Source organism: Mytilus edulis, chromosome 1 (genome assembly GCF_963676685.1).
Source record: "Mytilus edulis chromosome 1, xbMytEdul2.2, whole genome shotgun sequence".
Taxonomy (NCBI): domain Eukaryota; kingdom Metazoa; phylum Mollusca; class Bivalvia; order Mytilida; family Mytilidae; genus Mytilus; species Mytilus edulis.
Genome location: NC_092344.1, coordinates 68012399 through 68084487, shown reverse-complemented (window position 1 = coordinate 68084487; position 72089 = coordinate 68012399). Strand labels below are relative to the sequence as shown.

General features: G+C 30.8%; 1 protein-coding gene across 1 annotated transcript; it reads left to right on the top strand.

Moving 5' to 3' along the window:
* Positions 1-29151: 29151 nt before the first annotated feature.
* On the top strand, positions 29152-69685 carry LOC139487832 (plexin-2-like). Its single transcript, XM_071272992.1, has 23 exons — positions 29152-29232; positions 41186-42281; positions 43165-43374; positions 44292-44411; positions 44963-45066; positions 45699-45804; positions 46856-47003; positions 47651-47747; positions 49445-49544; positions 51064-51165; positions 52674-52772; positions 55294-55369; positions 55690-55853; positions 56167-56309; positions 57273-57378; positions 58138-58283; positions 60067-60255; positions 61506-61575; positions 63830-64057; positions 64376-64534; positions 65077-65320; positions 65817-65850; positions 67172-69685. The coding sequence occupies exons 2-23, from the start codon at positions 41295-41297 to the stop codon at positions 67530-67532; spliced, it is 3993 nt and encodes a 1330-aa protein (XP_071129093.1). The 5' UTR covers positions 29152-29232; positions 41186-41294; the 3' UTR covers positions 67533-69685.
* Positions 69686-72089: the final 2404 nt, after the last annotated feature.

The following is a 72089-nucleotide window of genomic DNA, read 5'->3' as shown; positions in this document are numbered from 1 at the left end:
GGACTGAAATTTTACCTTACCAGCTGATGGACTATTAAATTTTAAAATATTCTGTCAGAACATGCTAAGGTATTAATCAAAATTTGTGCATACATGTAACAGATACGCAGTTTATTTTATTATCCATAATATATTGCAATTATATTGGTCACAAAATACATTCACGTACTTGACAAATCGTGATGTAAAAATTTTACTTTTATCAGTCATGCCCCTCTACTTGCCGACTTGTTTCTTTATTATTATGAGGCTGACTTCATGCAGGAACATCTTAGAAAGAAACATAAGAAGTTAGCAATATCCTTTAACTATACTTTTCGCTTTATAGATGATGTTCTTTCACTAAATAATTCAAAACTTGGTGACTATGTGGAACGCATCTATCCAATCGAGCTAGAGACAAAGGATACTACAGATACAGTTAAGTCGGCCTCATATCTTGACTTACATCTAGAAATTGACAATGAGGGTCGGTTGAAAACAAAACTTTACGACAAAAGAGATGATTTCAACTTTCCAATTGTGAACTTTCCATTTCTAAGTAGCAACATTCCAGCAGCACCTGCATACGGGGTATATATCTCCCAATTGATACGATATTCCCGTGCTTGCATTTCCTATCATGATTTTCTTGATAGAGGGTTGCTGCTCACAAGGAAGCTATTAAACCAAGAGTTCCAAATGGTGCAGTTGAAATCATCCCTTCGTAAATTTTACGGACGCCATCACGAGTTGGTTGACCGTTATGGAATAACCGTTTCACAAATGATATCGGATATGTTCCTTACGTCGTAATTTCAATCCCCTTCCCTTTCATAAATTTGACCTACCGAATTAGACTATTTACCGGATTTGTTATCACATAAGCAACACGACGGGTGCCGCATGTGGAGCAGGATCTGCTTACCCTTCCTGAGCACCTGAAATCACCCCTAGTTTTTTGGTGGGGTTCGTGTTGTTTATTCTTTAGTTTTCTATGTTGTTTCATGTGTACTATTGTTTTTCTGTTTGTCTTTTTCATTTTTAGCTATAGCTATATCCCGTATATCAAATTCGTCTTTTTGGTGTTATCTAACAAATGTTCAAATTATTATCAGAAAAAAAGAAAAAAAACCACTCTTTAAATTTTTTTTTAATTTTCACTGGACTTTCGTTATTTTTCATCCTCTAATTATAAAATGTCGACTGTGCAGCAATGACCATTAGAGGGATTACGGGCGACCTAAATACCAAACTACGCGTGAAAATTGAGAAATAGTCAATTTTGAATAATGCAATCATAGCAATATTGCTTTCCATTGTATTGTACATTGAATCCTTACACACAAATATGCCTGATTTACTTTGCGGGTATACATGGTATATAGATGAACAAATTAAAGTGCATATATGGTCAGATTTGGTCAATGCGGTCAAATCATTTTGTTGTACAAGTCAACATGAGGTATCAAAACTACTGAACTTTTGTTACGTAACAATATTTTGAATAAAAGGAGGACATGCTGGCACCCTAAATTTATGCAAACAAAAATTTGTTGTTATTGTATTGCAATATTGCTGTCCATTGTATTGTACATTGAATCCTGACACAAAAAAAATATGGCTGGATTACTATAGGGGTATACATGGTATATAGATTTACAAATTAAAGTGTACATTTGGTCAGTTTTTGTCAATGCGGTCAAATCATTTTGTTGTACAAGTTAACATGAGGTATCAAAACTACTGAAATTTTTTTAACGTATCATTATTATGAATAAAAGGAGGACACCCTAAATTTACGTGAACAAAAATGTGTTGTTCATGTTGTTATTGTATTGCAATATAGCTGTCCATTGTATTATACATTGAATCCTTGCATAAAAAATATGACTGATCTACTATGCGGGTATACATGTATACATGGTATATAGATTGTACAAAAGAAGGACATACTGGGACTTTTAATTTGTGCAGACAAAATTTTGTAGTCATGTGTTTTAATGATGCTCTCATTTTGTATAATAATTTCTCTCCTGAAATTAAAATATTGCTGCTTGTGACGTATAACAAACGTCTAATATACGTCGTTGCATAGATATACATAATATTAAGTGCAAATATGGTTGAATATAATAGGTATTGGATTATATATTCAGTGCCCGTTATCATTGTAACCAAGATCTTTTTTTTTTTTAAATTATTTATAGATAGGCAGATCACAGATAAATAATTCAATTTGTGTATAAACAAGCAACGTTTTATGCGTACTTTATTTTCAAATATTTGTATTTAATCCTGTTTATATAACGGAAGTATTAATTTTACTTTATTTTCGATGTTTATACTACGAAACAAAGATATTAAAAAATATTTTTTTTAAAAGTCCGCTTTTCAAGTTAACTAAATTTTGGTCCTAGGACTGGTCAGAGCAGTCCTTAATCCGGTCACAGGTTAACTTTCACCAGTCCAAATGACTGGTTATCAAGTCAACTTGCTATACAGGTTAGGACTGCACTCATCTGTATGTGACGTTGCAATCTATGGTAATATATTTCAATATAAATAAGTTTGGTGTATGTACTGTCTTCTGATCGGTTAAAAGTATTACTTTTATTTTCAATGTTGTCCAACTTTGTTATGGCGACACGCCCACTCTGGCGTTGTTTATTCATACGCCAACATGTGTGTACATTGTTATTGATAATATAAATAATAAAAAAAGTTTCTTAGCCTTATTTTGGCATTAATTTATTTTGATTTTATTGAGCCATATTTAAAAAAATGGTGACTATTCACATGTTACATAATCCGTAATCAATAACAACGTATACACATTCAATAAGTTCAAAATATTAAAAACAATTCATTAAGTAAACAAAACATTTTTATTTAAAAGACATTGGTTTGAATTCGAAAGTAAAATTATAACTCCGTTAATTTCAGTATGGGATACAATAAAGTCTGTTCGTCTATAATCGACCAATGTGGCTGCTTTAAACGCAAGACCGTTACGGTATAAAATATATATATAAATATATTCATCATTGTACAGTTAGAAATCTAGGTGAAGACTGCCCAAGCAGCAGTTTACAAAACATACCTTAATTCAAAGTTAAGGGTCTTAAAACATTATAAAAGGTTCTCATAAAATATAAATGTCAGATTAGTGTCCTCCGGCTAAACTTAGTAAAATAGAGATAATTGCCTCTTAATGAAAAAGAAATAAAATATGCAGTTAACAAGTAAAAATGTAATATGATAGTATTTATTTATGTATTTATTTGTCCTGAGTGTTCTTGGATTTATTTGTACTGTATTGTAGTCAGTATTGTTGTCATTTTCAGCGGTATATATAGCATTGTCATAAAGCGCGATGGTTCGATGACTTCGACTTGTTAATACTCGCGGTCTTTTAGTCTCTGATTAAGTTTTGTCGTTTGAAACGTTTACAGTAAAGCTATATCTTTTTTGTATATAAAATAAGAAATACTATAAGAATATCTTGTATTGACTTTCTATTTTATTTATCAGGCAAAACAGTACAAATCTTACTATTTAAATTCTTCTTAATTTACTATACTGGTTCCAGGTTGTGATGAATCAAATAATATTGGTTTGGGTCACTTTGCTGTACTCATATTTTGACTATTGTACTTATTATGACTGTTTAGTTCACGCATCGTTGTAGATATAACGGAATTTTATGAGACTGCCGTACAAAGTGAGAGGTTTAGCGCTTTAAAACCAGGCTCAATCCACCATTTGCTACGTTTAAAATGCCTGTATAAAGTCAGGAATATAACAATTGTAGAAATTCGCTTTTATGTGTTTTGTCATTTCATTTTGCCATGTGATTAGGGACTTTCCAATTTAATTTTCCTCGGAGTTCAGTTTTTTTATGATTTTACTTTTTTTGAAATCATATCTTAATTAGCATACCTTAAAGTTATTGCAAATAAGGCCGTACATGAATAAACTCGAAAAAAATGTCGACGATATAGTATAGATGATATAGGAAAAATTTTCTTTCCAAATGATAAAGTTTTAAAGGTGGCCAACATTTGTTATTGACTTCAAATCCGATATTATAACATGTATACATAACATTGGACTCTTTTAATATAAATTGAAATTGCACAATTTTACTAAGGAACAATAAACCCCACAAATTACATATGTTTAGGATGCTGGAAAAGTACATGGGGAAGAAATTGTACAGAATTATGTCCGCCGAATTGTATTAATGAAAACTGTTATCCTGAAACTGGATTATGTGTTTGGGGATGTGATGCACATAATTGTTTAAAAAAATCAATGTGATAATAAACCAGGTTCTTGTTCTAATGGATTTATAATTGGACAAGCCGGACAGTATTGTGATAAGCGTGGGAATTCTAGTATAACATGAATAATGTGCGTAAAGATATAGACAATTTTTCTCTCGCCATTATGTAGCTTAATACAAAAAGATAACTTGCGTATATTCAAACTCCGCAAGAAGGAATTGTTCTTGTTAAAAACACGTACCGACACATGATAGTAATCTGACTAAAATATATATTTCAGTTATCGTCCTTTAATATGGATGTTTGCAATTTTCTCAATAATTTATTAAATCAAACATGTTTCGACAATTATATTTGAAAAGTACATAGAATGATGAAAAATCATCATGCAAATGATTGCAAAATATCATAAACATTCTTCTGTAAGATAAAGCTGCAAGAAGTCAATTGTAAAAATACCAAAGCATACAACATTTTGGTTGAGATTTAGAGTTTAATGTCAAAAAACTAATAAACTTGCTCCTCACCTAATGAAGTTTAACTGAAGGTGAGGTTGCCGCCTTTTCCACGATACCGGTATACAATGGTGTTCTCCTGGATATACTGTGATATTCTCACAGCGGAGTAGAACATAAGCATTGCTTCTGCTAGTCATCATAGAAGGGGAATAAGTCCAGTTGGGTTGTAAATTACCTAGGAATATGTCTAAGGATAGGTAAAAATAATGGTAAGTAAGCACGAGAGTGAATGCATGGTGTAGAGAGAGAGAGAGAGCGAGAGAATGAGCCAGAGAGTGAGCTAGTGAGCGAGCTTCAAGCAAGATAGAAGCGAGCTAGAGAGCGAGAGAGAGAACGAGGTAGAGAGTGAGAGAGAGAATGAGGCAGAGAGTGAGAGATAGTGAGATAGTGAGAGAGAGAGAGAGAGAAAGGGTCAGAGAGTGAGAGAGTGAGGGTGAAAGAAAGAGAGAGAGAGCGAGCTAGAAGCAAGATAAAAGTGAGCGAGAGAGAGAGAACGAGACAGAGAGAGAGAAATGGCCAGAGAGTGAGAAAGTGAGAGTGAAAGAGAGAGATAGTGTGAGAGAGTGAGACCGCGAGCAAGAGAGAAAGAGTGAGCGGAGAGAGAGCGAGGGACATAATGTATGAGTGAGCGAGTGAATAAATGAGCGAGTGACATAATTAGTGACAGTATCAGTCAGTGCGTGAGAGTTAGCGCGTGAGCTAGAGAGAGAGTGAATAAGCTACAGTGAGCGAGTGAGAGAGAGGGATAACGTAGAATGTCAGAAAGCATGTTGTGTTATTTATTTTATGTAACAAATATGCTAGCGTCAAATTACAGCCTTCATAATGAGTCTTTTTTGGACATTCAGCATACACACAGTTAAGATTTTACCTGACATTTTATTTTTTGCATTATATAACACTTACAGCAATGAAACTTGTACATGTTGTATATTATGACTAGTTTATAGTATAAATATTGCTTTTGGTTCAATTATCTAGTGAGTGTACATGTTTTATCGGGTTTCTTAGTGAATTATTTATTTCAGGGAAAATTGGTGTATACTTATATAGGAATCTCACTGGAAATGCATTTAATAACCATTTTAGCAAGTTGTCTAGCTTTGAAATATATAAAATACTCTTGTTGATCCATGTTTCAATATACATGTATGTTTTTTTTTATCAAATCACATTTTACGATGTAGAAAAAAGGAGGGACACAATTATCAATTATCTTTTATGTTTGGACCACTGTATTTATATTCAAGTAAGAATTTCTGATAAAAATAAGACATTCAGATCAGGAAACTGTTATTTGAGAAGTTATTTACAAATCAAAACTGGTAAAAATTTTAAAAAGTGTCATATCTGTCATTATTAGTATCCATATGTAGTTTTTCTTGTTTGACGCATATGTTACTACCAGTCCAATTTGAGCTTGAATTCAGTGATACAGTGTTTTGATAACAGCTTTATGTATTTTTCAATGTTAGAAATAGATCATAGAAGGAAATTCAGTCAAGCAGAAGTCAATATAACAAGTTTAGTGCTGTTATAGGTATAGAACAACAAATTCAGGCCCTTGTCAGAAAGAACATACAAGAAAGTAGTACATATTTTAAACAAAATAGTTCATACGCATAGCTGTATCTTTGCCAATTGCGGGTGTATTGGGTTATTTGTGGTATCAAATGAAAGCTTTGGGACTTGGGATCACTGTAGCACTCTTTTTTGAAAGATTTTTTTAAATTATAGAGAAGTATATAAAATTTTGAATTTGACGTGTAACAGTTGTTCAGATCAGAAGTTCCTGTTTTTGTACTATCAAACTTCAGGGAATCAGTACGCTCTAATATGCAATTAACAGTATGTTAATTTTTGCAGCACAAGTCAGGATAAGTAACAGTTTTGAGGCTAAAGAACTGCCACTTTATTTGAACTTAAGACAAAGAAGGCATTAATGCTTTCAACATGTTCAATTGCTGAATTTAACATAGTAACAATGGGACTATGAATTAGTGGTTTTATACTTATTAATGACAATTTCTACATAGTTTAGTGATTTTTTAAACTTAACTTTGGTACATTTTTGTCGAAATTTTGGTGATATTTTACCATGTTTCCAAGTCTGACAAACTTAGTGTGTGCTACATGTAGCTTTCTGTGACAAACCAAGGATCTTGTTGAAAACTGTTTCTACAAAACACGCACCGACACTTGCTAGCAATCTGAATAAAATATCTATTTCAGTTATCGTCCTTTAATAAGGATGTTTGCAATTTTCTCAATAATTTATTAAATCAAACATGTTTCGACAATTATATTTGAAAAGTACATAGAATGATGAAAAATCATCATGCAAATGATTGCAAAATATCATAAACATCCTTCTGTAAGATAAAGCTGCAAGAAGTCAAGTGTAAAAATACCAAAGCATACAACATTTTGGTTGAGAGTTAAAGTTTCATGTCAAAAAACTAATAAACTTGCTCCTCACCTAATGAAGTTTAACTGAAGGTGAGGTTGCCGCCTTTTCCCTGATACCGGTAGACTGTTGCCGTTTTTATATCTTGTATTTCGTATAACTTAATAAATTAGTGTACACTACCTACATTTTATTGTTTTAGTGTGTCAATATGAAACTAATAGTTATGAAACAACAAATTATCAAAATCACTTATGATGACAAATACACTATCCCTTATTCGGTATTTAATATCATATGAAGTCTGCAACTAGGGAAACAACACGCCAATTAGTGCTTTTATATCCCATTCATGGAAACAAACGAAAGTAAAAGGTCTGCCTTATATCTTGATTTTAAACTAGATGTTTGCGTAGATTTGCGACGCAAGCAAAACTCTATGAAAAAATTTATGATTTTTATTTGCCAATTGGTCCGAGTACACAGTTATCGTCCCTTGATTTTCGTTGTCCACAAATATAGTCCCTAGTGTGGACAGTGTGTTACTTGTCAATTTTTTTTATACCCCTTCCAAATTTATTGATTTATGTTTTATGTCTCAAGTAGCAAGAAGGGGGATAAAATTACATTGTAAAAAAAAATTGATTCATGAATTATAATGTAAAGTAGTGATTTGGTCCAGTTGAAAAAGGTCAAAAATTAGCATTTCGGAAGATGTCAAAAATTTCAAGACCCCCTTCACATAAAATTGTCCATATTTTGAGTTAGAGCTGATGAAGTTTTCTATAATTTTGATATTATTTGTCCCAAAAGTAGTACAACACACTGTAAAAATATTATGGAGAAAGCGCAGGTGGATTTTTTTTTATTTCCATTTATTGTCTAAAGGAAATGTACTACGAAATAACTGTGTACTCGGACCTAAGAGGTGAAATCATGAAATATAGAATCTGTACTTGAGCAACTTCCCTGAATGATTTAATGGTGTCAATTTGTCAAAAAGAATAAAACTAAAGGATTTAAACTTTTATTTGATAGAAATCTGCCAAAATTTCCCATTTTGGCATTACATGGGGAAATTGAGCATTACAAAGCTTTTTCAATTTTGATGCATAAGTGGCATTCTAACTTGCTATCTAACAGGTTTTCATGTGTTAATATTTGTGTTTCTATGCTTTAATCCAGTTGTATAACTCATTTGTGAACTCTGAATCTACAGAAAAGAAGATTATCTCATATAATGTGTGCAAAATGTGCTGTATAAATGACCCTGGTCTACATAAAAGTTGAAGTCCATATTGAAGATTTCACTAAATTTGTATAAAAAGCACTTTATAATGTCTTTTGTACCTGTCTCATTTCACATAATATCTCTCTTTTCTTCTGTAGGATAGCAAGTGGTTCAAATATAAGCCTGTTTGGGCTAAAATTGCATGCAAGTTTTTCACTAAAAATTGAAAAATCTTTGCATTTGACCATACTGTCTGCACAAAATGTTGAACTAAAGAGTCCTTTTGTGCTTAGATTTATTGTATCATGTAACTTGAGTATAGAAATGATGAATAAGACACAAATTTGTATTTCCTATAGCTTTAATATGCATTTTTAAATGTAAATATGTGCTACGGCCTAAATTGACCCTAAACTATTTTCAGACTTACTTGGCCTAAGACCCTTTTAAACTAATATGATATGCTATTTGTAATTTTTCTTTCCATTTAAAGTACAATAAATACATATGTAAGGATTTTTTATAACCAAAAAACATCACAAATTTAAAATTGCTGGAAAATATTACATCTTCATGTAAGGCTCCCCTTCATTGGAAAACTCCATTTTTAGGCATAGGCTCATATAAATTTGACTTTTGAATAATTATGCCAAGTCTGATAAATTAAATGAGTATTATATTGCTTTTGATACATGATATATTATATATAAAGGCATTTAAAAAGTGTTTTTTTTTGCAATATTTTAATTTTTAAAGCCCCAAATGTTGATAGTTGAAATTTTTCAATTTTAACGTCAAATTTTAACACGCAATGTTGAATAGAGAATTTATCATACTGTCTATAATATATATGCTATTCCCATGAAACTTTGTAAGCAGTCTCATAGTTTATTAAGCTTAGGTCATACCAAGTTTTATTAAGATTGGTCAATGTTTTCTATCCTATTAGCTCCGAGTACACATTTATCGTCCCTTGATTTTCGTTGTCCACGAATATAGTCCCTAGTGTGGACAGTGTGTTACTTGTCAATTTTTTTTATATCCCTTCCAAATTTATTTATTTATTTATGTTTTATGTCTCAAGTAGCAAGAAGGGGGATAAAATTACATTGTAAAACATTTTGATTCATGAATTATAATGTAAAGTAGTGATTTGGTCCAGTTGAAAAAGGTCAAAAATTAGCATTTCGGAAGCTGTCAAAAATTTCAAGACCCCCTTCACATAAAATTGTCCATATTTTGAGTTAAAGCTGATGAAGTTTTCTATAATTTTGATATAATTTGTCCCAAAAGTAGTACAACACACTGTAAAAATATTATGGAGAAAGCGCAGGTGGATTTTTTTTTATTTCCATTTATTGTCTAAAGGAAATGCACTACGAAATAACTGTGTACTCGGACCTAAGAGGTGAAATCATGAAATATAGAATCTGTACTTGAGCAACTTCCCTGAATGATTTAATGGTGTCAATTTGTCAAAAAGAATAAAACTAAAGGATTTAAACTTTTATTTGATAGAAATCTGCAAAAATTTCCCATTTTGGTATTACATGGGGAAATTGAGCATTTCAAAGCTTTTTCAATTTTGATGCATAAGTGGCATTCTAACTTGCTATCTGACAGGTTTTCATGTGTTAATATTTGTGTTTCTATGCTTTAATCCAGTTGTATAACTCATTTGTGAACTCTGAATCTACAGAAAAGAAGATTATCTCATATAATGTGTGCAAAATGTGCTGTATAAATGACCCTGGTCTAACACCCTGTTTGGATCAAGTTAAAAGTTGGGAGCTTGGTACATAAAAGTTGAAGTCCATATTGAAGATTTCACTAAATTTGTATAAAAAGCACTTTATAATGTCTTTTGTACCTGTCTCATTTCACATAATATCTCTCTTTTCTTCTGTAGGATAGCAAGTGGTTCAAATATAAGCCTGTTTGGGCTAAAATTGCATGCAAGTTTTTCACTAAAAATTGAAAAATCTTTGCATTTGACCATACTGTCTGCACAAAATGTTGAACTAAAGAGTCCTTTTGTGCTTAGATTTATTGTATCATGTAACTTGAGTATAGAAATGATGAATAAGACACAAATTTGTATTTCCTATAGCTTTAATATGCATTTTTAAATGTAAATATGTGCTACGGCCTAAATTGACCCTAAACTATTTTCAGACTTACTTGGCCTAAGACCCTTTTAAACTAATATGATATGCTATTTGTAATTTTTCTTTCCATTTAAAGTACAATAAATACATATGTAAGGATTTTTTATAACCAAAAAACATCACAAATTTAAAATTGCTGGAAAATATTACATCTTCATGTAAGGCTCCCCTTCATTGGAAAACTCCATTTTTAGGCATAGGCTCATATAAATTTGACTTTTGAATAATTATGCCAAGTCTGATAAATTAAATGAGTATTATATTGCTTTTGATACATGATATATTATATATAAAGGCATTTAAAAAGTGTTTTTTTTTGCAATATTTTAATTTTTAAAGCCCCAAATGTTGATAGTTGAAATTTTTCAATTTTAACGTCAAATTTTAACACGCAATGTTGAATAGAGAATTTATCATACTGTCTATAATATATATGCTATTCCCATGAAACTTTGTAAGCAGTCTCATAGTTTATTAAGCTTAGGTCATACCAAGTTTTATTAAGATTGGTCAATGTTTTCTATCCTATTAGCTCCGAGTACACATTTATCGTCCCTTGATTTTCGTTGTCCACGAATATAGTCCCTAGTGTGGACAGTGTGTTACTTGTCAATTTTTTTTATATCCCTTCCAAATTTATTTATTTATTTATGTTTTATGTCTCAAGTAGCAAGAAGGGGGATAAAATTACATTGTAAAAAAATTTGATTCATGAATTATAATGTACAGTAGTGATTTGGTCCAGTTGAAAAAGGTCAAAAAATAGCATTTCGGAAGCTGTCAAAAAATTCAAGACCCCCTTCACATAAAATTGTCCATATTTTGAGTTAAAGCTGATGAAGTTTTCTATAATTTTGATATAATTTGTCCCAAAAGTAGTACAACACACTGTAAAAATATTATGGAGAAAGCGCAGGTGGATTTTTTTTTATTTCCATTTATTGTCTAAAGGAAATGCACTACGAAATAACTGTGTACTCGGACCTAAGAGGTGAAATCATGAAATATAGAATCTGTACTTGAGCAACTTCCCTGAATGATTTAATGGTGTCAATTTGTCAAAAAGAATAAAACTAAAGGATTTAAACTTTTATTTGATAGAAATCTGCAAAAATTTCCCATTTTGGTATTACATGGGGAAATTGAGCATTTCAAAGCTTTTTCAATTTTGATGCATAAGTGGCATTCTAACTTGCTATCTGACAGGTTTTCATGTGTTAATATTTGTGTTTCTATGCTTTAATCCAGTTGTATAACTCATTTGTGAACTCTGAATCTACAGAAAAGAAGATTATCTCATATAATGTGTGCAAAATGTGCTGTATAAATGACCCTGGTCTAACACCCTGTTTGGATCAAGTTAAAAGTTGGGAGCTTGGTACATAAAAGTTGAAGTCCATATTGAAGATTTCACTAAATTTGTATAAAAAGCACTTTATAATGTCTTTTGTACCTGTCTCATTTCACATAATATCTCTCTTTTCTTCTGTAGGATAGCAAGTGGTTCAAATATAAGCCTGTTTGGGCTAAAATTGCATGCAAGTTTTTCACTAAAAATTGAAAAATCTTTGCATTTGACCATACTGTCTGCACAAAATGTTGAACTAAAGAGTCCTTTTGTGCTTAGATTTATTGTATCATGTAACTTGAGTATAGAAATGATGAATAAGACACAAATTTGTATTTCCTATAGCTTTAATATGCATTTTTAAATGTAAATATGTGCTACGGCCTAAATTGACCCTAAACTATTTTCAGACTTACTTGGCCTAAGACCCTTTTAAACTAATATGATATGCTATTTGTAATTTTTCTTTCCATTTAAAGTACAATAAATACATATGTAAGGATTTTTTATAACCAAAAAACATCACAAATTTAAAATTGCTGGAAAATATTACATCTTCATGTAAGGCTCCCCTTCATTGGAAAACTCCATTTTTAGGCATAGGCTCATATAAATTTGACTTTTGAATAATTATGCCAAGTCTGATAAATTAAATGAGTATTATATTGCTTTTGATACATGATATATTATATATAAAGGCATTTAAAAAGTGTTTTTTTTTGCAATATTTTAATTTTTAAAGCCCCAAATGTTGATAGTTGAAATTTTTCAATTTTAACGTCAAATTTTAACACGCAATGTTGAATAGAGAATTTATCATACTGTCTATAATATATATGCTATTCCCATGAAACTTTGTAAGCAGTCTCATAGTTTATTAAGCTTAGGTCATACCAAGTTTTATTAAGATTGGTCAATGTTTTCTATCCTATTAGCTCCGAGTACACATTTATCGTCCCTTGATTTTCGTTGTCCACGAATATAGTCCCTAGTGTGGACAGTGTGTTACTTGTCAATTTTTTTTATATCCCTTCCAAATTTATTTATTTATTTATGTTTTATGTCTCAAGTAGCAAGAAGGGGGATAAAATTACATTGTAAAAAAATTTGATTCATGAATTATAATGTACAGTAGTGATTTGGTCCAGTTGAAAAAGGTCAAAAAATAGCATTTCGGAAGCTGTCAAAAAATTCAAGACCCCCTTCACATAAAATTGTCCATATTTTGAGTTAAAGCTGATGAAGTTTTCTATAATTTTGATATAATTTGTCCCAAAAGTAGTACAACACACTGTAAAAATATTATGGAGAAAGCGCAGGTGGATTTTTTTTTATTTCCATTTATTGTCTAAAGGAAATGCACTACGAAATAACTGTGTACTCGGACCTAAGAGGTGAAATCATGAAATATAGAATCTGTACTTGAGCAACTTCCCTGAATGATTTAATGGTGTCAATTTGTCAAAAAGAATAAAACTAAAGGATTTAAACTTTTATTTGATAGAAATCTGCAAAAATTTCCCATTTTGGTATTACATGGGGAAATTGAGCATTTCAAAGCTTTTTCAATTTTGATGCATAAGTGGCATTCTAACTTGCTATCTGACAGGTTTTCATGTGTTAATATTTGTGTTTCTATGCTTTAATCCAGTTGTATAACTCATTTGTGAACTCTGAATCTACAGAAAAGAAGATTATCTCATATAATGTGTGCAAAATGTGCTGTATAAATGACCCTGGTCTAACACCCTGTTTGGATCAAGTTAAAAGTTGGGAGCTTGGTACATAAAAGTTGAAGTCCATATTGAAGATTTCACTAAATTTGTATAAAAAGCACTTTATAATGTCTTTTGTACCTGTCTCATTTCACATAATATCTCTCTTTTCTTCTGTAGGATAGCAAGTGGTTCAAATATAAGCCTGTTTGGGCTAAAATTGCATGCAAGTTTTTCACTAAAAATTGAAAAATCTTTGCATTTGACCATACTGTCTGCACAAAATGTTGAACTAAAGAGTCCTTTTGTGCTTAGATTTATTGTATCATGTAACTTGAGTATAGAAATGATGAATAAGACACAAATTTGTATTTCCTATAGCTTTAATATGCATTTTTAAATGTAAATATGTGCTACGGCCTAAATTGACCCTAAACTATTTTCAGACTTACTTGGCCTAAGACCCTTTTAAACTAATATGATATGCTATTTGTAATTTTTCTTTCCATTTAAAGTACAATAAATACATATGTAAGGATTTTTTATAACCAAAAAACATCACAAATTTAAAATTGCTGGAAAATATTACATCTTCATGTAAGGCTCCCCTTCATTGGAAAACTCCATTTTTAGGCATAGGCTCATATAAATTTGACTTTTGAATAATTATGCCAAGTCTGATAAATTAAATGAGTATTATATTGCTTTTGATACATGATATATTATATATAAAGGCATTTAAAAAGTGTTTTTTTTTGCAATATTTTAATTTTTAAAGCCCCAAATGTTGATAGTTGAAATTTTTCAATTTTAACGTCAAATTTTAACACGCAATGTTGAATAGAGAATTTATCATACTGTCTATAATATATATGCTATTCCCATGAAACTTTGTAAGCAGTCTCATAGTTTATTAAGCTTAGGTCATACCAAGTTTTATTAAGATTGGTCAATGTTTTCTATCCTATTAGCTCCGAGTACACATTTATCGTCCCTTGATTTTCGTTGTCCACGAATATAGTCCCTAGTGTGGACAGTGTGTTACTTGTCAATTTTTTTTATATCCCTTCCAAATTTATTTATTTATTTATGTTTTATGTCTCAAGTAGCAAGAAGGGGGATAAAATTACATTGTAAAAAAATTTGATTCATGAATTATAATGTACAGTAGTGATTTGGTCCAGTTGAAAAAGGTCAAAAAATAGCATTTCGGAAGCTGTCAAAAAATTCAAGACCCCCTTCACATAAAATTGTCCATATTTTGAGTTAAAGCTGATGAAGTTTTCTATAATTTTGATATAATTTGTCCCAAAAGTAGTACAACACACTGTAAAAATATTATGGAGAAAGCGCAGGTGGATTTTTTTTTATTTCCATTTATTGTCTAAAGGAAATGCACTACGAAATAACTGTGTACTCGGACCTAAGAGGTGAAATCATGAAATATAGAATCTGTACTTGAGCAACTTCCCTGAATGATTTAATGGTGTCAATTTGTCAAAAAGAATAAAACTAAAGGATTTAAACTTTTATTTGATAGAAATCTGCAAAAATTTCCCATTTTGGTATTACATGGGGAAATTGAGCATTTCAAAGCTTTTTCAATTTTGATGCATAAGTGGCATTCTAACTTGCTATCTGACAGGTTTTCATGTGTTAATATTTGTGTTTCTATGCTTTAATCCAGTTGTATAACTCATTTGTGAACTCTGAATCTACAGAAAAGAAGATTATCTCATATAATGTGTGCAAAATGTGCTGTATAAATGACCCTGGTCTAACACCCTGTTTGGATCAAGTTAAAAGTTGGGAGCTTGGTACATAAAAGTTGAAGTCCATATTGAAGATTTCACTAAATTTGTATAAAAAGCACTTTATAATGTCTTTTGTACCTGTCTCATTTCACATAATATCTCTCTTTTCTTCTGTAGGATAGCAAGTGGTTCAAATATAAGCCTGTTTGGGCTAAAATTGCATGCAAGTTTTTCACTAAAAATTGAAAAATCTTTGCATTTGACCATACTGTCTGCACAAAATGTTGAACTAAAGAGTCCTTTTGTGCTTAGATTTATTGTATCATGTAACTTGAGTATAGAAATGATGAATAAGACACAAATTTGTATTTCCTATAGCTTTAATATGCATTTTTAAATGTAAATATGTGCTACGGCCTAAATTGACCCTAAACTATTTTCAGACTTACTTGGCCTAAGACCCTTTTAAACTAATATGATATGCTATTTGTAATTTTTCTTTCCATTTAAAGTACAATAAATACATATGTAAGGATTTTTTATAACCAAAAAACATCACAAATTTAAAATTGCTGGAAAATATTACATCTTCATGTAAGGCTCCCCTTCATTGGAAAACTCCATTTTTAGGCATAGGCTCATATAAATTTGACTTTTGAATAATTATGCCAAGTCTGATAAATTAAATGAGTATTATATTGCTTTTGATACATGATATATTATATATAAAGGCATTTAAAAAGTGTTTTTTTTTTGCAATATTTTAATTTTTAAAGCCCCAAATGTTGATAGTTGAAATTTTTCAATTTTAACGTCAAATTTTAACACGCAATGTTGAATAGAGAATTTATCATACTGTCTATAATATATATGCTATTCCCATGAAACTTTGTAAGCAGTCTCATAGTTTATTAAGCTTAGGTCATACCAAGTTTTATTAAGATTGGTCAATGTTTTCTATCCTATTAGCTCCGAGTACACATTTATCGTCCCTTGATTTTCGTTGTCCACGAATATAGTCCCTAGTGTGGACAGTGTGTTACTTGTCAATTTTTTTTATATCCCTTCCAAATTTATTTATTTATTTATGTTTTATGTCTCAAGTAGCAAGAAGGGGGATAAAATTACATTGTAAAAAAATTTGATTCATGAATTATAATGTACAGTAGTGATTTGGTCCAGTTGAAAAAGGTCAAAAAATAGCATTTCGGAAGCTGTCAAAAAATTCAAGACCCCCTTCACATAAAATTGTCCATATTTTGAGTTAAAGCTGATGAAGTTTTCTATAATTTTGATATAATTTGTCCCAAAAGTAGTACAACACACTGTAAAAATATTATGGAGAAAGCGCAGGTGGATTTTTTTTTATTTCCATTTATTGTCTAAAGGAAATGCACTACGAAATAACTGTGTACTCGGACCTAAGAGGTGAAATCATGAAATATAGAATCTGTACTTGAGCAACTTCCCTGAATGATTTAATGGTGTCAATTTGTCAAAAAGAATAAAACTAAAGGATTTAAACTTTTATTTGATAGAAATCTGCAAAAATTTCCCATTTTGGTATTACATGGGGAAATTGAGCATTTCAAAGCTTTTTCAATTTTGATGCATAAGTGGCATTCTAACTTGCTATCTGACAGGTTTTCATGTGTTAATATTTGTGTTTCTATGCTTTAATCCAGTTGTATAACTCATTTGTGAACTCTGAATCTACAGAAAAGAAGATTATCTCATATAATGTGTGCAAAATGTGCTGTATAAATGACCCTGGTCTAACACCCTGTTTGGATCAAGTTAAAAGTTGGGAGCTTGGTACATAAAAGTTGAAGTCCATATTGAAGATTTCACTAAATTTGTATAAAAAGCACTTTATAATGTCTTTTGTACCTGTCTCATTTCACATAATATCTCTCTTTTCTTCTGTAGGATAGCAAGTGGTTCAAATATAAGCCTGTTTGGGCTAAAATTGCATGCAAGTTTTTCACTAAAAATTGAAAAATCTTTGCATTTGACCATACTGTCTGCACAAAATGTTGAACTAAAGAGTCCTTTTGTGCTTAGATTTATTGTATCATGTAACTTGAGTATAGAAATGATGAATAAGACACAAATTTGTATTTCCTATAGCTTTAATATGCATTTTTAAATGTAAATATGTGCTACGGCCTAAATTGACCCTAAACTATTTTCAGACTTACTTGGCCTAAGACCCTTTTAAACTAATATGATATGCTATTTGTAATTTTTCTTTCCATTTAAAGTACAATAAATACATATGTAAGGATTTTTTATAACCAAAAAACATCACAAATTTAAAATTGCTGGAAAATATTACATCTTCATGTAAGGCTCCCCTTCATTGGAAAACTCCATTTTTAGGCATAGGCTCATATAAATTTGACTTTTGAATAATTATGCCAAGTCTGATAAATTAAATGAGTATTATATTGCTTTTGATACATGATATATTATATATAAAGGCATTTAAAAAGTGTTTTTTTTTGCAATATTTTAATTTTTAAAGCCCCAAATGTTGATAGTTGAAATTTTTCAATTTTAACGTCAAATTTTAACACGCAATGTTGAATAGAGAATTTATCATACTGTCTATAATATATATGCTATTCCCATGAAACTTTGTAAGCAGTCTCATAGTTTATTAAGCTTAGGTCATACCAAGTTTTATTAAGATTGGTCAATGTTTTCTATCCTATTAGCTCCGAGTACACATTTATCGTCCCTTGATTTTCGTTGTCCACGAATATAGTCCCTAGTGTGGACAGTGTGTTACTTGTCAATTTTTTTTATATCCCTTCCAAATTTATTTATTTATTTATGTTTTATGTCTCAAGTAGCAAGAAGGGGGATAAAATTACATTGTAAAAAAATTTGATTCATGAATTATAATGTACAGTAGTGATTTGGTCCAGTTGAAAAAGGTCAAAAAATAGCATTTCGGAAGCTGTCAAAAAATTCAAGACCCCCTTCACATAAAATTGTCCATATTTTGAGTTAAAGCTGATGAAGTTTTCTATAATTTTGATATAATTTGTCCCAAAAGTAGTACAACACACTGTAAAAATATTATGGAGAAAGCGCAGGTGGATTTTTTTTTATTTCCATTTATTGTCTAAAGGAAATGCACTACGAAATAACTGTGTACTCGGACCTAAGAGGTGAAATCATGAAATATAGAATCTGTACTTGAGCAACTTCCCTGAATGATTTAATGGTGTCAATTTGTCAAAAAGAATAAAACTAAAGGATTTAAACTTTTATTTGATAGAAATCTGCAAAAATTTCCCATTTTGGTATTACATGGGGAAATTGAGCATTTCAAAGCTTTTTCAATTTTGATGCATAAGTGGCATTCTAACTTGCTATCTGACAGGTTTTCATGTGTTAATATTTGTGTTTCTATGCTTTAATCCAGTTGTATAACTCATTTGTGAACTCTGAATCTACAGAAAAGAAGATTATCTCATATAATGTGTGCAAAATGTGCTGTATAAATGACCCTGGTCTAACACCCTGTTTGGATCAAGTTAAAAGTTGGGAGCTTGGTACATAAAAGTTGAAGTCCATATTGAAGATTTCACTAAATTTGTATAAAAAGCACTTTATAATGTCTTTTGTACCTGTCTCATTTCACATAATATCTCTCTTTTCTTCTGTAGGATAGCAAGTGGTTCAAATATAAGCCTGTTTGGGCTAAAATTGCATGCAAGTTTTTCACTAAAAATTGAAAAATCTTTGCATTTGACCATACTGTCTGCACAAAATGTTGAACTAAAGAGTCCTTTTGTGCTTAGATTTATTGTATCATGTAACTTGAGTATAGAAATGATGAATAAGACACAAATTTGTATTTCCTATAGCTTTAATATGCATTTTTAAATGTAAATATGTGCTACGGCCTAAATTGACCCTAAACTATTTTCAGACTTACTTGGCCTAAGACCCTTTTAAACTAATATGATATGCTATTTGTAATTTTTCTTTCCATTTAAAGTACAATAAATACATATGTAAGGATTTTTTATAACCAAAAAACATCACAAATTTAAAATTGCTGGAAAATATTACATCTTCATGTAAGGCTCCCCTTCATTGGAAAACTCCATTTTTAGGCATAGGCTCATATAAATTTGACTTTTGAATAATTATGCCAAGTCTGATAAATTAAATGAGTATTATATTGCTTTTGATACATGATATATTATATATAAAGGCATTTAAAAAGTGTTTTTTTTTGCAATATTTTAATTTTTAAAGCCCCAAATGTTGATAGTTGAAATTTTTCAATTTTAACGTCAAATTTTAACACGCAATGTTGAATAGAGAATTTATCATACTGTCTATAATATATATGCTATTCCCATGAAACTTTGTAAGCAGTCTCATAGTTTATTAAGCTTAGGTCATACCAAGTTTTATTAAGATTGGTCAATGTTTTCTATCCTATTAGCTCCGAGTACACATTTATCGTCCCTTGATTTTCGTTGTCCACGAATATAGTCCCTAGTGTGGACAGTGTGTTACTTGTCAATTTTTTTTATATCCCTTCCAAATTTATTTATTTATTTATGTTTTATGTCTCAAGTAGCAAGAAGGGGGATAAAATTACATTGTAAAAAAATTTGATTCATGAATTATAATGTACAGTAGTGATTTGGTCCAGTTGAAAAAGGTCAAAAAATAGCATTTCGGAAGCTGTCAAAAAATTCAAGACCCCCTTCACATAAAATTGTCCATATTTTGAGTTAAAGCTGATGAAGTTTTCTATAATTTTGATATAATTTGTCCCAAAAGTAGTACAACACACTGTAAAAATATCATGGAGAAAGCGCAGGTGGATTTTTTTTTATTTCCATTTATTGTCTAAAGGAAATGCACTACGAAATAACTGTGTACTCGGACCTAAGAGGTGAAATCATGAAATATAGAATCTGTACTTGAGCAACTTCCCTGAATGATTTAATGGTGTCAATTTGTCAAAAAGAATAAAACTAAAGGATTTAAACTTTTATTTGATAGAAATCTGCAAAAATTTCCCATTTTGGTATTACATGGGGAAATTGAGCATTTCAAAGCTTTTTCAATTTTGATGCATAAGTGGCATTCTAACTTGCTATCTGACAGGTTTTCATGTGTTAATATTTGTGTTTCTATGCTTTAATCCAGTTGTATAACTCATTTGTGAACTCTGAATCTACAGAAAAGAAGATTATCTCATATAATGTGTGCAAAATGTGCTGTATAAATGACCCTGGTCTAACACCCTGTTTGGATCAAGTTAAAAGTTGGGAGCTTGGTACATAAAAGTTGAAGTCCATATTGAAGATTTCACTAAATTTGTATAAAAAGCACTTTATAATGTCTTTTGTACCTGTCTCATTTCACATAATATCTCTCTTTTCTTCTGTAGGATAGCAAGTGGTTCAAATATAAGCCTGTTTGGGCTAAAATTGCATGCAAGTTTTTCACTAAAAATTGAAAAATCTTTGCATTTGACCATACTGTCTGCACAAAATGTTGAACTAAAGAGTCCTTTTGTTCTTAGATTTATTGTATCATGTAACTTGAGTATAGAAATGATGAATAAGACACAAATTTGTATTTCCTATAGCTTTAATATGCATTTTTAAATGTAAATATGTGCTACGGCCTAAATTGACCCTAAACTATTTTCAGACTTACTTGGCCTAAGACCCTTTTAAACTAATATGATATGCTATTTGTAATTTTTCTTTCCATTTAAAGTACAATAAATACATATGTAAGGATTTTTTATAACCAAAAAACATCACAAATTTAAAATTGCTGGAAAATATTACATCTTCATGTAAGGCTCTCCTTCATTGGAAAACCTCCATTTTTAGGCATAGGCTCATATAAATTTGACTTTTGAATAATTATGCCAAGTCTGATAAATTAAATGAGTATTCTATTGCTTTTGATACATGATATATTATATATAAAGGCATTTAAAAAGCGGGTTTTTTTGCAATATTTTAATTTTTAAACCCCCAAATGTTGATAGTTGAAATTTTTCAATTTTAACGTCAAATTTTAACACGCAATGTTGAATAGAGAATTTATCATACTGTCTATAATATATATGCTATTGCCATGAAACTTTGTAAGCAGTCTCATAGTTTATTAAGCTTAGGTCATACCAAGTTTTATTAAGATTGGTCAATGTTTTCTATCCTATTAGCTCCGAGTACACATTTATCGTCCCTTGATTTTCGTTGTCCACGAATATAGTCCCTAGTGTGGACAGTGTGTTACTTGTCAATTTTTTTATACCCCTTCCAAATTTATTTATTTATGTTTTATGTCTCAAGTAGCAAGAAGGGGGATAAAATTACATTGTAAAAAATTTTGATTCATGAATTATAATGTAAAGTAGTGATTTGGTCCAGTTGAAAAAGGTCAAAAATTAGCATTTCGGAAGCTGTCAAAAATTTCAAGACCCCCTTCACATAAAATTGTCCATATTTTGAGTTAGAGCTGATGAAGTTTTCTATAATTTTGATATAATTTGTCCCAAAAGTAGTACAACACACTGTAAAAATATTATGGAGAAAGCGCAGGTGGATTTTTTTTTTATTTCCATTTATTGTCTAAAGGAAATGCACTACGAAATAACTGTGTACTCGGACCTAAGAGGTGAAATCATGAAATATAGAATCTGTACTTGAGCAACTTCCCTGAATGATTTAATGGTGTCAATTTATCAAAAAGAATAAAACTAAAGGATTTAAATTTTTATTTGATAGAAATCTGCAAAAATTTCCCATTTTGGCATTACATGGGGAAATTGAGCATTTCAAAGCTTTTTCAATTTTGATGCATAAGTGGCATTCTAACTTGCTATCTGACAGGTTTTCATGTGTTAATATTTGTGTTTCTATGCTTTAATCCAGTTGTATAACTCATTTGTGAACTCTGAATCTACAGAAAAGAAGATTATCTCATATAATGTGTGCAAAATGTGCTGTATAAATGACCCTGGTCTAACACCCTGTTTGGATCAAGTTAAAAGTTGGGAGCTTGGTACATAAAAGTTGAAGTCCATATTGAAGATTTCACTAAATTTGTATAAAAAGCACTTTGTAATGTCTTTTGTACCTGTCTCATTTCACATAATATCTCTCTTTTCTTCTGTAGGATAGCAAGTGGTTCAAATATAAGCCTGTTTGGGCTAAAATTGCATGCAAGTTTTTCACTAAAAATTGAAAAATCTTTGCATTTGACCATACTGTCTGCACAAAATGTTGAACTAAAGAGTCCTTTTGTGCTTAGATTTATTGTATCATGTAACTTGAGTATAGAAATGATGAATAAGACACAAATTTGTATTTCCTATAGCTTTAATATGCATTTTTAAATGTAAATATGTGCTACGGCCTAAATTGACCCTAAACTATTTTCAGACTTACTTGGCCTAAGACCCTTTTAAACTAATATGATATGCTATTTGTAATTTTTCTTTCCATTTAAAGTACAATAAATACATATGTAAGGATTTTTTATAACCAAAAAACATCACAAATTTAAAATTGCTGGAAAATATTACATCTTCATGTAAGGCTCCCCTTCATTGGAAAACCTCCATTTTTAGGCATAGGCTCATATAAATTTGATTTTTGAATAATTATGCCAAGTCTGATAAATTAAATGAGTATTCTATTGCTTTTGATACATGATATATTATATATAAAGGCATTTAAAAAATGGATTTTTTTTTTGAAATATTTAAATTTTTAAAGGCCCAAATGTTGATAGTTGAAATTTTTCAATTTTAACGTCAAATTTTAACACGCAATGTTGAATAGAGAATTTATCATACTGTCTATAATATATATGCTATTGCCATGACACTTTGTAAGCAGTCTCATAGTTTATTAAGCTTAGGTCATACCAAGTTTTATTAAGATTGGTTAATGTTTTCTATCCTATTAGCTCTGAGTACACATTTATCGTCCCTTGATTTTCGTTGTCCACGAATATAGTCCCTAGTGTGGACAGTGTGTTACTTGTCATTTGTTATTTTATACCCCTTCCAAATTTATTTATTTATGTTTTATGTCTCAAGTAGCAAGAAGGGGGATAAAATTACATTGTAAAACATTTTGATTCATGAATTATAATGTAAAGTAGTGATTTGGTCCAGTTGAAAAAGGTCAAAAATTAGCATTTCGGAAGCTGTCAAAAATTTCAAGACCCCCTTCACATAAAATTGTCCATATTTTGAGTTAGAGCTGATGAAGTTTTCTATAATTTTGATATAATTTGTCCCAAAAGTAGTACAACACACTGTAAAAATATTATGGAGAAAGCGCAGGTGGATTTTTTTTTTATTTCCATTTATTGTCTAAAGGAAATGCACTACGAAATAACTGTGTACTCGGACCTAAGAGGTGAAATCATGAAATATAGAATCTGTACTTGAGCAACTTCCCTGAATGATTTAATGGTGTCAATTTGTCAAAAAGAATAAAACTAAAGGATTTAAATTTTTATTTGATAGAAATCTGCAAAAATTTCCCATTTTGGCATTACATGGGGAAATTGAGCATTTCAAAGCTTTTTCAATTTTGATGCATAAGTGGCATTCTAACTTGCTATCTGACAGGTTTTCATGTGTTAATATTTGTGTTTCTATGCTTTAATCCAGTTGTATAACTCATTTGTGAACTCTGAATCTACAGAAAAGAAGATTATCTCATATAATGTGTGCAAAATGTGCTGTATAAATGACCCTGGTCTAACACCCTGTTTGGATCAAGTTAAAAGTTGGGAGCTTGGTACATAAAAGTTGAAGTCCATATTGAAGATTTCACTAAATTTGTATAAAAAGCACTTTATAATGTCTTTTGTACCTGTCTCATTTCACATAATATCTCTCTTTTCTTCTGTAGGATAGCAAGTGGTTCAAATATAAGCCTGTTTGGGCTAAAATTGCATGCAAGTTTTTCACTAAAAATTGAAAAATCTTTGCATTTGACCATACTGTCTGCACAAAATGTTGAACTAAAGAGTCCTTTTGTGCTTAGATTTATTGTATCATGTAACTTGAGTATAGAAATGATGAATAAGACACAAATTTGTATTTCCTATAGCTTTAATATGCATTTTTAAATGTAAATATGTGCTACGGCCTAAATTGACCCTAAACTATTTTCAGACTTACTTGGCCTAAGACCCTTTTAAACTAATATGATATGCTATTTGTAATTTTTCTTTCCATTTAAAGTACAATAAATACATATGTAAGGATTTTTTATAACCAAAAAACATCACAAATTTAAAATTGCTGGAAAATATTACATCTTCATGTAAGGCTCCCCTTCATTGGAAAACCTCCATTTTTAGGCATAGGCTCATATAAATTTGATTTTTGAATAATTATGCCAAGTCTGATAAATTAAATGAGTATTCTATTGCTTTTGATACATGATATATTATATATAAAGGCATTTAAAAAATGGATTTTTTTTTTGAAATATTTAAATTTTTAAAGGCCCAAATGTTGATAGTTGAAATTTTTCAATTTTAACGTCAAATTTTAACACGCAATGTTGAATAGAGAATTTATCATACTGTCTATAATATATATGCTATTGCCATGACACTTTGTAAGCAGTCTCATAGTTTATTAAGCTTAGGTCATACCAAGTTTTATTAAGATTGGTCAATGTTTTCTATCCTATTAGCTCTGAGTACACATTTATCGTCCCTTGATTTTCGTTGTCCACGAATATAGTCCCTAGTGTGGACAGTGTGTTACTTGTCATTTGTTATTTTATACCCCTTCCAAATTTATTTATTTATGTTTTATGTCTCAAGTAGCAAGAAGGGGGATAAAATTACACTGTAAAAAATTTGATTCATGAATTATAATGTAAAGTAGTGATTTGGTCCAGTTGAAAAAGGTCAAAAATTAGCATTTCGGAAGCTGTCAAAAGATTTCAAGACCACTTTCACATAAAATTGTCCATATTTTGAGTTAGAGCTGATGAAGTTTTCTATAATTTTAATATAATTTGTCCCAAAAGTAGTACAACACACTGTAAAAATATTATGGAGAAAACGTGTGGAATTGTTTTTTATTTCCATTTATTGTCTAAAGGAAATGCACTACGAACTAACTGTGTACTCGGACCAATTGCCAACGTCCAATTTTCAGTAGTTTCATACGCTCGTGCATATGATCACCCAATAAATTACAATAACCGTGGTGTGTTTTTTACAAAATATCTTGAACAGGGAAATAGTGTAGAACAACCGTAACCGTACATCAATTATGTAATGACCTACGTGTATGCTATACTTGTATATTTGATTTATTCCTTATCATTTTTAAATGATGGGCAGAACAATCATAGGAATGAAAATAAACTGTAGATAAAGCAACAGATCACTAGTAGTACTGCAACCACCAACAGTCAACCAACCAAAAAAAGACATTATAACAAATAGAAACAACTACGAATAACACCTGTTTGAGATAAACAATCTCGATAGCAGCTAGGACACGTTTTATTGTACACGACGGGTGCCACATGTGCAGTAGGATCGATTTGCTTACATTTTTGGAGTACATGAGATCATCGCCAGATTTTGGTGTGGTATGTGTTATTTAGTCTTTAGTTTTCTATATTGTGTCAAGAAGATGATACGTATTACTATGATTTTAGAATTTAGTTATTTGATAATATTTCGTACGTTAATGACAGGAATCACAAGCCTCTAAATGTTATTTTTTATATACTTTCTTGTTGACCATATAGTTATCACTTGTCTGGGCTTGGTTCAAGCGGTCTTCTTATCATACACAAGTTCAAATATAGATAGGTGTTTTGGGAAAAATTCACTAAAGTGTTAATACTAGTTATTGTCATTGATCCGGTTGAAACATATAAATACCCTGTATGTATTCGAAAAGTATAACGTGAGACAAGTCCGTTGCAGTTGAAAGACATGTTATAATTGTCACATTTTGAACACTGTGGATACAAAAGTATAACTTGAACGACAGCAGCAAATGAGTTTCAACATAAGCATTTTGCTGTAACGTCTCAATATACTTTTATTTCATTTAATTCAAAATGATTTATTTTGTTATGGTAGAGGTAATGGATGCAGCAGATACGTTGAAACTATTCTACTCTTCTTGTGTGTATTCGTTTCGTAAGACAAATAGTTGATTTGATATCATTAAAAGTTATAACAGCAATCATTATTATCATGCACATCTTCAAATAGACTATCCTAATGCAAATTAAAACATAAGCACCGCCCGATCAGTTGAAATAACATTGTTAAAACGTATGTATAAACTTGAAAGATATTGCATTCTATTTAAAAAAAATAGAAGTATCTATATGTCCTACAAGCATTATAAATGTATATTGGTTAATCTAAAACAAACATGAAATCTAATTAAAAGAAATCAAAGGCACAATAACACGTATAAGTAAAAGAATACTCCTTTGTACGAGATTATAAAGTGTTTACATGTAGACTGATACAAACCGAATTTTAGATTTCCTAGTTCGGTATACAGTACAAGTATTCCATAGTAAAAAATGTTTAAACAAAAACACGTCAGAATATTCCTCAACTTCAATAACGGTTGACAAACGTTCATTCATTTTAATTTTATATTTAGAATGTAAATTTAAAATTTGTCTATATACACAACGTTGAATTTGATTATATATTTTCAGCTAAAAGAAAATCTTTAGAATAAATTTTACTAAATAATTATTATATGCGTGTCAAAATACCGATCGATAATACTTTGAATAACGAAATAGTATCATTCAACAACGACTGAAATAGGGACATATATAATCTAGTCTTCAAATATGTACCCTCTTTCAACTAGGAGGAACATATTACACATATCACGGGTTTTTAATTTTTTTTTTAAATGTGACATCCTGGTTTTTTAGAAACACTTTTTCGTATGGAATTCTGATGTTTTTGCCTCCATCTTCTTCGAAAATGGTTGATGAAGGTCACTTTGCGTATATTTGTCTATATGACATCCTCAAACTTTGCATGCATATTCCGAATCTATTAAGGGGGCAACAAATTGATAAATTTAAGCTGACAAACATGTAAATATATGCCCTTTTCTAAAGCATTCAGATATATTATACAAAAACATAGAAATGTTATAATACTTATCTATTGAAAATAATTCATTTTACGATTAAAAGATAGTTTGTTGTCGACTACTCAACCAAAATCATCTATTCAATATGATATGACCTAGTTACATAACTTGTCCCTCCGAAAATGAAACAAATACAAAAATGAAATACGAGACACAGTACAACGGTTGTTTGGTTGGGTAAACACCACTAGACAATTGATTTGAAATTTGTGAATACTTTTAAATCTTTTCTTTACATCTTAATCGTTTCACTTTACGACTTAATATACCAATATCATACAGTATGATGTAAAGGTAGTCATTATGTCATTTACTTCCTGGTTAGCTGTGGATATAATGCGATGTATTCTTTTGATGAAGGTAAATTAATGCTTATAAACTTCATGAAATCATTTGTTTTAGAAAACAGAACAAAAAAAAACCAACATCCATACCTGTTGTATAGAGAGTTGGCAAGCAAAGTACAAAATTATACAAAAGTCCAATTTTCAAATCGTCGTTGCATCGGGTATTAATAATGTTTTTTAAGATTAGATGGATACTCAAGACACATATGTATTTATTACATACATTTGCGTAGGCGTACATAGTTTAGGTTATTACTAGTATTATGTTTTCAGCCTGTGAACTGTATTGATACTTCACAAGTTTGTCTGCTGATATATTTCATTGTTCCATTTGATGTATCAAATACAATTGCACCTTAACAAAAGGACAGTTATTGTACTCGTCATTTGAATCCTTACACAGATAACTCATCTTAAGGTTTATGTGGACCCTTCGGCTAAAATGGCTGTATTTGCACTTCAAATTTACTCTGAGTACAGACAAGACCCAGTTGAGTTTGAATTTTCTAAAACATACAATACATTGGAATTTTATTTATCAAGGGCATGCTTTACCTTTAAACTTTTCCAGATGCACAGGTTTGTTTGTTCATGCATGTACGTTTCGTGAGGGTGTCGGTATATTGTTTATGTAACTATGTTACTGAAAAGAACACAAAACATGTGCCTTTTAAATCAGTCTTACATATAAGCATGATTTACGATGAAGATGAATTGCCATAATTTCGTGTCAAACAAAATGCAACAATGGGATCTCTTTTTTGATATTAAATTTGATTTTAAAATCTGACAATATCAATTCAAAAGGGTCCTAAAGTTAAAAACAAATAGATGAAAATAATAACAAATTCAAGCACCAAACATTGTTGGTTGGACATTTGGGGTGTTCTCCACCCTTTTCAGCCACCCGCAATTGTTCTATTTGGTTTGCATACAAATTAGTTATTCTGATTAATCATTAATATACATTTTACCAGTACAACTTGTAGTCATTCCTTGACAAGTATTTATGAAATCGAATCCTGTCTCGCATATCTAGTTGAATTTGTATTTTCGATATTATAAATTTAAAGAATAAATTGTTTTTGTTTTGAAGTATTTAACTTATGAATTTTGATTCCTATTTTTGAATTACGTTTTAATCATAGATGATAATAATCTAGATATGTATGTGATTACATACAGTAATTACTTTCAGATGATGTCAAAGCTGCAACCACATGCAAGTATATTATTGTGGGTACTAAAGACCATTTTTGTGCCAGTGACAGCACAGAGTAAGTATACACAACATTGTATCAGCTTTGTCTTTTATAACATGCATTTGTTATAAAATAAGACTATGTATTTCATATTTTTCTCGGTTGTCTATTTGAATAAGGAATTCAACAATTACTTTTTTGTTTTTGTTTCGGTAAAATATGTGTTTTATAAACATATTTTCCTTATCAAAAGCCAGTAATTAAATAATATCTGAAAGCTTTATTTTCCAAAAAAACGTTTGTGATTATTGTCCATTCGACTTTTATACATGTATTTTTGCTGAAAATTTTTCTTAAAATGTTCGTTTTTCATAAGTCAATATTTAGTTCTTCAAAGTATGTTAGTATATGATATGATATATACGAACTCTGACTACTTATTCCATAATTTTTTGTTAATAAAAACTTTCATTGGCTAAAAGTTGCCGTCAAATCCACAGTTGACCAGGCGTAACTAAGGATGGACCCGCCATTTTGAATTGTTAAATCAACAAATGTTCGATTACTACTATATAATCGAAAATAAAACAACACCTACCTCGAATTCGCCGTTTTAATGTTATTTTGTCCGAATTTGAATCGTACCGGTAACGTAATAATCTCCAGTTTGTAAGTTTTCATTTGTATGACGTCACGTTTAGCCATGACGTCTTTGCGCCAAAATCATTCATGAAGTTTCGCGGATTTTTTTTATTTGTCAAATTTATACCTTTTTTCAAGTTTTATCGTATTATTTCTTTTTGTAATGCATTAGAATCGGAATAACAGTACTGTATTTGAAGAGTTGCCACCGTCAATTTTGATTTGACGGTCGCAAATCTCCGTTTTACTGTCTCCGCTACGCGTCGCCAGTAAAACTGCATTTGCGATCGTCAAATCTACAATTGACGGTGGCAACTCTTCAACTACAGTACTGTTATTCCTTAATAACACAACAGAGATTTACGACAAGTCGATAAAATGAAAAGCAATTTTGTTGTCCCTGAAATGTCAACATATTTTCGATGTGAAGCCGATTTGATAGTTTTGTTCCGAAATCAATGATTGTTATTTTTTTCCGAATAACCTTACTTATTCTTCCGAATGACATATTTAAGCGTGAATATTCTTCATTGTCAGCAGACACATATGCCTTTTTTCTGTATCTAACTAACAACATGTACAAATGAAACTATGGTTGTGCAATTGACTTACCTTAAAATAGAACCCAAATGGTGACTATAAGGTTAAGAAATATGATCCCCTTCTTCTTATCCTAACCGCATTTCAATCCTTGCTAAAGAGCGTCTGTTCAGCGCTGCGGGATATATACAGTCGCAGCCACATTCCGACAAAACGGGATTTACATCTGATGCCTAGTGTTGAGAATGTCACGCTCTCTGCACGTTTAAGAGTTTCGTACATGGCCTGTTGGAATGATAGACTATATTCTAATTAATCATACCATTTCAAGTGGCAGCCAATATTTTCGCCCTTCATGGCAGTCATTTCTTCATACATTTATTACGTGAACATGCAACAGAAACGTTCCTGTTTGCAGTATTTGTTATTTTACATAATAATAAATTTCCATGTTGATATACACTGTATGTAAAATCAATTCATTTAGTTATATTCTTTAAAGTTGGAACACTTCAAATGTAAACTCTATCATGAAATATCAAATGATTTAGACACTTATGGTACCAAACTAATGGATATATTCTTTAAGGCAATGATCAACAGGCAAAATTATGTTTTAAAGTCGGATTTGCAATTTTTTCCATGGCCAAATGGTTCAATTGTCCACAGTACATGTATACATAGTAAACCCATATCACAAATTATTTGCGGGTTGTTGTTGTTTTCTGTAAACCTAATCGACAATTTAAAAAAAGACTTTCATATACTTCATTGCTGGTAAAATTTAGTTAGTTATGATCTGAATAGGATATTAATGTCAGTATACAAACTCTCTCACTTATTTCGTCAAATATAATGATACATGTACAGTTGGGTGCAGACCAAGCATTACATGTAGACGGGCCGAAAAAGTTAACGCGGCGTTTACTCGTGTTCACTTCATGTTAACGCCGCGTTAACTCTGCGTTTACTTCAAAATTGCAGTAGACATAAAAGGTTAACGGGCGTTTACTTTAGCGTATACTTCCGCATTAACGCAAAAACGGCGCGTCTTCTAATTTTGTAAAGCGCTTACTTTCCCGTTTACCTCCGCGTTAACGTGAAAAAATGCGCGTCTTCTATTTTCGACAAAAGTAAATGCACGTTTATCGTATGTAGTCACTCGTTAACGCAGATTGTCATCGTATCCTGGATACACTGACCTAAAATATCACAGTATAAGGTAAATCAAAATTAAATTACAAATTGGTCATTTCCGATTGAAATATTGACGATTACAGTTAATTAAAAAAGTTATCACACATCTGTAATTAATTGAATATTATTTATAGTAAATTTCTTTTTCTTCACAAATAAATAGTTCATGTATATGTTAATTCAAATAATTGAATCATTACTTTAAGTGTTGTGTTTATGTTGTGTCGTAGTTATCATCTTATATTTGAAGTGTTCCCCTTAGTTTTAGTTTCTAACCCGAATTTGTTTTTTTCTCAATCGATTAAAGAATTTCCCGAGGTACATTACCAATACAAATTTGAAAAAAGACACATTGTAGATATATTCTCCCCCCCCCCCCCCTAAAAGACCAGACAAAAATGTTGACAGTACTCCATGGGCATTTAGTATAAACCACATTGTTTATTAACCTGCAATACGAGTTATTCTTTACAAAATACATAAATGTATCCTTTTAATTTTATTTAGCCATTAAAAAAAACACCTAACTCCAAGGAAAATGAAAAGTTCCTTTTCAAATGTAAAACAGTAGATTTTAATGTTGACTCACATTATTATAGAAATATATTTTAAATTGTGCACCCCGAAAAATGTCTGAGTTAACGACGGGTTTTGTTGATTTTTGTTATACCTGGTAATAAACGCAATTTCACAAAAAGTGTTTCATTATTTTATGATTTCCCTACGAAGAGCAAACATTTATAATATGAAGTACTCTATAAAATAATAAAGATCCACAACGAAAACAAAGACATTTATAAAGTCAAATATGCGTACAGTAAAGGTAAGTGTATTAATAACGCTTGTCGAATCACACATTTTAATTTTATTTTTTATGCACATTAATACTATAATATTGTTAAAGATGTTCTATATAGATTAGACCGTTGGTCTTCCCGTTTGCATTGTTTTACAATTAAAATAATATATTTAATATTTGGAGCCCTTTATAGCTTGCTGTTCGGTGTAGCAAGGCTCCGTGTTAAAGACCGTATTTGACATGTAATGGTGTTCTTTTATAAATTGTGAAATGGATGGACAGTTGTCCCATTGGCACTCATACCACATCTTCTTATATCTATTTTTATATTAGGATTCTTATATTGAAGATTCGTTCAGAGTAATTGATATAAGCATATGTAAATAAAATACATTACTGTCTCATATACTCCTGATAAATTAATTTTAGGGAAAAAATACCCAAGAATAGACTAGAATGCAGAAATATCTAATCAGAAGTAAAAACTATAATATCAAAATTTATCTTAATCATTTCATGTGTTCAGTAAAACGTACTCACACACGTTTATTTTAATTCATCTTACATGTTTACGTGTATTCATTGTGTCAGATGTTTGTTTTAGACATATGCTTGCTTCAATATAATATCATAGTTTTAAAAAATTGTACGAAAATACTGAACTCAAAGCAAAACTGTAAGGGAAATACAAAATGTAACGCTCGATAAACAAAAGTTTTTTATCTTATATTTCAATAATTGCAACATTGATATATGGCTGACCAAATAAGACCACTATATAGAAATTTAATTAACAAAAGGTTTCAACAGATGCAGTTAGCCCTGTCTGATATCTTGAATCCCTCTATAAATTTACAATGAGTGTCAGTAAAAATAAAACTTCATTCATGTTTTCCAATTTTGAAATTTCAATTGATACTTAGCAACATTCTAGTAGCGCCTTCCAACGGAGTGTCCATATCCCATATTCCAGAGCTTGCAGTTTCTTCCCTTGTGTTACTGACGACGCCAGTGATGTTATCATCTTGTGGTCCTCTTTTTCTCATCTGTGACATCACCGATAGAATGCCTACATAAGCAACACGACGACTGCCAAATTGGGAACAGGATTTGATTACCTGTTGTGTTTTGTGTGCTGTTATTTGACCTTCTATAATTACAATAACAGTATTTCAAACAGACAATTTATTATCAATTACGTTATCGCAATGTAATACTCTATTGAAGCAGATACTTGCGAAACAGGTTTTCTTTTTAATGATATTATTTGAATCTTTAACATCAATTCTCTCACTACAAAAGTCTAAAAGTCTGAAAAGAACGGTTTTTGTCTTGATTTGCATGAACTTTTTGTCGACATTCTCAAAAAGTATGAATTGTGTCCTAATTTTTCTTGACAAATTCTCATTTATATTAAATTTGTATGAAATTTACTCGACATATTCTCGACATTCTGAATATGGTCTTAAAATTTCTTGACAAATTCTCGATATTCTTCTTTTTTCTCAGTATGGCTTGACATATTCTGAACATTTTGAGTTTTGTCTTAAATTTACTTGACAATTCTGAGTTTTACAAATCATGACCAGTATTCATGATATAACTTTAATCTTTATTTCTCTTTACATAATATACTGTTGTTTTAAAGTTACAAGTCATCTGTTGGAATATATATTAAGTATTACATAAACATATAACATAAAAGCAAAATGAATAATTCACAAAGAATAAAAGAATATTATTGTCTACTCTAGGAATTATAAAACAAAATGTATTTATGACGGGTCCCATCAATGATTTCTATAGAAATTATTGGTCTTATGAAATGGATCTCAAACAGACATGCATAATATAAATCTAAACACTTTTTTTTCTTTTCAGGAAGGAGTTACCACAAATATTTATTTTTCATAAAAATTATAAAATTCAACATCTCAGATTTGAATAAAAAATATGTTTGGGTTGTTCTAAAAAATGAATTAGGTTTTCAAGATTAGAACAGATTCTCTGACCTACACCCCCCCCTTCTTTTGTTAGACACACAAACACTCACAAGATGAATTGCGTGGTCCAAAATAGACACAAGGTCACATTTCAAAACTGCCTACAAGACACCTTTTTCAAAAATCTGAATGCTGTTTTTCAGTTACTTAGACTTATATTCCAAGTGAAAACAATTGATTAAACGTTTCATAAAAATTAATCAAAATTAAACTACATTGGGGATTATTCAAAGTATTCCAACTTAGTTGCACCAAAAGGGTATCTTACTATACCAAATATATCCTTGATTCTTCAAAGTTTAGTTTAGCCATAATAAAAAGGAGTATATAACAGCAATAGAATGTCATAAACAGTGCAGAATAATTCTGTACACATTTCAGGCGACATTTATACTGTTGAAATAGTGTCAAGACATATTGCAGGCTGTCAAGAATGTATCGAGATATATTCAGACATTATTTAGAATGTCAAGAATGTGTCAAGACATATTCAGACATTATTAAGAATGTCAGGAATATGTCAAGACAGATAGAGACAAATTTAAGACAGTCAAGAATTGGTCGAGACTAATCCAGACTTTTATCAGATGATACAGGAAGTGTCGAGAAATTTTAAGACAATGTTCATACTGTCAAGACACTTGTCAAGAAAAGTCAAGAACCTTATTAGACAACTTCATACTATATCAAGAATTTGTTTTTAATTATTCAGATATATTATGAATGTCAAGTAAAAGTTCATGCAAATTCAGACAAAAACTGGTCTTTTTCAGACTTTTTGACATTTGTAGTGTCTGTAATAATAGACCGAATATGAAAAACTTTGGCCAGATTATTTTTTTCGATTACTTTTTTTTTAAGTTGAAATGGTCCAAACTAACAGTCAAATTAAAAAAAAAATACAAAAAATGTGTATAGTCTGGTTGCCATTGACTGTATTAAGTGTATGATACATATATTGATGTGAAACTAAATGGGTATTGACTCAAACCTTTAATACAAAATGATTTATAGTTCAAGCAATTTAAATTTAACACATTTAATAAAAATATATTGAATACATGCGGAACTTATCATGTTGGGCCAAAGACAATAAGTATCTATAAAGGCAATTAGCAATTGTATATATATTATTATATAACAACAACAAAAACACTTAAAAGAAATACCAAAACCGTTTTTCTTTTAAAAATAATTGAAGTATGAATACGAAAGAACACCAGTAGCACTGACACTGATACTGACAGCATCTGCATAAAGTACACTTCATCTCAAAATTACGGTTTTTCAACAAAGATGTAGTATTTTGTCATCTAACCTTTACTTTGAATTGAATTGAAGAAAAAAAAAATAACAATTTATGTGCTCAGTCTTGATTGAAAAGAGTATTTACTTAATTACTCAAAGTATACCCTGTAAAATAAATTGATTCTCAAAATCCCCAATTTTTAACATAAAACCCAAATGTTCCATAGATAATGAACCAAGTTATGAACCCATTTTGTTTATCTCTGTATTTAAAGAAAATCATTTGAAGTATCCATACCAAAATTCTTTGATTTTAGTGCCTCTCTATTTCTAATTTTGTTGTGCAAAAAATAAAAAATTATGTCACTACCCCCCCCCCCCCCCTCTCCCCTCCCCCCACTTTTTTTAAGGTTTGCATTAAGGTTTTTTATTGTCCACCATAGGTCAGTCATTTGAACAAACATATTCAACAAACACCAAAATCAATGTAACATGTTAGCTGGTTTATATGGTTGAAATTGTCTGGTATGATAGCAAACATATGAAAAATTGGCCTACATGAACAGTTTACACCCCTAATATGACCCAATTTGAATTATCCGCCATTGATTTAAAATATGTTTACCCAGAGATATTTGTTCATTAATGATTAGCTAAATACCTAATCTTTAAGTGTAGTGAGTCATGTTTTGGCTATATTTCTGCAAAAAAAATGTTTTAGGGACCAAATTTGGTCGAATTTTACTCTTTTTGCTTAAGATCCACAGTACTTAAAATAGCTATTAGCTCTGATATTCTATACTGTATTTCACCGTATATGATTTACTTTAATAAATATATTTTTATAAAGCATATTCTCAGTGTATGTAAAGTGCGGATCCTAAAATATCATTTTTACTGTATATGCCATAAATGTCTAATGTAGAATGATAAATAAACAGACGAACTTTTTTTAATTTTTGAAGAAAATGAAGAAAAATAGTTAAAATGTATATGTTCAGAAATACATAATACTAATAAAACAAAGTAAGAGATGCGAGCGGGATTTATCGCGCCTAAAGCCATCCAACTGTGAAATATATACCAAAATAGGTGAATTTTTTAGGACATTTCACGAACAGATCGTGCAGGTGCTTTATAACTAACAGGTGCGATGTTGTTGCAGTAAAAAATATTCATTTTAATACAATTATTAAAGTTGTATAACGTAGAATATGTTTTGTCATTCAGTTTCTTCATATTTAACTAAATTCCACTATGATGATTTCGTAATGCTAGTCATGTTTACTGTCGAATAATGATACTATTCTTTCATTTTAACTGTGGAGCGAATCATTAGTATTGTATATGCGGTGCATTTTCACTGTATAATTATTATTTGTTTTATCTATTACAGCTCATTTCTTTAAGCATGTAGAGCAAGACTTTAGTTGATTTGCTTGCTTTTTTTTATTGGATAATCATTATGATAACACCCAATTTAATTCAAATATTAAAAATACAGGTTAAACTATGCCTTTTCATATTGTTTAAAAATGTCAATCTTATTTACAAAGTTTGTATAAACAATTATACAAACAAAGCAAGCAAGCCAACCAAAGTTTTGCTTTACATGCATTAGGAAATTAGCTGTAAAGCCTTAATTTAGCCGACTTGCTCAAATAATAGATAAAGTAAGAGAAAAATTTGATAAAATTAAACTTACGGATAAAAGTTTGGTTTTAAAACACTCTACTAAATTCAATAGAAATAACATTTATTTCAAATGTATTCCATTTAGTTTCTTATAAAGCGTATAGAGATCTTTATCCTTATTTTTTTTATCCATTTCCATGACACTTCACCACTAATTACGTACATCTTGATATAGATTGCACCTTTGTTTTCCCGTTTAAAAGGTTTTACACTGGAGCCCTTTATAACTTGCTGTTCGGTGTGAGCCAAGACTCCATGTTGAAGACCGTATTTTGACGTATAATGGTCTACTTTTATAAATTGTGACTCGGATGGAGAGTTGTCTCATTGTCACATACGACATCTATATGGCTCAAAAACGAAACGAGACGGGATAAAAAGGGATGAAAAAATCTACGCTACTTTTTTAATATATTTATAATGGGCTTTATATGAGTCAAAATAGAGTAAAATAGTGGGTCGCATTTGGGTATAAGCGTCACGCCGGATTGCCGATTTTTTGCAAGCGTGACAGGTGAAAGTCAAATGATTGTGTAGAGAAAAACGGGAAATGAAGTCTAGCGGGACACGGATAATTACAAAAAATTAGAACTGCATAGTATAAGCGGGATACGGGAATCTGACAAAACAATAAGCGGAATACGGGAATCTGCCAAAACAGTAAGCGGGATCCGGGATCAGAACCCCCCAATGAGACCCCAGAAAAAGATATTTTTTGTATATTCATCCTATTGTTACAGTCATGCCTTCAATGACAAAAGTATCCGATGCATGCATTTTTTCATATTTTTGGTCCCTTTTTCAATTTTGTGGGGTCCAAATTTATAGACAAAAGTCCTTTAATATAGATATTTGGAATTCGTTGACATGCTGAATCTGACCATGTATCAAGTTTGGGGATTTTTTGCCTAGTTGCTGAAATAGCCCACATAGAGTTCCAAAGGGTCTAAAATCAACAAAAATGAATTGTAGCATGCATTTCGTGTACAATAACCCAAATGTGCATGGTTTTACCTCTGTGGTAGTATCCATTCGCGGATTTAGAATTTTTCATAAGTAGGGGCCCACTGACTGCTTAAGAGGGCCCGCTGCTGTCACGCTCCAGTGATTCACTATATAAGTTAAAATCAAGGAGAAACGTAATCTGAAGAATACAATATGACATTTTGAGAATCGCTTTTGTTACAAGTTTGAAAAGCTATATATTTGATGAAGAATGAATGAGGAGTTTGTATTTCAATTGAAAATACATGTATCATAAATCCTAAAGTCATCAACTAAGTTTTTTTTCATTTGTTGCAAGTGCATTTATCACATAATTCTACAATAAAAATTCCTCGCATCTTTGAAAATTCTACATTAATAATGACTGCACTAACAGTGATTATTCATCGCATCTATAGTTAAAATGGATCGCTTTCAATAATCGATATGCTATATTATGATGCTTTTATAACACTTATTTGAAGTTTAATGCTATGTTTGTATATTTAAAAGACATATCACAAGAAAATATGTTAAAACTTAACTTAAAATCCTTTAACTTGATATTTTCAAAACGTAAACAAATACAGTTTTCCCATGATCCTTTATTCTACAATAGACATACCCGCATATAACAGTAAAAATGAACTAGCTGGATTCGCACTTTATATACACTGATTCTGTTGTTCATTTAATGATAAACTATGTAAAGCTATCTGCCATAATAAATTAGCTGTTCATAATTGAAATTTGGTCATTTTGAGGTAAATTTTTCATTGGTTGCTAAGGAAATTTATGTTCCTTAGCAACCGACAAGAAGGACTGGGATGATTAAGATTTTAAACTGATTTTTATGAATAATGCAACTAACTTTTAAGTTAGAGGTAGTTTTTCTATCACACTATTTTTTTATTTGGCCAGCTGGTTGTTGATGCATACAGAGAATTGATGTAAAAGTGTCTAATCAGTATAAATCTTATTCAAAAGGTAAGAGATTTTTAATATCGATTGTCCGATCTCATAATTAAGCTCTTGTCTAATCAAATTATGTCAAGACATGATATCATACGAATAATAATATGTTCAAAACGAAATTTATCACAACCGGTAGAAATTGCGCCTTTAACAACCCTCTGTGTGTTATAACTGCAATGATAGAAGCAAACAAAACGGTTCTATTTATATATCATGTATCTGTTGAATAAAATTATGATACAATAGTTAATCAAAATCGATAACGGTAAAAAATTTAATTATTCGAAACATAAAAGAGGGACGAAAGATACCAAAGGGACAGTCAAACTCATAAATCCAAAACAAACTGACAACGCCATGGCCAAAAAAAAAACAATAGTACACACGACACAACATAGAAAACTAAAGAGTAAACAACACGAACCCCACCAAAAACTAGGGGTGATCTCGGGTGCTCCGGAAGGGTAAGCAGATCCTGCTCCACATGTAGCACCCGTCGTGTTGCTTATGTGATTACAAATCCGGTAAATAGTCTAATTCGGTAGGTCATATTTATGAAAGGGAAGGGGATTGTAGTTACGACGTAAGGAACATATCCGATATCATTTGTGAAACGGTTATTCCATAACGGTCAACCAACTCGTGATGGCGTCCGTAAAATTTACGAAGGGATGATTTCAACTTCACCATTTGGAACTCTTGGTTTAATAGCTTCCTTGTGAGCAGCAAACCTCTATCAAGAAAATCATGATAGGAAATACAAGCACGGGAATAACGTATCAATTGGGAGATATATACCCCGTATGCAGGTGCTGCTGGAATGTTGCTACTTAGAAATGGAAAGTTCACAATTGGAAAGCTGAAATCATCTCTTTTGTCGTAAAGTTTTGTTTTCAACCGACCCTCATTGTCAATTTCTAGATGTAAGTCAAGATATGAAGCCGACTTAACTGTATCTGTAGTATCCTTTATCTCTAGTTCGATTGGATAGATGCGTTCCACATAGTCACCAAATTTTGAAAGTAGTCCTTTTACTTTGGTGTTGTCATGTATATCATTATAGTCCAGTTCGTGAATGAAAAAAGTATAAAACAAATACCAACCACCAATGTTAATTCGAATTTGGGGAAATTCATGATAATTGAGAAAATCTAGTGTATTAATCAATTGACTAAGTGTAATGTAAATACTCTTTATGTGTTATTTAATAATAGAAGGTTTCATAGCACTGACTTTATGCAACTCTTTCACTCTAATCGTGCTCAAAAATCGACATTTCCTCAGCAAAATGAATCAAATAATTTACGCCTGTACGGCTGTTTCAATTATGACTATAATTATATAATAATCTTTGTTGAAGTTGTAGCCACATTTGTCAAATGTTGTGTTAATTACAAATGGACGCAGCATGGTTTCAAACCCCTGTATCTCAGATAACTTGACAACACCGTCTGCACTGTGTCAAACGGCCTATACCACTAGACCAACTAAGCTGTATAGAAATAATACTTTCGTTAGTCAAGTAATGTCTTACTTGTATTTATGTGATGAACAACTTATGCAAATCAAAAGGTCAATGATAGTGGTTCAGCATTAAAAAAAACTTATATATACATTATACTGGTTTTATCTTTTCCATGGCACAGGTTTGTATTCATTGTTTTTTAGAGAGAGAGAACCTAAGTCACTCTGTTTAAACAAAACTCACAACACATTTACATCATTGATCAAACCTGGACAAACTATATATATACAGGTAGCAAGTGTTTACATCATAAGCCATATAAGTAAGTATTGTTGCAAGGCTGGGTTATATGCTATAAGCGGATGAAAATGTGATAAAAACATACGATTTCACATGTACATATTCATTATGCTTATTATATAGACTAAATTAGCCTCATGAGGCCGGTTTTGATACGTAATTCCTAAATTTCAATTTCAGGTTTCTTTGAAAAGAGATAAGGAATACAATTTTCGAAGAATGGCTTTGTGTACACTTCTATCGACAACGACTTGATTTAAAGTAAAGTACAATTGGATTAGTTATCAGCATGGTTTTGAACTCAATACTTGTGCTCTTAGGAGCCGTTATTGTCATTCAATCAAAATGTACGAATGCATCATCAGTGTACCAAGTGTATAAAAACTACAATGAGACATTTCGGAATTTAGCTGCTACATCAGACTATATGTACATAGGAGGCAACAGTATGATAATTCAGTTAAGTCCATCTTTGATATACTTAGACAAAAAGTATGTTTCAATTGATGGTTCAACTTCAAAGTACCCTGAAAATTGGTTAGTGTCTACCCAAACCAAGGAATCTTTAATTGTTTGTAATTTTAGCCCGAAATTAGATACACTATGTGTAAAACTTAATAGAGATCTTAGTGTTGTTTCTAATAGTTTAAGTCTGATAAGCAGCAAATCATCTACTAAATATTTAACCACTACATTTCAGGAAACAAACATTTTGATTATAGCATCGTCAACGTGTTTATCGACTGTGGCAGAAAGTCAAGCATGTAATTCTATATCTAGTTTTTCTGTAGATACTTTTCTTCAACGATTCCAACCATATAAAGGAAATAGAACGTACGCTGTCGAGTATTTACGAAAAACAAAGCATGTTACTTTCAAGGCTATTTTACAAATAGAGAAGTTTACATATTTTGTCTTTAATACAGACAGTGGATATTCAAAATTAGGGAAAATGTGTACAGGTACATTTGATATGAGAACTAACGGATTTGAAGACACACCAATCGTTTGCTCACAAGATGGTAAAAACTACACACTAGCCCAAGATGCTGTGTACTGGCATGGATTCCTGTTTGTTGTTTTTAGTGATGATTTAATCAATGTGATCTGCAAATATAATATTACAAATGTGAAATATATTTTCACGAAATCCAGACAAGAACGATTAAAATGTCCATATAATTCTGATACTGCAAACGAATACTTCAAAAAGCAGAAACTAACAGGCTGGTGTTTTAATCAAACAACAAGACAATGTCAATCTGACCAAGGAAATGTAAGTAACGCAGTTTATTAAATATACTTTCTTCATTAAATAAACATTATCCTAAATAAAGGAATACATGTTTGCAAAGTTGTTGATATACCAATATAATAAATGAAGTATGACCTATTTAAAAAGGATTGAAATAATGCCACTCATAAAACAAAATACAAAATATGAATGTTAAATTAACATGTATTTAAAACCTTATATATGTTTATTTTTGTCATTTCTGTGTCCTATGAAGTCATGATACTAATATGTGTGTCCCTCTGTTCTGCCTCAAATCTATGTGGTTTTTTTTATATATGCGAGCTATGATGTTGAAACACCGTATTATCCCAGACGATCTACAGAGACCTTTATGGTAGACGTTTAAATATCAAAATTGACCTAACACGGGCACATATATTAAAATGCCAATGTTTACTTGTGCTGAACTTTGGACCGTGATATAACACAAAATAATAAAATTCAACTGTAGAAACATTGAGAAACAAGATCTAATAGGCTTGACTCATTTGATTTGTAGACATCATAAGAATTAACTAACAAAGGACAACAAAAAGTATAGAACACAAAAATAAAATAAGTTAAAAAAAACTATATATGAGTAATACATTCAATTTACGGTTTGGTCTTCAAAGTTTTGTTTCTAGAAAGTGACAGGGTCAATAGCGCAATATTATACAGGATATGACATAGGTGAGAATTAATGGAATAGGAAACAGATGTGTGGCATGACAAAAATTTGACACTTACACACAAACAAATGTAAACAATATATATATATATATATATTGACTATGTAAAAATTCAAAAGATCAGAAAAAAAGTAAACACAAAATTCTGACCATTCGTTTTGATTATTGTGATAGTTGTAAGTGTTTTTCAGCATTTTTGTCCAGAGTTAACTGACGAATACGACGGATTCTGTAATACGACCATATTTGGATCAGTAGAAGGTACACTGCCTATAACAGAAGACAAAATAGTGTACAGCGGTGAGATTGCAAAAGCTGGTGTCATAGTTAAACTTGGAATATTAAGTTTTTTAACGCACTCAATAATATTTGCTGGAACGATAAAAGGACAAATTGGTAAAGTATGTGCACCAATTTAATTAATGTCAGTTGATTTGAACACCTCTCTTGTATGGTGGGTCATTTTCATCATCAATAAATGCATGTGGTTCCGTTTAACATATTTTTAAAAGAAAGATAACTATACTATCTTTACAAAAAAATACAATGAAGTTTTACTACATATTTGAAATGTCTTAAAATCTATTGAGAGAAATATTGTTCCAAGTAGTCTATCTTTTTCAAGGAGCTGATGAATGCATTATGGTATAGATTTTAAAACAATATTAGGGAAATACCCCTTAATATATTAGTACCAAATATATCCCAGCAGAAAATAATTCTTCTGTAGCTCTACAAATAATTACTGTTGTAAGAACACAATAAACTTTTTCTGCCATTTGATTTATTTTTCGTGTCATTTATCGGGATTTCTTTTTCGGAATCTCTTTGATGCGCACATATTTTAGGAGAAAATATGAAATGCTATAATGGTCAAGATGTAACTTTTAACTCGTCGGCAATGCAAAACCTATACGAATGCAGACTGATAAATAAAATGTGGCATTTGATTTTACAAATCTTGATGAAATCATTTTTGCCATTATATATATAGGAAGCTGTGGTATGAGTGCCAATGAGACAACTCTCCAATCAAGTCACAATTTATAAAAGTAAACCATAATAAGTCAAAGTGCGGTCTTCAACACGGACCCTAGGCTCACCGCAAGCTATAAAACACCCCAACAATATGAGTAGTGTAAAATCATTCAAACGGTAAAACTAATTTATATGTAAAAAAAACAACAAAGTAATGCATTCAAAATATGTCACTTTCATTCTTTTTTTAATAGATATGCTTTATCTCCGAAACTATGCAAAACATATATATATATATATATATAAACAATAATATCATAATTATAAATATCATTGTCAGATATATGTGGATAAATGGAGGAGCGAGCAACTAGGAACATTTAAAACCGTGCAGCATACATTTCCAGTTTTAGATATAAAAGTTCACAACCAGAATGTGTATGTGATGACTGAGAATACCGTAAGAATATTTTACAATTTATCAACATTAAAAATATTTATTATTTATTAAAAAATTCTACTCGGGACAGTATTCCCCAATATTCATGCAATAACCCTTTTATTGTATAGCAATATAATATTTGAAAGTAAAAATTGATTTAAACTAAGATTTTGTTCGTTGGTGACGTCATGAATTTTGAAGATTCATTGCACTAGTGAAATATTGGAATTTATTGTTCTCTAACTTTTGGTTACTTGCTGTGGGAAATATTATATTGCTATACAATAAAATGTCATATTCATTGTAGAATGTAATATTAAAACGCTATAACTCTCTCTCTTGAACTGCACCGACTGCAAATTGACAATCGATGCTGAAGTGCTGAGAAGGTGAAACAAAGTTAATATTTATCAAGGGCAACATAATGCATTCTATATGTAAATTTTATTTTAATTTCTAACAATCATGCATGCACTCACATAATATGAAGATAATTTAAGACTTTTAAATGTTGAGTACTAATGCATGGAAATATGATACACAGATATGAAAATCTAATTGAATTTTAGGTTATAAATATCGCTGATAATGACCCATGTCCCGTCACTGAAATATGCCTTGAATGTATGAAATCAGAAAATCCTGCCTGCGGATGGGACATTATTCCTGGAAGGTAAATATCAAGTACCCCTATTGCAATAACAATTCATAATCTTATTGACTTTATCTGGTATCTACATTATTTCCATCAGATTCAATTGGCAACTAAATCTTCCAAACTAATAAACAGCTGTGTATTAATGTATAGAACATGTTCAAAACTACATCGACTCTAATTGATATCAACGTGATCAACTTTAAATAAAGAAATCGAGATAAAAAAAAAGAGCATAAAATGAATCGTATGAACTCATAATGGTCTTAACCAGATGCCTCAACTTGGTATGCGTTTTTAATTCAAAACCATAAAATGCAGCTTTTTTCAAACATATTACATCTTTAAATATAACCGACGTGAACTTTTATTTTATCATCAGTGAAATCTCCCCAAAGGACGTAAATGGTACAAATGAAATGACTTCACAATACATAAAATGATGCATATTGTGTAAATATAAAGTGAACATGTCAATCCCCAAACAACATTGGTTTGTTATATGTTAGTTATTTACAACAGCAAGTCGAGAACAAATAAACTAATCAATTATAAACCTTTTAAGAATAGGTCAAACAAACATGTATTCTTCCCAACAGTATTGCTTTGCATGTTGATACACTTGTTAGCTCTGAATTTGACATGTGTAGATGCGTAATAACTTCTGAACAGACAACTTGGTGGCTGCCTTCTGTCGGTCAGCAATGTCTTCAAGTCGAGGCACAGGCAGTGGTAATCAATGAAACTACAAACAATGTCAGTATTTTCTTTTACCACATTGATTTTATATTTGTATTAAACTTTGAAATCAACATTATATATGGTACTAGTAATTATATAGTTATAAACTTAAAAAAGAATATGGAAAAACAATTATATTCTAAATATGCTAATATATATATGGAAAAGAGGTCGTGGGTAAGGTCCAGGATATATTATTTTTGGACGGTTTCGGGTGCCTACTTTAAGTTAACATTGAATCAAGACAAGAGATTGAGCAACAGAAACACCACCAGACCCTGCTGATAATCGTGTGCCATAATTGATCCTTTCGGTTTGAATTGCCTCGTGAAAAAAGAAAGAAAACATTGGCATTTTCAACAAACTTAAAGAGCTGTTTGATATCTTATTACTACTCAATTGATAAATTTCTAATTTTTTCTTTTGCGAGGGGGGGGGGGGGGGTGATGTTTTCATTAACTGTATTTTAACAACATACTATGCACCTCAAAATCCAATCAATGTCATTTCAAGACAACTCTCCTCAAGAGACACAGAAATTAACATATATAGGTCACCAAACGGCGTTCATCAATGAGCACAGCTCATACCGCATATTCAGCTATAAAAGGCCCAGAAATGACAATGTTAAACAATTTAAACGAGAAAACTAAAGGCCTAATTTATGAACAAAAAAATGTACGAAAAATCAAAAATATAACACATAAACAAACGACAACCACTGAATTATAGCTTACCATGGAGATCATTTTTGCGAGATTTTGAAGAAATAAAAACCCGAACACGATGATATGTTTGTGTGTCAATTATCGATTTTTGTCAAGTCCTTTTTTGTTCGGACAAGAAACAATCATGGTTAAAAAGACAATTTCGAACTCTAAAAGTAGCTATAAATACATGAATTAACCGGGTTGTTCGACAAATCACAAACTAACATTTCCTTACGCATCATATACAAATACAATCGGAATAAGCATGTTATGTCTCTGGTAAATTGTTTAAAAATAATTGAGACACCAGAATACCCAGAATTTCAAATTTGTGACTTCTGCAAAAAAAATTTCAGGTCCACCATGAAGATATGCCAGTGCAATTCAAGTTTCATCCAGATATTCCGTTTTACAACGTTTTATGTTTGAATGATTTCAATATAAGTACTCGGGCAATGCGTATAATGAACGAATATTTCGAATGTGTTGTGCCCGTTGGTGATGGTAATATAAAGATTAAACCACTTAGTACAATACCCACTCTCAAAAGTGTCTACATGTACATACAGCAGGACCGCAGGACAGAAATGTTTTTGCGCAAAAAAAAACTATTTAACGAATGATTTAGTTCAATTGGTATTAAAATATTGCAAAACAACAATGAAACATAGTGTAACAAAAATAACGAACTTCAATGCACATTCTAAAAGTCTACAAAAATTGGAACTCCCAATATTAGGGTAAAACAACTGAAAATCACACAACTGATTATGATAGGGAGTAAATTAAATACTTTCTGTTCAAAGAGTATTTTAGATTTAAGTTTGGAAAACAGAAACAGGAAGTGTCGAATTCTCAGAGAACACAACGAAACGAGAAAAACAATTGAAAACAAACACAATTCAAAGATCCAGAGAAAAAAAATGATTAGCAACAATTTTAAAGGCTAATCTTAGAAACAATTTTTTTTGGGGGAAAACTAAAACTAAATGAAGGCCTTCTTAGAAAATAAGGCTTTTAATTATTTGACGCTTGTTTGAACGAAATATAAGTTCAGGAGTGTAATGAAGTTCAATTATAAAACGATAGATATTATCAATTTCTTTACAGTGTCTTCAAAATACTATAATGCATGATTCCTTTGCTTACAGAACAATTCCAATTGAATGTGACTTTTGATTTTCAATCTCACACAATTTTACTGGGGGCAACAACAGTACAAGTCTTGAAATGCTCTGTGTTTAGTAGGTAAATATGTAAACTAATTCGCATCGAGATGGGAACCATCTCTGTGGGACTCGCTGTGAATCTCTGTGTGATAAAATATGTGTATAGATAATCCGATATGAAGCAGTTTTAAGTTATTACATAGTATCGTTATGTGCTAAGAGTGATTTTATTCAATTGTTTCTTTAATGGAAGTGTTATATTTGGCACTGAAAGTTGTACATACACAATGACACATTGTCTAGTGTTGTTCATATATATTTCAAGTATAAACTTTGAAATCATAAGGGTTCTAATTAATAAGAGCGGAAACGATCTTTAGCATAGGATATTGTGTTGTAACTGAAACAAAAGTATTTGACCTTGACGTGAACTGTTATTCACACAAAGGAATTTGTACAAACATTATAACACACACTCTGGTGTTGGTTATTATACATGTCAAGTATAAAGTATAAAATTTTAACTGTCTGTAGACCAAATTTATTATGGACAGACGGACTGACGAACGGATAGTCGGACAGACAGACGGACTGATAACGGACGGATGGACTGACTAACATGCAGAAGTACAGACTGGTAACTAAACAGACGAGGCCCGAAATAGAAAGAGGATTCATATAACAAATGCAAGTTAATAAAAATAAAAAAAAAACATGTTAGGATATACATTTTATGTTAATTTTTTGCAACAGAAAAAAATATATTGAAAAACATGCTAACGGCTTAGAAAAATGTAAATATTTGTATGCTACATGTATGTTTTAGACTATTTGTTTAATGTTTATGAACGGGATTTTTTAATCGATCGTTGTAGAAGTATTTTAATCTTTCAATAGCAATTTTGACGGGATCATATAATTAGTCGTCAGTACTATCGTACTATGGTACTGGCATAATTCATTACGAACTTTTTTTAAATTGTACTTAGTAAAATTAGGAATTAGTAAATAAATAAGAGTTTGAACGTTCGTATCGTAACCGTATACGTAGCGATATTTATGGTGCTACCAGCAATAAATAAACAGATGATATCATATTCTCCTGAATTTTGTATGTTCTTAAGGGATTATCATATCTACTCAATGTTATCTTTTGAAATGGTTTAACACTGCTTTTACTGTCTATGTTTATTGTCATTGTTTGCTATATGAGTGAACAAATTACTATAACTGTGTTTCTAAGAATATTTATAATTTGTTAAATATGCAAATTGTTTCACTTCAGAAACTGCGCTTTCTCAGCCTTGCAGTTATTCTTAATATGATTTCGTGAATTTCATTGCTCATACAATACATATGCCTGATATACTGCTGTTCATATCATAAGAGTTTTTGAAGTGTCTTTTGAAAAACAACAAATTGTCGCAAAATAAAGACAACAGTAGTATACCGCTATTCGAAATTCATATATCGATTGAAAAAAATCCTGGTTACAATTAAACTGAGGGAAAACATCAAATATAAGAGGCGAACCACTACACAAAGGAAACACAACACTATAATGCAACACATATAGAAGCGAACTATAATATAACGATAGCCATTTTCTTGATTTGTTACAGGACATTTTAAGTAAAAAAAAAGTGGGCCAAACTTGACAAGAATGATTCATTATATTATCAAAGTAAATATAAATTGATATAACATTAGACTACGTTGTAGCTAAAATCTCATAAAATTCAATTATTAATACTGTATTATAAAACTTTTTTACAGTTGTGCTGCATGTGTGAATACAAATGTTTGCTTTTGGTGTATTGAAACTGTATCTTGTGGGAGACATGCAGCAGCCTGTCCAACTTCCAACATTATTTCGGTAAGTTATGTGTCATATGGTTGTGCTTGGTGGATGAATTTCTGTATATATATATGTGTCAATTCGTTTATCGTTTTGCGAAATATAAAGAAAAGAATGTAGGTTTTGCTCGCATTTCATATTTAAAACGCACATTCTAAAAACGTTAAAAAAAACAATTACCGATTTAACTCCAACTTTTTTTTATTTGCATTCTTGCGTGAACAATATTTAAACTACCCCTTCTAAACCCTTCTAAACAATATTTAATGTGATATATGTATATATATACATTCCATATATAAAGATAAGTGATAATCTCTATTAATGATAGCTGTTTGTTCTGCTTCAGAACATTTACACTGATTAAAATGTTTGTTTGTGTTATTTTAGAAAGAAAAAAACGTAACATGAATTTAGTACAAGCAGTCAAATCTATGTGCATTCAAATGTAACTAAAAGCGATTATATGGGAATAAATTGACAGCACATCAGCATAAACAAAAATCGACGAATACAAGTTCTAACACAATACTCGAAAAGCTTATAAAAAAATGTCCGTAATCTCAGATGTTCCGGAAGGACAAGGTGTTCCTGCTCCAACCAGGTCACCCGTCATATTCATCTGTTTAAATACTTGTTCTAGTTCAATATATCATACCGGTATAAAAATGAATAACAAAATAGCAGATAAGGTGAGAAGGTATCTTTTCTCACCCAAAAAAAAAAATTAGTGGTGAATTAAGATTTCTTTTAACATTTTACATTTTTCTTAGATTTTTCTCAAATGCCCCTTTTTTATTGATTGAGGTGGCTCGGGACTATTCGACTTCGCATAATTTCACGCATGAATTACAAAAGTATTTGTCTTAAATTCGATATTTTTTTTTTAAATATTTTGATTGATTAGAAATTTTGAATCATTGTAGTTATGTGACTAATAGAATATTTTTGTTATTATCCGTATTTGTTAAAGGGTCAAAATGACATTTCACCCATTTTCACCATTTACCCGCCAAAATTTGGGTTTAAGGCAAAATAATTGGTTTTCCTTATCTGTGACCTATGTTTTTCTTGGCTCATTCTTTGAAGCTATATTACAGCTTTTTATATTACAGTTTTGGACCAATTGTAATAGAACGTTCTTTTGATATTCTGATAAAAATATGTCAACACCTCTATTTTCCCTATCATTTTATTGAAAAATGGTCCCTTTTACATACCTGTTTAGCAGTAAAATTTTGAGCTTAAATGGTCCGTGACCCCCTATTTTTTTTCGACCAATTTGATTCACTTTCTGTAAAGAATAAAATAACAAGAAATACGGCACTTCTGATAGTCCCGAGCCACCTTCAGCATGTAAACTTATGGTTATAATAAATGCCTTGATATCCTACACAAATTAAACTTGATGAAATTGGAACCTTTATTTCTAAACATTATTTGTCTATTTTATAGTTTGATAGAACTATGGTCTAAATCTACAATGGATTTGGTAGACATTAAAGGTGTGTTGTGTAATGTATTTTTTTTTTTAAAGATGACAGCAGATCAATGCCCAAGAATATCAAGTACTAAAGTATTGATACAGGCTGTTCTTACTGAAAGTTTGAAGATCAATGTTGATAATTTAGACAAATATGTGAGTACATAATTTTGTGAGTGTGTGTGTTTTTTAATTTAAGCAACTTATTCAAAGTATACCAAGTTTGCTCTTCAAGGAAGCATTACATATAAAGAAGACTTATATTATTGCCATTTCCATTGATCTTGAATATGCAATAGGAGGCAATGATTAAATAATCTCTAGCACATCAGATCAGGTAAGGGGTTAACTATTTTTGCTGAATCCCTTTTCTTTAAGTTTCCTTATCTAAGACTTACATAATAGTCAACTACATGTACAATATTTAGTTACTTTATTTTTATCATTCTATTGATGTGACTCAGTCTACTAATTTCCATAGAGGCCGCATATCAGAAGTCCTATTTTGATTGTTATCGTCAATACGATGATACATGTTTTATCAGCAAACTACACTCTAGATCACGAAATAACATTGACAATCATTTAGTATATAAAGCGTAAAACTACTTTGAATGTCTTGTTCAGTCCCTTCATTGTAAGAATTTGTACATAAGTGAGTATCCATTTTATCATCTGTGGATGACAAGAATGTGAAGCAGAAGTAAACAGTTCGTTGTTTATTCTATTAGCATACATATCTTTAAAAAAAAATATTGTAAAAGCATACGTTTGATATGCTCTCAACCTCAGTTCCTAAAACTCAAATGTATGTTTATTTAGAATGGTATGGAATGATATGAGCGTCACAGATGAGTCTTATGTAGACGAAACGCACGTCTGGTGTACTAAATTATAATCCTGGTACTTTTGATAATTATTTACACCACTGGGTCGATAGCACTGCTGGTGGACGTTTCGTCCCCGAGGGTATCATCAGCCCAGTGGTCAATACTTCAGTGTTGTCATGAATATCAATAATGTGGTCATTTTATAAATTTTTCTGTTTATAAAACTTTGAATTTATCGAAAAACTAAGGATTTTCTTATCCCAGGCATAGATTACCTTAGCCGTATTTGGCACATTTTTTTTGGAATTTGGGATCCTCAATGCTCTTCAACTTTGTACTTGTTTGGCTTTATGAATATTTTGATATGCGCGTCACTGATTAGTCTTATGTAGACGAAACGAGCGTCTGGCGTACTAAATTATAATCCTGTTACCTTTGATAACTATTTACTGTTCCTCACATTTGATTTTTGTTATAACATTGTTATTATCCGCAAATATTTGACAGTATTTGATTCAGATCTATTTCAATGGTTCTTGAAAAACAGAAAAATTATCTTATAAGCATATATTTATTCCGTGAACACAGTTAAAAATGTTAGAACACAATCAAAACTCAGTTATATCAATATATACAAACAATACACATGTTACAATGCAATAATTATAACGTATAATACCAGAGTCATTATAAAAACATTACTAAGAGATCATTTTAAATGTCAGTGTTTAATCTCGGTGTCCCTCACTCGGAACAATCATACAAACTGATAATGTAATAGTTGTTCATTTACAATTCGTTTTTGACCTGCAATCTAATTATAAGTTTTTTTAGGGTAACAAAACGGATAAACTGCATTGCATTGTTGGTGAGGAAGAGTACACTGTTGTGGTAGACAATTCATATACATTTTTGTCTTGTCAAAATGTTACAGTATGTATATATACATTTCTTGTTTTATGACGTACACATTGTCAGAAACAGTGCATTATACTCATATGCGGTAAAGCTTAGCGAAAGGTATTGCGACGTAATCAGTCAAACAAACTTTATTAGATTAACTCTTTAAGGAACGATCGTTTTCATTGGTCAATTCAAACCTTCGACCTCCCACCTGCGAATATAGAACACACGTACTATAACGTTGAATGGACTGATCAATATTCACGTAGCTGGTCAAGGTCGTTTAAAGCTTCCATCGTCGTATCTGCGTACATGATTGTGTTCTTGATTAAGCAATCACAATTCTAGCTTTTATAAATGTGCATGTGAAATTCCTTGGTTTTATAATTTTCTGCAATTGATAGTAAAATTTTAAACTTTAAAATCTTAACAGTTTTAACATCGAAATATTTAATTCAAATTTGTCCTCTGGATCAAGGGACAACATCAAAAGTTCAATAAAAAAATGAAACCGTACTTTTCTACAAACACTTTTCATATTCTTTGACAAGTTTTAGGTATTCGACACAGGATAGTGATTTTTTTTATGATTCCGTTTACTTGAGAAAAAAAATTCCGAAATTATCAGTAAATTCATAAAATGTAACCAACCATGCTTTGTTAAAAAAAAAACGCAGATGGCAAACCATGGCATAGGGGAATTAAATGTAGTTTATAAACTCCAACGATATACTTCATGAGGTTTTACTATTCTCGGTTGAAAAACGAACGTAAATTGTATATAACAATTGTAAATATGTACATGTAAATAGAAACAATCAGTTTTAAAAAAAAAAGTGTTTATTCATAAAATGTTTTGATAAAAAGGTGATTTTCTTCTTGTACATGCATTTAGTCATCCTTAATTTCTTGATATTTTGTTTATCAGTTTATCATACATGTTTCGTTTTGTATTTCATTTTTAATACGAATACATACTACATGTACTTTAGCGAATAGTTCAACAATGTTATACAGCTCTATTCTTACAGTATAAAATTAAAAAATAAATGTTCATTAATTAAAATCGAAAACAGTACATTTATATTTAAAAAAGAAGATGTGGGATGATTGTCCTTCTGTCCCCTTCTGTCCGGTGGGCGTCCGTTTTTTACAGATGTGTTCAGACTGTTCTTAAAAAGTGGACAAATCTTAACTGTGGGATAATACCTTGTATACTATAAATACATATATAAAAGAAGATGTGGTATGATTGCCAATGAGACAACTCTCCACAAGAGAACAAAATAACACAGAAATTAACAACTATAATAGATCACCGTACGGCTTTCAATAATGAGCAAAGCCCATACCGCAAAGTCAGCCATAAAAGGCCCCGAAATGGCAATGTAAAATAATTCAAACGAGAATTGTTCCTTGTAAACTACGACATTTCTCACAAATATTAATTTATTATTTTGTTCAAAAAATGCAAAAGAACTGAATAACCTTCGCCGATGTAACTTTTCAATTTATTACAACAACATGCCTTCACTGAATTCATTAAGGTGCACAAATGATACGATTAAAGTTATTTTGTTTCTATTTTTGGGGACAATTTCCTCCGTTTATGGTACGCTTAGCTACTGTGTGTATGTTTTATAGCATGAAAATAATAAAAGAGGAATGTCAGTGCAACACATCATTAGTTACTGTAATGGATCAGTATTATGAGATACTTATTATAAGTGACTACGACATTGTTAGGATTATAACCTATCGTCAGTACGAAAGAAATTAAAAGTGGTTCATATATTTATTTGTATAAAAGCGGCACATGCATTTTATTTTATCCTTATATTTCTCATTATGCGGTACACGATAATTGAGTTGCTGCATGCATAAAGAACTTAGAATATTACTGAATACAAAATATCAGTATAATATTTCGACCCCACTATTTGAAGTTAACAAAAGATTTATTTAATTCTTTTGACCAAAGGTTTTTAAATTAAACAAATCCTTGTTTTTACGTTCGTAGTAACATAGTACATTATACAGTCTCGTTCTTTCTTTACTTGCATCAGTTAAATGCAAATGCACCTCCAACCTAAGTGTAAAAAAGGGTATAGAAAAAAAATGATTAACTTGACGATCGTACGACTTTTCTTGAATCTCCAGATCATACACCTAGAAAATATTCCCTTATGAGTTAAGACATAAACCAATTACATATTTGAACTAATCTCCGTATAATAAGTTTCTATTATGCTTCCATTTTAGCCTGTACCAACTGTTTATTAAGTATTATTCTCATGATAATACAGACACTATAAAGTAAGACGTAAAGATTTTGAGCAGATAAATTTCATATAAGATGATTTTACAAGAAGAATTAATGCAGATCCAATATCCTTTCTTCATGTTCTTGGAATAAATTTACACTTTTATGGTAGTCAATTAAATAAACCAATTTGTTTGTAGTTCATGTTTAGTATAAATATATGAACCATTGCCAACATGTATCATTGATCTAGGTATTACATCGAAATTTTAAATATGTATATTTTAGGCTCCTGAGACAGGTGTAAGAATGCTGTATCTAAATTATAATGGTTTAAGATTAGATAATTCTGTAGAACTAGAAGGTAACTTAAAGGGTTTTAAAGAGGCTAATAACGTAACTTAAGGATGACTTTTGTTTAGAATATTCCAAAAAAATCATAGATCACTTATCACGTGTAACTGTCTCGATACATCAACTAAACTAAATAGTGTTTGAAGCCATATAACTTAAATATTTATATATTAATTGTTCATGGCATTTGTGCATTACAAAATTAAATCAAGGAAATATTTCCATTTTTTCCTGTAATCAAGATATTGTTCTTTTAAATATTAAAAATCTTTATCAAAGTTCTGTACGCATTGTTTCCTGTTAAAGAGACAATATATATTGTACTTTTAGTATATGCATGCATGGACTTCAGCAGCAGTTGTGGAATTTGCAAACATTACAATAATGAGGGATATAAATGTGATTGGTGTGGTTCATGTAAAACTAGAATTAGTGGTTCACAAGAGACATGTATACAAGACCAAGTTTTTCAATGTCAATTATCAGTATCAGGGGTAATTATTGTATTAACACGGACGAATAACTACTCATGTTACTATTTTGTTGATGATGTCATCAAAGTTCTTATAAACGATTGAAAACAAATTTACTTTAGCTAACACTAAACACTAAAAACTCAATGTTAAAATTTTAAAATGAATTGAGACGATACCAGTTGCTTGTGCAATATTGGTTTTATACTCTGAATATCCACTCGTTTCATTTTTATAATTTTGTATCTTTTATAAACTTTGAACCTAAAAAAAATGCATTAACATACTGAAAATAGGAAACACTTACATTTTTATGAGTTTTCGCAATCGACAGGTATATCCATCCGCCGGGCCAGAATTCGGTGGAACACTTGTTAACATTACTGGAAGTAATATTGGTAACAGAGGAGATAATATTTCAGTTGCCATAAATAAAGTGAATTGCACAAATGTTACAGTTATAGAGCCATCTACTGTGTAAGTATTTCAGAACCTTTGCATCGTCAGGTTATCGTACCTACAAAATAAGCAAGATAAAGTAATTACAACTATGTTTTTATCTATTCATTGCTTAGACAACTGGTATCATTTACATACATTAGCAGTTTAAGCAACAGTATATATGATTTATCTCTCAAATCATTGAAATAATATGCAAAATGATAAACAAATATACTACAACTGAGAACTGCAAAACCCTTTGGCTGTTATAACAACATTGCTTACATTGGTATCCTATTTTGATTCAAGCTTCACTGATGGGTATTTTGCAGACGAAACTCTCGTTTGGCGAAAATACAAAATTTCTAGTATCTATGATGAGTTTATTTTTTCATGTATTGACTTATCAACGATCATATAAGTTTGAATGTTTGTTTATTTTTGTTCAAGTTCTAAATTTGAAGTTTAAATCGTCAATACAAGAACTATTCGGTTTTACATGTTGATCTAAAACTGCCAACAGTCTTAGAAATTCAAAGTGTCAAATACCGAGTCTGAATGAAAACTAAATATAATGAGCATATTGAACTGCATGAATTGGTCACATGGTTCCCCATAATTATTTATATCCTCTCATTTTGGCTTTGGTGGATAGTCAGACCTTATTGTCATACTTCTATATGGTCAACAGATGAACAGTAGATACTTGTATCTTAGAACAAAGGTTGATTCAAACAGTTTAACTGATTGGAACGTATCAAGTGAAACTCTCGTGTATGTAGATTTTGCCATTCCTACACACTTGCAAAAATGCACTTCAAAATCCAGAATTTTATTTTTAATTTTTTGAAACATATTAACACCACATTCTTTTTTATCCTAGCAGCAGATATACGTCATTTCTTCTGCACGAGATATATATAAAAATCTAGATAGCAATGTTGACGTTGTATATGCTTTCATCATCTTTTACATTGTTGCATTATTTCCCTTTTTCAGTATCAGCTGTATAACATGTAATGGGTCTGCAAGCACCGAAGATGGGATAGAAGTCACGGTAAATGGAGTCAATAGCCCATTAGCAAGGCACATGTATACCTTTCAAGTAAGTTGCATAATTTTTGCTACAAGAAAAGTTAAAGAGAACTTATTTTATCCCTTAACACTAATCATTTTTAGGCCAGATAAAATAATGTATTTATGTACCTTATGATCCTGTTTACAAATTATTATGAAAGTACCTTTAAAGTATTTTATATTCTGTTTTGGCATTATGGTTAACACCGTGTGAGTATATATGCTTACATTCATATGGAACTTTTACATTTGGCTCTTTAGTTGTATTTCTTAATTAATTCGTTTCTAAAAACTTTTCTTGACATTCAAATATTTGGCTTTGAACTTTCCTGATGAAGGCAAATTTAGTAAAGTTGCTATCAACGGAACCCTTATTTATATATCTAATTATTAGACATTGAATATATATGAGCTAATACATAAGTCAGAATATTACGTAAATAACACATCATTATTTGAAACATAATTATTCATATAAATTTCTCAATACTTATTACCTTTTGTATGGTAAAACATTCTTAAAATTATAATTAACGTAACAATATATACAACACAATGTTTAAAATGACCGACGAAATACTGTAACGGTAACAATACATTTGTAGTTATCAAAGGTACCAGGATTATAACAAGTCTGTTAAGCGTAGCTTTCTGTTGTACCAGTTTGAAGATTATATCAATGGCTCTTTTAAAATCGATGAACTACATTTAAATACTATTCTGTTGGAATATTGTTATCATTACAATGATGTATGCTATAATTCATATCTTTGCTTATTTTTTAAAGAGTCAAATTGAATTATTAACTTTCTCGCCGAACACAAGTATTTTGTCAGGAGGAAGAAAGATATCAATACAAGGACCAAATATTGGGTTTATAGGAAGTCGCTACAACATTTCATTTTGTAATGACATAAAGTGTATAGTTTGCAGGTGATTTGACATATTTATTATTACAAGTACTTTTTGTGTGAATAATATTAACTTTTTAATCATATTTTGAATGATTTAAATTATCATTAATCTAACTCTGAATTAATATCTGATTTCACATATGAGTATTTAATATTATGTTATTTTATTGTCAACATGAATAACAAGAATAATTTAGTTCAGTCGACTCATATCATTTCAGACAAGAAAATATCAAAATAAATTTTACACCCTCTTCTTATTGTCGTATGAATCGGAGTTCCTCCAGACACTTGTCAAAATCAAGAGGATCAAAGAAGCCAGATTATTTAATTTCACTTTCAGATATATTGATGATGTTCTTTCCATAAACAATCCGAACTTTTCTGATTGGGTTCCATTAATATATCCCCCAGAACTAGAGATTAAAGAAACAACAGACAAGGCTTCCTCCGCTTCATTTTTAGACGTATATCTCGAATTTGACCTACACAGTTATCTCTGTACCAGAATCTATGACAAACGAGACGATTTTAATTTTGAAATTATAAATTTCCAACACCTTAGTAGCAATATACCAACTTGACCTGCATATGGGATATATTTTTCCCAACTTATTCGATATTCAAGAGCTTGTAGCTCCTACTCAGACTTTGTAAAACGTCATCAGTGTCTGAGTAGAAAGTTGATGACGTTTTACAAAGGTAAAATGAACCAGGGGTATGTCAAAGAACGTCTCGTCCTTTTTTTTTAAAAGTTCATTGGAAGGTACCAAGACCTTGATGATAAATATTCCGTATCAACTTCACAAATAATACACGATGGTCTTGATGTATAGATTCTGCGTACTGATGTTGTTTATAATCTTAACAACGTGTTTTATAGTTCTTTCATTTGTCTTTGTTCTATTATTAATAATACTTTTACTGTTGAATGGTTTTATGTGATATTCGTTTGACGTGGCTCGGTACTTATACATCTCGTCAATGTGTTTGTATTGTCTTTCATTTTTTGGTATGCTTACATTGCCTAGGTAAATTTTAAAATTGTATGCATGCACATTGAACGCAAATCTATGTGACGTATAAAATTTCTGATGTCAGACACACAAATCAATGAATGTGTTTGTAGATAGATGTTTTTGTGTTCTGTTAAATTGTTCCTTTTAAAATTGTTATACGATGATGACTGATGTACCCATATTCTGACAATTTTATTTATTGTGTCTGTTTAGTTAACGCATCACTGTAAATATAACGGAAATTGATGAGACTGTCATCAAAGTGAGAGGGTTAGCGCTACAGAACCAGGTTTAATCCACCATTTTCTACATTTGAAAATGCCTGTACCAAGTCAAGAATATGACAGTTCTTGTCCATTCGTTTTTGATGCGTTTTGTTATTTGATTTTGCCATGTGATTATGGACTTTCCGAATTGATTTTCCTCTAAGTTCAGTTTTTTTGTGATTTTACTTTTCACGCTGCAAAATTGAATTCGCCTTTTTTTCTGATGAGTACAGTAGACTAATTATTTGTATCATCATATGCTTTTTAATTTGATAGTTTCACCGATCCTGAATTTCTCACGTTGAACAGAATGTCCCTTTTACAAAGAAAAACATGTATATTCACACCACATCTTCCTATATCTATATATTATTTTTTAAGAAGTGCATACTAGTATATTTTGATTTGCAAAAAATCTGCTTTTCGACTTTTGTTAATGTGTCAGACGTATGCGTCCCATTCTTCCATCAATGTTCTGCCAAAGTAGAATATAATCATATTTCAATTACGTATTTAGGTTTATACAAGTGGAAGACGACCATACGTTGACATGCAATATGGATAGATCAGACAGTGTCAATACATTTGCATATCTGAGTGTTACTATTGATGGAAAAACACATCTAACCCTCAACAAAGAATTCTTGGTTGTAGCCAATCCATTAGTTGACCCTCTATCTCTAGACAATGCAACTGTATTTCAAAGGTAATTTCAAAAAAGATATTCTATTCATAAATATTTAGAATAAAAATCTTTGTCCAATATTTTCTCCTATTTATTTGTATTGTAGTCCTGTAATGTTATGTTGTCATCTTAATGTTATATTTAACATTGCCATTAAAGCGGGAGGTTTGGCATGTCACAAAACAACGATCTACTCACCATTCATCTTTAAAAAAATGTCCTGTACCAAGTCAGGAATATAGCTATTGTTATATTATAGTTCGTTTCTCTGTGTGTTACATTTTAACGTTGTGTTTCTGTTGTGTCGTTTGTTTCCCTCTTATGTTTAAGTGTGAATTCGCATTGCTATAAGACGTGTGACGGTACTTTTCTATCCCACGTTCGTGTATTTAGTTTTGATGTTATATTTGTTATTCTCATCGCATTGTGTCTTATGCCTAGTTCTTTTCTGTGTTTGTTACATTTTGATTTTGTGTCGTTGTTCTCCTCTTATATTTAATGCGTTTCCCTCAGTTTTAGTTTGTAACCCGGATTTATTTTTTTCCATCGATTTATGAGTTTTGAACAGCGGTATACTACTTTTCCTTTACTTGTAGGAATAAGAAGCTCAACATTATAGAAAATCAAACGTTTGGTATGAAGTACATGCATGACCATATCGCGGGTTAAGTTTGCTCCAAATCGAATATCTTATCTTGGTTTTTACAGTGTTGAAATTTGTTGATGATACACTAAACTATTATTCCAGCCTCTTATCAGTTTTATTTGGATAAGTTATTGTAGGTGTTGTTATTTTTGGTACTGACAGATGCTTTTTTAGCGGTTTAGTTCATGATTGAAAATATGTTCTGTCTGGTTAATGACAGAGTTTGTCAAGCATTCTATTGTGATATATTTTGCCGTGAATTGATATTGTCTTTGAACTAGCTAATAAGAGGTGTATTCGATAGATTTTGTTTAATATTATTTAACAATCTTCTTGTAGGAATTGGGAATTTGACCTAAAAAGTTTAATAATAGAAATACCAATAATTTAAGTTGGGAGGATTTGTTCTAAATGAGAGTCGTCTCATTGGCACACATACCACTTATTTAAACATTCTTTACTAGCCTGTTCTTTGAATTTCAATATGCGTTTTCCAGAGTACTATTACAAGGTTAAACTTTCACATGATCATTTTGTTTTTACTTTTCTTTAAGATTAAATATCTAATATCAGGGGTATTTGATACCGTATGGTATACTGATATTTTTTTAAACAATTTTTTCAGTGGTGGGCAAGAACTCACATTAAGAGGAACTGGCTTTTCGAACGTAGAGATAGTCATCGTAGACACTCCGGTAATTATGATATCAGTAAAATAGATGTTGTTATGAACATAACTAGTAAAAGGTGTTCTATTTATTTCACAATTTCAAAGTATGTGTAACCAAAATAAATTTCAACTGTAACAGTATAATGAATATAACAAAGAATGTGTGGTATGATAGCCAATGAAAACTCTTCACAAACGACCAAATGACACCACGATTAACAACTAAAAGTCCCCGTACTGCTTCCAACAATGAGCAAAGCCAATACCGCGTTGTAAGCTATAAAAAATGAAATGTCAAATGTAAAACGATTTAAATGAGAAAACTAATGACCTAATTAATGTACAAACAAATAAACGAAAAACACATATGTAACACAGCAACAAACCAAAACCTCTTATTTACAGGTTCCTGACTTTGGACAGACATATACATACAGAAGTATGTAGTACATTTATTTTACGTGAGCAAATAGTTTAATATAGCTCAATTACAAAAATGAGCCTCGTCCTAACTTTCATTGACTTTACTGACCTCGACCCCATTTTTCTTAAAATTGATATCTGCATGTATCAGAAAATTAAGATTGAAGACATAAACAAAACTGCAAGCAAGGTAACAATCAAATACGAGGGGATCACATTTACTCCTAAATGAGAAAAATCAATGCGTTGATATAGTAAGCGACTTCTTCATTGCATGCTCAACCTTATCATGCTTATGCAAATCACACTTAATTAAAGCGTCAAAATCGGGAAAAAAACAAAATTGGTAACATAACAGTTCAGAAATTCTTTCTGCAAATTGAAGATCGAATTTATGTCAAACCCCGCCATCCAATTTTTGCATTGCAGACATTTAAAATTGCCGATTCATAAATTCCTACGATCGAAGTAAACAACGAACCAAATAGTTACCGTAGTAATCGACACGGTAAACATCTAGTTCTTTGCATGCTTCACCCGTCATTGCAACCATGAGGCTGCGTCAATTCATGAGCCTATAAATCAGTGGTACTTGCATGCTGTCAACATATCAGATCTTGTTCTTAGATAGCAGCTTTTTGATTTTTATTATCGTCTTAACTAAAAGTTTGGGGCATATAAGTTTACCCATGCAAGTCCTTATGATCATCCTTTCTCCTTGCTTCCGCCCTTCTGTTCTTTAACGGTGTTAAAGATAACTCCTCTTACAGTTTAAATGCTAGGAAATTTTCACGTTACTTGCTGTTTTACGATAATATTGAAATTGTGCTAGTTGTCAACTTTTGATTTCTGTTATTATTTTTCTCTTTTGGGAGATAGGATAATTAGTCGTTTTTTTAAAAGAGGGACGAAAGATACCAAAGGGACAGTCAAACTCATAAACCTAAAACAAACTGACAACGCCATGGCTAAAAATGAAATAGACAAACAAACAACAGCACACACAACACAACATAGAATAAAAGAATAAAAAACACGAACCCTACCAAAATACTAGTGGTGAACTCAGGTGCTCCTGAAGGGTAAGCAGATCCTGCTCCACATGCGGCACCCGTCGTGTTGCTTATGTGATAACAAATCCGGTAAATAGTCTAATTCGGTAGGTCATATTTATGAAAGGGAAAGGGATTGTAGTTACGACGTCAGGGACATATCCGATATCATTTGTGAAACGGTTATTCCATAACGGTCAACCAACTCGTGATGGCGTCCGTAAAATTTACGAAGGGATGATTTCAACTTCATCATTTGGAACTCTTGGTTTAATAGCTTCCTTGTGAGAAGCAACCCTCTATCAAGAAAATCATGATAGGAAATGCAAGCACGGGAATATCGTATCAATTGGCAGATATATACCCCGTATGCAGGTGCTACTGGAGTGATGCTACTTAGATATGGAAAGTTCACAATTGGAAAGCTGAAATCATCTCTTTTGTCGTAAAGTTTTATTTTCAACCGACCCTCATTGTCAATTTCTAGATGTAAGTCAAGAGTGTTAAGAGTGTTCTTGCATAAGAGGTGCATAGCGTTTACGGATACATCCTCATGCATTGCACAATAGACTAATGTGCTCCCATGCCAAACTTTATGTATTAAAAAAAAAACATTTTGAATATGTGGTTGATTCATATTTTCATAACACAATAATATCCCGAAGAAAGTCATATGCTGACTTTGTTTTAATACAATTACTTCAGAGTGAAGTGCGAAGGCATCTCTTTGTCTGGTTTATGATTAATTAACTTGAACCCATTTGATCTAATCATTTTGATTTCAAACTTATAATTTTGTTTCAGGATGCTGATCCATGTACAATAAAATCTGACAGTAATGTTGTATGTAAGGCTCCAACGTATGTAGAGTCCGAATTCAATAGACGGAAACGATCAGCTGCTGTACAAAATATCTATGTGAATTTTGATGATTATACAGTATCCTTGGGAGTATTTTATGTGGATGATCCTTTATTGGAGAAATTATCGAAAGTTTATACATATGTGCATAATGCAGTCTTAGAAATAAAGGTATCATATTGTTGTTTATATTCAATTTTGTGATTCCATAAAATAAAAACATGATCATCTTTTCGATTGAAGCTGAAACTGTCGATCAATAAAAATATATGTACAAAACTATCAAAAATATAACGTGTAGATATAAGCCGAAGCCTATGTTGATTATGATATTGCGATAAAAAGGACAAGGTATGATAAGGAGCGTGTTTTATTCCTTCCCGAATAAGTTTATATATATATATATATATAGATCCTTGATAGCCTTTGTGTAGATACTAGACAAAATAATGATTATTTATAAAACACATTGATATTAATTTGTTGCAGGGTCATGGATTATTACAAGGTGCTAGACCTGATGAGTATTTGATACGTGTAGGCTTGGATGGCTTATGCGTAATCATAGAGATAAACAATTACAATATTACATGTCTGCCGCCCGAAACCAAGCCGCGTACAAACACCGGGGATTTAGTATTCATTTTGGTAAGTGTAATTTTGTCTTTGGGTGTAATAGATTTACTAGTATTTGTTCTTAGAAATTTTGGTTTGAACAAGCTACCACACACTGTGCTTTTTCTTCAAGGCTTTGACTTTTTTATTCATCGCCCACAAATCGGAAGCCAAAATGATTTTCTACCCGCTATTAATATAAACAAACTTCTTTTGACAGATCTAAGGAGATTACAAAAGGTAACCGACGGCGTGATGTTGACATATATATATGTATATATTGTTTAATGCTGTAAAAATATACGCTAACTACACATTGCTAGCGTATATTGCTGTGTATGAAATTGTAAATTTTTCATGAATCAAGTCGTTCACGTCATGGGTACATTATTCGTAGCATAAAATGAGAGAAAAAAATCTATAGTATTAACTTGCATGTAGGATTGGATTTTAATTAAATAAGTTGTTTGAAAAGTAATTATTTCGAATTTCATATACATGTATTTTGTTTTCTTGTTCTCATATTGCAATTTGTATGTTGGCTGCTAATGTAAAACTTTTGTATTCAAATAAAGGTTGTGGTTGGAAACATCAATGAACACGTTGGATATTTGAGATATGAATCTTCTACCATTGAAAATAATAATAATATAGTTCTATATGGTGGAGTAGCTGGAGGTGGAATTGTAGGAGTTTTGGTTATCATATCAGTTATCGTACTAATGATGCGGCGTTCAATGAAAAAGAAAGCAGACAAGACAAATACTGAAATGGAAGAAATCAAGGAAAAAATAAGCAATATGGTCACCAAAGAGGATGGTATGTTAGTGTTTCGTGGTTATATATGTAACATGTTAAATACGTACGATAGATAACCTTATATTTATTTTATTTTATGCATTTGATATAAAAATAGAGATAACATTGTATATGATGTTTATATCAGTAAATTGAAACTTATTACATTAACAAAGTAGTCTTAACAATTGTGTTATCCAAAGTGTAAACAGCAGTTAGTCATTTTACAAGAACTATTGATTGTCTTTAAAATAATGCATGAACGTTCACACTAAAAGAATGGAAACTTAAACACACAACCTGATATGTTTTCATATTATTCGTACTATTATTTTAATTTTCAAATCACTCACTTGACATTCGTTCATTATTTTAATTTTCAAATCAATCACTTGACATTGATCAATCATTGTGTTAATATTTAAGTTGCTAGATTGTTAGATCTAGATTGACTACTTGCATACAACATTAAATGTTTTTATGTCTACTTATCTATTTACAACCAATTTTTTGTCAGTTGTAGGATTGTCTGAAGGAACAGCTAACTCGAGGTATGGAGTTTTTACAAAACAATTATTTCATGCTATACTCTATGCGAGGCTAAATATTGATACAGTATGCTACGATGTTACAATGAGCATAGAGCATGACATGATAGCATACACTTTGATATAAAACATGTGATAGGAAAATTCAGATTTTTTTGTACTCGGAAACAGATCAATATCACTCATTCGAAAGGCAGTCACTATGAAGCTGAAACGTCTATAAAACCATGATTGTTAGTATCAATAATAAGTTGTTGTCGTTTTCTGTTCTTTGTCTTATTTGTTTTTTGTTTGTTGTTTTGTATATTAATAAGGCCGTTAAACTTCTTTATCCTGTGGTGTGACATTTGCCAAGATATTATTTCAAATACATCTGTCGTTGCAATTTCTATAGTGACGTCAAATAATAGTTACATGTAATTTTTTTTGGAATAAAAAAATTATTTTGTGTACAAAGCGAAAGAAGTGTTGTATATTCTACATGTAAATGAAAAGCTTTGTAATCTATAAAAAGTAAGAAAATAAAGTAAAAAGCATTATATTATCAAAATCTTAAATGCAAATCGTTTATCTTAGGATAATTTCTTTCAGAATGTTTCTTTCAAAAAGTGTTCTACGATCGCATTAATCTTCGCATTATTTAGATCTATACTTGACAAATATATCATATGAAATATTTTCAGACTTTTGCTTATTCAGCAATTCATAAAATTATTAAAGACAAATATGTTTAAGAAAAAATAGATATTAAGCCCGAACTTTGCTTTTTTTCTTATCAAAAATTGAACAATAACGGAAATTTTTTCCAAACAACATTTAAACCATAGGATAATTTTACAATGACTCTCAACGTCAATAGATATATAAAGAATATGTGGTATGAGTGTCAATGAGACAACTCTCTATCAAAGTTACAATTTATAAAATTAAATCATTAAAGATCAAAGTACGGTATTCCACACGGAGACTTTAAAGTTGGATCACACCGTACAACAAGATATAAAGGACCCCAAAAATTAGTAGTGTTAAACCATTACAACGGGAAAACCAACAGTCTAATCTATATAAAAAACAAGAAATGAGAAACACTTATGAACAAAATCAACAAACAACAACTACTGATTATCAGATTACTGACTTAGGACAGATGTAAACAATTGAAGTCAACCAAGTATATTTGTTTATGTTTTTCTGGTTTCATTTTGAAAACGTTGTCTATCCATAAATGATGCAAAAGTTTCAACATAGAATAAGTTTTGATATAGTCTATTATCACGTTTTTATCTAACAGTATCTTATAAATCGTTTCTTTTATTCATGTTAGGACGGAATTTGTTGAACCTTACGACGAAGTTTATGATGAAATAAATCCAGAGGAAGAATCAAATAGCATCTCCAACAGACACACATATTTGGATGTAACTTCTGGATATGAAGAACTTGGACAAATGTCAGCAATCAATCCGTACAATCAGCTGCACCAGACAAATGATGACCGTGATCAAGACGTGGTAAAAACGGATCACCTCACAAGTACACAAGAAGTGTCGAATACGGATCACCTTACAACAACACGAGAGGTGGCGAATACTGACTACCTTACAAAAACACAACTATATTCTAATGACTTTAGAAAGTCCGATGATTACATGGAACCGGTTGATACAACAGAGGAAAGCAACTAATTACACAGTTATGTCACTTAACTGCGAATAATGCCAATGATAAGAGATGTAAATACACATTCAACAGAAAAGGAACGAGGAACCTTCATAGAATAACTTGAATTACCGTATAGTGGGTTATTTTCGCGGGTTTTAAATTTTCGCTGATTTTCGCGGATAGAACAAAATCGCCAAAAAAAAATTCTGCCAACATTAAAAGTGTACATGCAAAAGTATTGATAAAAGTTTTGAATTCGCCAAAATAATAACCGCCAAAATATTTAGTATACCCTATTCAATGAAAATCGCGATAATTTACATTCGCGAAAATAACCCGTCTTTATTAACTATGAAATGTATGTGTATTCAAATTCAAAAATCTGGTACATGTGCTACATTAACCCCAAAACTAAGCTTTAAATTATCCCATTTAACAGTAGCCCAGTAGTCAACATTTCGATGTTGACATGAATATCAATAATGTGGTAATTTTTATTATTTCCTGTTAACAAAACTTTGAATTTTTCGAAAAACTAAGGATTTTCTTATTCCAAGCATAGATAACTTTAGCCGTATTTGGCACAACTTTTTGGAATATTTGATCATCAATGCACTTCAACTTTGTACGTGTTTGGCTTAATAAATATTACGATGTGAGCGTCGCTGATGAGTCTTGTGAAGACGAATAAACTCATCATAGATACCAGGACTAAATTTGGTAAGCACATCTGGCGTTCTAAATTATACCCCTGGTACCTTTGATAACTAATTAACATCCTAGCATTCAAAATATTTCAGACACTACAATTTTGTTTGTAAAGCAACATTTTTTTTTATATTTCTTATATGAGGCCTGTACATTACGATATGCTTTGACACAATGGATTCCTAAAATAACTGAACATCTTCTTTTTTAAACTTTCAGAATTATAACAGAACAATCTACACTGCAATTTGTGGCTCATTGACCAGCAATTGTCATGTTTTTGTAATATCAAGACCTGTATCTTAATATTTTGTTCATTTAACTCATTTATTAATCAACACGCTATATTTTGTCTTCTTTCAAGATATCTCATTTCCAATTTCGGCATCTGACAAAAGTAAACTTTTTTGTCTAGTAAACAAATGTGTAACCGGAAAACAATGATAGCAAATGTATGACATGTCCACTGCGCATGGCGTTGACGTGCATATACATATGTAACCAGATTCTTTTGTAGAAAACATGATTTAATATATTTTTTGTTAGATGATTATATCCTTTTAATGCCAATATATTTCTCCGATGATTCTAAGCCAAACTGTACATTCCTCGAACGGGTGAATGTTTTTTTAAAAACGATTTGAGGCTTAAACTGTCGCATTTTTTACTCTTTATTGGGGTCGATCTTAATAACAAAACATTGTTCTGCTTTCTCTGTTGTTATGTCTCAAAATCAATCAAGTATGCTTTCTGACTTCTTACAGAAAGAAAACGTTTTCTTATTGTAAAAGAAAGATAAGATGTGGGTATTATGTATATCGTCTAAAAACAGTTTCCACCATCGTACTCCGAGAAATATATACACCGAGAAATGCGATGTATCACCATTATCATTGTATGCATGCATGTGTCTATTGGAAGATTAGCATACAAATCATGATAAAAATATAATCTGAATAAAAAATGTTCATCTAAAATAAAAGAGACAACTATCCACCAAAGTTAAAATGAGGTGAAAATAAGCAGTTATGGGCAACTGAATGGACTTTAACAAAGAAAATATGTTTTATAATTTTTCATTAAATATTGTTATATTTTAAATAAATCTCATGCATGTGTAGGCTTTTTGTATAATGTATATTTATTTGCACAGTACGTCAACTTAAGATTTTTAACATGCAGGCGGAAACTAACTTTAAATGAAACAAAAGAAATGAAATTCTTTGTTAGGGAAGCTAAAAAAAAAAGTTGAAGTTGGTAAATTTTGAACTGTTTACATCTGTTTGTATGTGCTTTTTAAGTTTAATGAATGTGTCTAATGTAGGATTTTATGCCTCTCATGTCACTATTTGTTTTACTTATGTTATTTAATTGACCTTCGAGATATTTGTCAATTTGTGTTTGTGTGTGGGTGTGTGTGATGGATACATTTTTACTATTTAATCATGATATATTCTGATTATAAAACAAATATCCATACATGTATTATTATTTTTTCTTGGCAAAATCTGCTTATGTCCAGATACAATAAATGATATATATGCTGCTTCAAAATATACTTTAATTTATATACATTGTTCAACAGAAATGTGCATGATGGCGGAATAACTTTTGGGGTCTTATCTTTCAATTCAATGTTACAGATTCCTTCGGATTTAATTCGGGGTTTTTTTACCAACAGTTTCTAATATGTTGCCACTGCGATTGAAGGAAAAGCATGCAAAGTTTCAGTCGGCTCTTTCCGTAATTTATATTTATTTGCACGGTTTATCAACTTACGTTTATTAGCATTTGAATCGAAATGTAAAGTAAAACTTAAGATAATCGTATAGACACATTGTCATACCTGCAACTGTTCTACCCTATTGAAACCTTCATGGTTTGGCTCGTCTGTATACTGCGCTGGATGTACAACTACTTTTCTGCGTTTGGAAAAAGGTAGTTAAACCGATGCGTAAAGGCGCGTAAGGAGAGTATCACACTTCCTGCATGTGTTACATCCCCTTGTTAAAGTGTTATGAGATGACCTGATGCAGAATATTGCCATTAGTCAACGTATCCTGATTTTTACCACTGGTATTCACATTGCCTATCCTTAAATTGGGTCAATCCGTTATGTTGACTCTTGTATTTTAGACGTTTACCTTTTATGTCTGTTTGTTTTGTTCATGCATCGTTGTCAACATAACGGAAATTGATGCGACTGTCATACAAGGAAGAGGTTTAGCTAGCTAAAAAACCAGGTTCAATCCACCATTTTCTACATAAGAAAATGCCTTTACCAAGTCAGGAATATGACAGTTGGTATCTATTCGTTTAGTGCTTGAGTTTTTTAATTTTGCCATTTGATTAAGGACTTTCCGTTTTTAATTTTCCTCTGAATTCAGTATTTTATTATTTACTTATTATGTAAATCCAACTTATGTATTCATTGTGAAATTTGTATTGTTTATACATGTTGTAATTTCCACTGTATATTAAAATCATATGAGACTATAAATTATCACCAAAAAAAATGAATATGTTTTATATAGAGAGTTTTACAAAAAAAAACAGAGTACAAACCTCCTTGTATCATATGATCGAAAGGTTCGTAAATGTATGTAACCAGGTTGTTTTGGTCGTATAATAAAATAAACTCCTCAGGATCAATGGATTCGTTCTATTGTGTAAAATATGAAATGACCCTGCAATACAAATACAAATAATCAGTACAAAGAAAGATAACTCTATTCATTCTAAGTGACAATGGCTAAAATACAATACTCAAATATCTCCTACTAGACAACTATGGTTTTGCATGTTATTTACATACAAATCTATTTACATAGAATGTTAACCAAGGGAAATATTGTTCTCATCATAAATTATACATCTTAACATGTAACATGTTGTATTCTACCAAATATTCTTCTGATAGTCATTTACCGATCATTCCATTCGAATTGATAACAACATTGAATTAGTACACATAATGCAAAGCGTACAGTTACATAACACAATAAGCTTATTAAAACAAATATTATAGCCATGCTCAAGATAAATGTTAAGCAACTAAACACACATATAAAAAGAATGCAAAACCTACCATGTATGAGGTACATAGGTCCTGTATTTACAATATGAAATCTTCTAGTTCTACATGATATACGAACAGTATGGTTCAAATATCTGTAATAAAAATACTATCATAACTATTTGTGTTTATAGTTTACTCATTAAATTATCCAATCATTTAAAAGTTAAAAAATACGTATTAATGTACAAATTTACTATTTTATCTCTTACTATTATCTTTTACTATTACTTCTTTTCACTAAACTGAGTTATTCATATAATTTTACTGTTTATGGCTGAAATACTTACAAAATGATTTCCTTGACTGTGTCAATTTAGTTAAACTGATTTAAACAATATTTAATATACTTTTATATGTTTTAAACTATTTTATACACCTTTTACTCTGAAATCATTCATTCTGATCATTCATACAAAATCATCTATACTATCCATTCATATCAGTATTTTAGTATGAATGTGAAATATTAAGTAGAGAAAACTGACCTTATAACAGAATCAAAGATGTCCACAAATATAAATATATCAAAGCAAAACAACACACAACTATTCAATTCAAAGTATGAGTAAAATCTGAGCTAACAATAGAATTTCCCTCCAAAATGACCATATGACTAAATTAGCCAATTATCACAAAGAAGAGAAAGTTCCACAATACAAACTAGTAAAATCCAGAAACTAACGAATGACCAATATATCAAAACTCACTGAGCCATGTAAAGATCATACTATGAACATTACCAGTGGAGCATGACTAAAAACTACTCACTAAATACTTAGAATTAAAAAATATT

Coding starts and splice junctions, on each gene's coding strand:
- LOC139487832 (XM_071272992.1), top strand. CDS start 41,295: ATGGTTTTGAACTCAATACTTGTGCTCTTAGGAGCCGTTATTGTCATT. Junction 58,284..60,066: donor ATAAAGTGTATAGTTTGCAG/GTGATTTGACAT, acceptor TTACGTATTTAG/GTTTATACAAGTGGAAGACG. Junction 65,321..65,816: donor TATGGTCACCAAAGAGGATG/GTATGTTAGTGT, acceptor ATTTTTTGTCAG/TTGTAGGATTGTCTGAAGGA.